This window comes from Gymnoscopelus microlampas, assembly GCF_963454915.1.
Source record: "Gymnoscopelus microlampas genome assembly, chromosome: 3".
Lineage (NCBI taxonomy): Eukaryota > Metazoa > Chordata > Actinopteri > Myctophiformes > Myctophidae > Gymnoscopelus > Gymnoscopelus microlampas.
In genome coordinates this window covers 42181037-42253125 of record NC_139940.1, presented here as the reverse complement: position 1 = coordinate 42253125, position 72089 = coordinate 42181037, and the positions used below count along the sequence as shown (strand labels likewise).

The following is a 72089-nucleotide window of genomic DNA, read 5'->3' as shown; positions in this document are numbered from 1 at the left end:
AGAGAAAAAGCACCAGGTCCACTTGCTGGAACAATTAGGACATATTAGCTACTTGTCAGTCAGACCTTCTGGAAACAATACATCTCCATTCATTTCCTCTCTCTCTACATTTTCTTCCCCTCGTCTCCTTCTTTCTCTCCTCCTGCTCTCTCCCCAGACAGGCTGCATGGAGATGTGTGGAGGAGTCCACAGGGAGCCGTGGAATATTTCACTCCGCCAGAGTGAGAGAGAGAGAGGGACCCGTGGGGAATAGGGGTTGAAACTGTGTGAGTATGTATCTCATTAGTTCAGTTATGTAATTTGGAGCACTGATAATCCTCCAGGACCGCCCGAGTTTGCACACACCTCGGAAACAAGAGTCGTATAGTCGTCAACATGCAGCCAAGTTACAGCGCTGCAGCCGCTAATTGCTGGGTGTGGTAATGTACCCTGTAAAGTGAGCTATGGTCCTCTGTGGTTTTACAGGTTAAATAATACCACCGTTACAAGTGGTTCGTATTGGAATGTCTTGCCACTTTAGTGTGTGGTTATAGAGGTCATCGATGCAGATCATCAAAACAAAAAAAAAGCTCAAATTCAGTGTTTTCCCCAAGCTTTTCTGGATCAGGGCCCCAAATTAGCCCGCCCGCCTGACCACTTAACACACGTGGCAGCCGGATAGCTGCTGTGTTAAGTGGTCAGATGGGTGGGCCACGTGGCATTTTCAGTAGCATGTTTATTTGAATGATCATATTACTCAATGGACTCTGTTCCGGCTTGGATCAGTGGAACCAACGTACTGTAGTATATTTTAAAGGTAGGGTAAATGATTTACTTTGGTTAAAATAAGTGTTAAATAGCTCTATATTCTGATAGTACTCATTGCTATACAGTGTTTGTTCAGTAAAAGGAGTCTCCATGTCTCTCCAGCTCTTTATTAAACAGAAAATGCATTTTCAGTGCTCTCTCCTGATTTGCTTAAATGTTGTCACCTACCTGAAAATGTATTTATATTCTGTTTACTAAAGAGCTGGAGAGACCCCTGTGACTGAACAAACGCTCTGTAGCAATGATTACTATCAGAATATAGTACTTTAAGCTTTTAACAAAAAAAACCCCCCAAAAATATCACTTACCCTACCTTTAAGTTCCTAATTATGAGTATCACAATGTATTTATGTATTTATATCAACGTTAAATTATGAATAAAATATTAGTGTTTTGCCAATTATTTGATGACCCACTATCCTCGCGTCCCACCAGTGGGCCCCAGCCCACATGTTGGGAATCACTGCTCTAATTTGATCTTTAATCAGATCATGGGTTCAGTCCATGTCCCATTTTGCTAACCCCAACCATTCCGGGAACGCATCTGTGTCATTTTAAGATTTCTTTGTCTATTCAAAAATAGCAGATATACAAGCTTATACCGCGGCATTCTGCTATTTTTTTTAAATATTGAAAATGTGTGCAAATCTTTGAATATATGTTTTTTAAAGCGAACATTTGTAACTCAAATCTTTGCTTCTGGGGGTCCCTGGAACAAAATATTTTGAGATGGGGGGTCTGCGGCCAAATACATAATGTTTGTTGTTTGGTTGCTATATCAGTGGTGCTCCAACTTTTCCATGTCAAGGACCCCCAAAAATGATATGTTTTTGGCCGCGGACCCCCATCTCAAACTGTGTTGTTCCAGGGACCCCCCAGAAGCACAGATCAGAAGCAATAAAAATGTCCGCTTTGAGTCTCCTACCAGAGAGACCGCCGGTCACCAAATTATTGGCTTAGGAATGCGACTAAAACAAAAGAAATCTCCAAGAATTCAAGGCTTCATGGGGTGTGTAATTGATAGAAAATAAGTAATTTTTGGGGTGAACTACTCCTTTAATGGATTAAAATGTTGCATTGTCATGGACCACTGTATGTAAGTAAGTGTACAGTACAGTATAGGGCTGTCAAAAAAAATCGATTCATGAATAAATCGCGATTCTTAATGCCACGATTTTAAAAATCGATTCAAAATATTAAAATCGATTTTTTAATTTTTTTTTTTTTTTTTTTTTTTTATTTTTTTTAAAATTTTTTTTTTTTTTTTATAAAATCGCAATAAATCGCAGAATCGAATATCAATTAATCGCAGAATCGCAATTTTAATCGAATCGGCACCCTAGAAAATCGCAATAAATCGCAGAATCGCAATTTTAATCGAATCGGCACCCTAGAAAATCGCAATAAATCGCAGAATCGAATCGAATATCAATTAATCGCAGAATCGCAATTTTAATCGAATCGGCACCCTAGGAATCGATTTTGAATCGAATCGTGAGGTAAGTGAATCGTGACACCCCTAGTACAGTAGTAGAGTGTTTGTTCCCGGTTGGTTCTCAGCATACACCCATCTTTCACTGTGTGCAGCAGCCTGGAGGAATCACCTCTGCCTATTGGGGATGGTGGTTAACCGTCTGACTGCGGTGCAAGGGTTGAAGACCCGGGTTCATCGCGGGGGCTTCGACCTCCCAACCCAACCTGGAGCACCAGAACGAGGGAAGGGTAAGAAAAAGGTGTCAGTATCATTCAACGTGACACGACCATGTCCAATAACAACCAGCAACATAACATCATTTAACCTTTACAACGCGTCGTATTGATCCATCTGGTCGTTATCGCGCTGCCATCGCAGCTTGGAGGCTCGGCTTAGCTTCAGCTTTAGGGGGCCGTTGTTGGAATCCTCCTCCTCCTCCACCCCGGCAATATTACTGAGAGACAAAGAGACACGGTTCTATTCTTTTTTTCTACCTTCTCCTTGGATCATAACCCCCAATAACCCCCCCCCCCCACCCACACACACACACACACTCCACACACACACACACACACACACACACACACACACACACACACACACACACACACACACACACACACACACACACACGTTTGTATTTCTATACTTCTGGGGACATACACATTTTTACTTTTATTTGCCATATTGAACCGTAACCATAAAGCTGAAAATAAGTTTGGAGAGTGGCTATTTTCGGTGCATGACACCTAATCTTTTCCTGTCTCTAATAATAGTTTTTGTCATAACCATTTTCCTTGTGAGCACAAGAAAAATGGTCCATTTCTCAAATTTTACTATACTTGTGGGGACACTTGGCCCAAACACACACACGCACGCACGCGCACACCCACGCACGCACACGCACACGCACAAGCACACGCACACACCTCTGTTGAACAATAGGCTAGATATCGCTGGGTTCTTTCTGAGACGTCTAGATGGCAATTGGAGGCGTGAGATATAATCTGGGCACGCTGGTGCTGAATGATTAAGAAATAAATAAACAAATAAGTATCGCCCCCACAACCCCTTGATGCTTTTCCAGTGATGCCAGGAGAATCTGTGTTTCTTCATTTCTTCCTCAGTAAGACATCGTAAAACAATACCTTAATTAAGAGTTGTTTGTCTTTTATTGACATATTCCCTATATGGATGCATTATCAGAGAGAGAGCAGATTAAAGCTGCACTATGTAACTTTCCTCTTCTACCCTGGATTTGAACCCGGTTTCCCGCGCAAGAGCTGAAATGCTTTACCATTGAGCTAATAGAGCCCGCCTGCTTGCTTAGGGGATAAATTGTTGAATCTTCACCATCAGGTTAAAAGTCGTGTCAGATCCTGTGTCTAGGTGAGACATGACCTTTGACACAATCTAAATGTCTCAATGGAAGAGCAGGGAGACAAAATACAACCACCCTACGTTGTATTGTATAAACATACTCTACCACCTGGGTTTTCAACTGGTGGTCCGTGGACCACTGGTGGTCCGTGAAGGTATTGCATGTGGTCCCTGACCATGCATTTAGTAATGTAGGAAAATGAAGATTTGTATTATATTTTATTTTATCGACCACAAGTTGAGAAACAGTATGATGTATGATGACGCATCAATGTTGTCAGTTACTTGGAAGTCGGTGTCAAGAACTTCCACAGAAATGGGAGTTAGAATTTCAAGGGACTGGTTTACCTGGTTGCGTCATCATTAGTAGGAAATGTGCCCATATCAATTGCATGTGCTTGCTCATACATATGTTGCAATGAATCAGTTAACATGAGTTTAATATGGAAGGTTAAGAGAACAGAATAGGGGCAACCATGGGAAAGGAATGGATCAGTGGTTCTCAATCTTTTCTGAGCTCTGGACCACTAGCATATCTCAGTTAAATAATAACTGTTAAGGGCTTGATTTAATTCACCTCGAATTAACAAATTAAATTAAGGCCTTAACAGTCATTATTTAATTTCAAGCTTTTTCCCCCACACCACGCCCATATCCCCCCTCCCAACACAACAGTGGTCCCCAGGTTGATTATCAGTCAGGGTGGTGGTCCCTGGTTCATAATCAGTTGAAAACCCATGCTCTACCATACAGATTGGACAAAATTACATTTTATTCATTAAAAAAAGTGACATAGTGCCGCTTTAAAGGAGAATTTTGCCTGACCGTTTTCTTACCTTTATTATGATGTTATGATATCCTCAGACGAGTGGTACAGCACAGAAATGTCATAACTCAATAACGGGTCCGCCGCAGTTAAAACCCTGCACCTATGGCGCTTGCTTTAAATAGCGTATTTTAATAGCTTTTTTTTGCGTTTTTTTCGCGAGAGATCTGATGTTTATTGTGACACAACACTATACCAAGTGTCACTCTTGAATGTCCCTCACCGTAAGCCGCGCTTTTGAGACACTTCCGGTCGGGCGCCGGAAGTGTCGCAACAGCATGACATTTCTGTACTGTACTGTACCACTCATCCTAGAACATAGATATTCAACTGGCGGCCCGCGGGCCACATGCGGCCCGCGAGGAGCTTCCTTGTGGCTCCTGGCCATATTCAAAAAAGGAAAAAAAAAAAAAATTTTTTTTTTTTTTTTTTTTTTTTTTAATTTTCATAATTATTATTTATTTTAACTTTGATTTATGTTATCAAAGTTAAAACAGTACAAATTATTTATCCTTCATTAGTTCTTGAAAGGCCATCTTTCATTGGAACTTAACTTAGAACCTTAAATAGAACCGAATTAGACCGAATTAGACCCGAAAAAAGGTTGATTTATATTGGTCAAATAGAACCGAATTAGACCCGAATTAGACCCGAGTTAGACCCGAAAAATTTCGCGCGCGTGCACGCGCGCAAATTGTGTGCGCACATGCACGCGCGCTGCGCGCGCGTGCATTTGCGCTGTGTGGCCCCCGACTCCAAGTTATTTTACAGTTGTGGCCCCCTGCCTAATCTAGTTGAATACCCCTGTCCTAGAATATCATAGCATCATAATAAAGGTAAGAAAACGGTCGGGCAAAATTTTCCTTTAATGAATGTGCACTTTGGAATAAAAATTGTGCATTACTTTAACCCATTCACACACATACTGATGATGGCAGAGGAAACCATGCAAGGCACCAACCTGCTCTCCAGGAGCAGTTAGGGGTTCAGTGTCTTGCTCAAAGACACTTCGACCCTAGCCTGGGCAGCATTCCTTTTCGGGTATATGATCCGGTCGGGAGCGGAAGTAAAAAAAAAAAAAAGTGGCCGGATGGGCAGAACCGGAAAGACGTCTCACCCCAAAATAGGTCCGTCCTAATAAAATCCTTGATGCGGCATAGTTTAGCTTATTTTTTAAATGTAAATGTGCGTGCACTATCCGGAGACTATTTAGCGTCTGTATTATCCCACGGGGAAATTCTATTCCATTTAAATAGGGATTGGGGAACCAAAACAAAGCGGCACCGCAAAACCGGATGGGCAGAATCCGGAAAGAGGATTATTTTTTCATTATTTTTTCTCCAGTAGGCGTGGCCTACTGGAGACCGGATCATATGGGTCTTTAGTAACGCAGACCAGGCTTTCCTCCGAGGTGGAAAGACTGGTGATGCGAGGTTACTTCGACCCTAACTAGCTCTATACCTCCTGAGCCACTGCCGCCCTGGAAAGCCTGTAAATGAGAAGATTGGATGCATGCTAGCTGTTAGCTCGGCATCACTGGATTCATAAGAAGAGTATATAGTCTTGTGTGGCCAAACTGTTGCCTCCCACAATTTTCAAATGTTTCCGGTCATACAGTCTGAAGCTCTGATCATGAGTAAAATAAAAAAAACGGATGTGACGCCTCCTCCCCACTTCCCTTTCGTCTTTACAGTCACGCAAATTTGTCCTAATATAGATCTAAATCATCTAAGCATATCGTTGCTATCCGGCAGAAACCAGCTAACTCATGCTTTTGCATAAAAAACAAATCAGGGCCATTGAATACCCTTTACGTCTGTGTGTTGGTAAAAAAAATGATTGAACCAATGAAAAGCTTTAAAAAGCGCTTCTGACAAAACCAGCTAACTCCATTGGATCCTCAAACTTTCTGCTAAACCAGCGAAGTCCACCGGGGTTAGCTGGTTTTGCTGACTCCAGGCCCCACCCCCTTTTGACCTCCAACCTCATTGTGAGCTTGGAGGTCCATTCAGCTGTTATCAATGATGAACAAAGCCTCCTAACTCCACTTTTTTTAATTTCCTGAAAAATTAACATTTTGGAGTTAGCTGGTTCCTGCCGGACAGCAGAGATATATATACTGTAGCTTGCTGCTTAGCAGAAATGGAAATTTAAAAAAATTCAATGTAAAGATATTTTGAAATATATATTTTCGTGAATGGAAATGACGAACCGATGCCAGCTTACTGTCTCTGATTTCAGGAGGTGTAGTTCCAGACTATATAGCATTCGGAGATTGTGGAATAGTTGTCTGGCTACGCGAGACTATAGGAAGAGTAACATGGGTACCAGAACTTGAACTAAAGTATATCTATCCTAGCTAGGTGATGCATACTGCTGTTGTGTCTGAAGGACAATTTAAGACATTTTGTTACTACCTCTAGAGCCAAATAGTAAACACAGCAGCGTGGTTTATAAGATGAATCTAATCTTATTTTGGGAAGTAGTGTTTCGCCTTACAGTGTGTGTTTCTATGACAGAATGGTCGATCTGAGAAGGTCTTTACAGCAGTGGTTCTCAAAGTGGGGTGCGGGGACCCTCAGGGGTCCTTGGGGAGGTTCCAGGGGGTCCCCAGCAAAACGTGTTAATATACAGTAGTATCACAATCATTTTTAACCTTTTATGCTTTGGCTATTCAAAAAAATAACAGATCTACAAGCTCATAGCGTGGCACCGAGTGCCGCGCTATGAGCTTGTGTATCTGCTATTTTTCAAAAATCATGAACATTAGTGATTTTTTTGGGGATATATATCTTTTCTAAGGAAACACAAATCTTTTTGTTCTGGGGGTCCTCTGGCACAACATATTTACAGATGGGGGTCCAGGGGCCTAAATATTTATCAATTTGGGGGTCCCTGGCATGAAAAAGTTTGAGAAGCACTGCTTTTGCTTTACAGCATGAATTCTCTGTTGATGTACTGTACCTGTGATAGCTGATACTAATAATAGCAATCATGAAGGAAAGGGCTGAAGGATGTATGAAGGGGGGAAGGGGGGGGGTGACAGTAATTAGTGGCGATGATGATGAATAACAATGGACAACAATGGTGATGACAGTAATGATGCCTGTGACAATGACCGTCAGACATCAAATATACGGCAGTATGATCCTATTGATAATAATATTGATCGTCGTGGTGGCTTTTTGATTGCCATAATAATGGCTGTATCGGTGCAAACTAAAACAATGGAAAAGTGTACTGTGGTAAAAAAAGTATTATGTAAATGCTATACATCTTGTGAGCTGCTGGACCACCTTTCAGTTAACCCATTAAGACCGGGAACGTATCTGTGTGTCATTTTTAGATTTCTTTGGCTATTCAAAAATAGCAGATATACAAGCTCATAGCGCGGCACCGAGTGCCGCGCTATGAGCTTGTAGATCTGCTATTTTTGAAAAATCGTGAAAATTTGTGGCAAAATCTTGGATTATGTACTTTTTAAAGCAAACATTTGTAAAATATTTAGTTCCAGGAATCCCCAGAAGCAAAGATTTGAGTTACAAATGTCCGCCAAAAAAAAGGAAGAAAAAAAAATGTTTGCACAACTTTTCATAATTTTTCAAAAATACCAGATCTACAAGCTCGCCGCGCTATGTGCTTGTATATCGGCTATTTTTGAGTAGCCTAAAGAAATCTAAAAATGACACTCAGATGCGTTCCCGGTCTTAAAGAGTTAATGAGGAAATGAGACCCGTGATCATAACAGTCACTTTGACGGAGCCAAAGCCATGGGTTATCAGAATGCGCTATGCATGCCTGATAATAGACACATGTGCCGAGGAAGAACGGCGCTTTAATAGAGTTTTTAACTGTAGATCTGGAATGGGAAAATTGGACATACGTTCTAATTGAATACCTGGTTAGAAAATGCGCCCGGCAAACGCCATTATAAATCATTTGGAATCAGTTTTCCAGAACTGCTTCTCTTCCCTCTCACCCACTTTACAAACACAGAGCAAGGCTTTTTCAGCCTCTGATAAGTGTTAATAAATTACCTGAATTTGAAAATTAATGGCCAGCCGCCTGCTTCAGGGAGATATCATTGTGTTTCATGAATATTTTGATTTTGTGATTAGATCAAAATGCGGTGAATTCCTAAACAGCCCCATGCCCAAGCTCCACTGATCATAAACTCTTCCCTTCTTTAACCCATTAAGACCTGAGGCGATTCTTAAAAAAAATCTAAATCTCAACAGTTTTTTGAAAAAAATCTGGAAAATATTTTTTCACGATTTTTCAAAAATAGCAGATCTACAAGCTCGTAGCGCGGCACTCGGTGCCGCGCTATGAGCTTGTAGGTCTGCTTTTTTTGAATAGGCCCAAAGAAATCTTAAAATGAGACGCAGATGCGTCCCCGGTCTTAATGGGTTAAAAAAAGAAAAATTCTATTCCATGCAAATGTGCTGATATGGAATAATTAGAATGAGTTTTTTTGCCAGTATTTTTCTGCTGTAACATTTGCATGACTTTAGATCTCACCCTACTGATCTCCTCCAAGCTGAGGGAAAATGTATGTTTTTGTGCTGCTACCGCCCCCCCCCCCACCCCCCCCCCTTCCAAAAATTTACCTTGCCAGGCGAGATAATGGCTTACATTGTGATGTTAAAGAGGCTTGTATTTACAAAAAGAAACAAAGGCGAGGCAGTTGCCAGTCCTGGAGGACATTGATTAGGCTCTTCCTGTCATTTCCCATTCACCAGCTGTATCAGCGGCATTCCAGCTCATCTGCTTTTTGTACATGATAGGGATCAAATAGATTTCTGCGCCGCTCATTGTCACAACATTTCACTTGTGCGGAATGTAAGGAGAAGAGCGCATGAATAGCCAGTCAAACTTTGACTTAATAATAACACACCGTACACAGTACGCGCACACTTTCGACTACGTTGCGGTGAGCATATGTCTGTCTCGGTTTGGCCAGGATTGTCCCTTGTTCGAGGTTGTCCTGAGCAGGGGCAATCTATGTGTCCGTACACAGACAAGTGTGTCCGTGGCAAGGCTTGTCCGTGTCTGTGGCAAATCTTTAATATATATATTTTTCCATTATGATCTTATTTTGTTCTTGTATGTAATGCGCGATTAAATCACTGACTGTAATAAGAGAAGACATAATTAGTGAAATTCCAAAACAAGCTATAGTCTTGGACCATGCTGCATTAATTCCTGTGCATGCAGCCAAGTCTCCAGGTTTTCTTCAGACTGCAGTAGGTATGACACTGATTTAATGAATGCAGAAATGCTATAATTTTAAAATGTGTAGCACATTGGCATAGACAGACACTAAGGCACATTAGGCGTCCACTAGTAGCTCTTATGTGTTTCTGGTAATGCTATTGATCGCACATTTTGTATGCCAGTGGCAAAAAAAATAAGTTTTAGGAAAATGTCCATGGTGATAACCCCTGGTCCAGAGTCCTGATGGATATCTTTAAAACGCACACCATTCACTACCAATGGTCCTATAGTTTTCACCATAGTTAAAATTGTAACACTTGTTTTGAGTGCTTACATAGTAGATGTTTCTTTCTTGTGAAAGAAGCAGTCGCTCGGTGTGCTAAGGGCTAAAGTAATTGTCCCACATCCTGATGAAAACCCTGGTTTGAAAAAAAAGTCAAAATAAATGTGGAAAAGGGGCAAAAATAGACGATCTACAAGCTTGTGACACTTTGTGAGCTTGTAAATCGTCTATTTTGGCTCGTTTTGAAATCAGATTTAAGTGATTATGGGTACCGTTTTGGGTTTGCTAAAATACGGTCACTCTAGACTACATCCCTGCTTGTCTCTCTCTGCCTCTCTCAACAACACACACACACGTACGCACGCGCGCACACACACACACACACACACACACACACACACACACACACACACACACACACATATATTCACACGGGAGGTAACGTTAAATTATTTATCCTAAATCTCTGTGGATAACTTTCCACATTAAGGTGTCCTACCCCATATGCAGGCGTAGTATTTTGTGCCGTGTACATTTTGTCAGGATAAATGTTGTTGCATTCGTTCTCATCTATAGAGCCGTCACTTGTGTAGTGTGTGTGTGGTTGTAGTAGTGTGTAGTGTGTGTGGTTTGCTGCATAGGGAAGTGTATGGTGCACGAAATGAACAGATACACACTTTGTGAAGTTGTCTGACTTAAGATCCTAGTTAGCCACACTGTACTTTCAAACATGGAAGGATGCTGGTAGCTGTGCCCATGCGCGTGTGTGTTTGTGTGTGTGTGTATACTTCTATTACTATACTTGTGAGGGCAAAATGTCCCTATAGTAGGTATAGTAGAATTTGAATGTTTTATGGTAACAAAATGTTTTGGGGAGTTATAGGCGTACAATTAGATTCAGGTTGGGGTAATAATTAGACATTTAGAGATTAGGGTTGGAGTTGGAGTTATGCATGATTTTATTCTCAGCTGTGTGCCGGAGTCGTGCACCAAAAATAGCAGATCTACAAGCTCACAACACGTCACAATGCCACGCTTTGTGAGCTTTTTTCGACTAGGGTTAGGGTTAAAAATGTCTCGAAACTTTACAAATGACGCCCCTAAAAATCGACGTCCTAAAATGCCAATGTCCTCACGAGTATAGTAATACAAATACAAAATGTGTGTGTGTGTGTGTGTGTGTGTGTGTGTGTGTGTGTGTGTGTACACACATGCGTGTGTTTGTGTGCCCGGCAGCTGCACAGGGCCCCAGGGACCGGCCTGTGTAGATTGGGTCTCCTCAACCCGTAGCTCATTAGTGGGGAGAGTGAAAGGAATCCTCGCAGATGGCTGTCAACGTTCAAAAAAGTCGACTGCGTGAGACATGTCAATTGAGGTTTAAGTTCCTTCTGCTCGTTCCTGTGACACTGCAGTATTCAAGCGATATTTGTTTATTCCTCCCCAAAAAGTACAAAAACACAGGAGCCGGGTGACATCTGAAAATGTGTTTTCTAATGAGCGCTCCGACTACTGAACAGGAGTCTGCGCTTGTCATTCATCACCGCAAATTACTCGCTCTAACTTGACATGTTTTCAGTGCTACAGATGACGAGCTTGTCTGTTCTGCAAACAGTGGGAATAGTCGGCATTTAAACTGGGAAAATGTGGCGCCGAACAGTCCGGCAAGACGCTGCGGAAAATCAATTAGATTGTTTACCTGTCAGAGTTGGAATGGAGGCCGTGCCACTTTTAAGGTTGGCTCATCATTTTCACTCCAGCACTGTCACTTGCACTCCCCCTGTTATTCAATTAATACAACTGAATACACAGTTCTGATCCGTCGTCGACGTTATGCACTGGGCTCTGTTTTTTTCCCAGTTTTTTTTTTTTAATGACTGCTGTCGTTCTCGTACTACGTTATACCGAAACCGTTTGGAAGCCCGCCCCTTGAATCTCATGCACGTTGGAAGGTTTGAACTAGCAAGATGAAAGACTGTTGTGTAATCTGTACCGTATGCGTTTGTTATGACCACTGGCCACAGTATGCAGCAAATAGAATCAGACATTAAAAGGAAAGCTCTGCTATTGTGATTCAGATAGCATGATAGCAAAACCAGTGTATTTAACAAATAAATGGTGGACGTGCATGTGTTCAACACAGGCGTTTGTCTAATTTTCCTAGAACTGACATTTAAAACTTTACTGCTGCATTGCTGTATGGATTGCTTACAGTGCTGAGGGAATATTTGAGGTCAGAGTGAGAGCAATGCAGTCCAAAGGAGACTGTCAGATTAAAGGTGATGTAAGTGATATGTTTTGTTAAAATATGTGTCAAATAGCTATATATTCCCATGATAATCATTAGAGTTTGTATTCAGTAACAGGGTAGCTCAGTAAACGGGAACTATATTTTCAGGTCGGCATACCAATTCCATTCAATCAGGAGAGAGAACTCATACAGGATAAAATAATTTGTAAGTGATGAAACAAAAAAGAAAACATTTGCTGACAAATTTGGGATTGGAACAATATAAAAGTTACGCTGATAAATGTGTTTATTAAAGAGCTGGAGAGATGTGGAGACCCCTGTTGCTGAACAAACACTTTGCTATATAAAGCACATTGAATTGCCTTGTGGTTGAAATGTGCTATACAAATAAAACTGCCCTTGCCCTACTATGGCAATGATTTCTATCACAGCTATACGTTTTTAACAAAAAATAAAAACAAATAAAATGTATGTATCACTTACAGCACCTTTTAATTGCATGAACTCTGTCACAACTAATAACACTAATGTCAACAGCTAACTCCTAGAACAAGCTGTTTTGAACTAAGCGTTTTTTTTTTTACTTCAGGAATGAGAAGTGACGCATTTATCTGGTTCGGTGTGGGATTAAAAGTCGGTCTGGACCCAGAGATGCTACGTTTCAATAATTGTACATAACAGCAATCTGAAAACCACTCAAGCTGACCTACTTGTGGGGCTCAGAAACTTTTATCCTGTGGGCCAACTCTAAAAATAACCCCCGTGGCCAGTTTTAGATCCATCTCGCTGGTATAACCCTGACACTTTTACAGAGTGCCAGTGACAGAGACCCGTTAAGAAAGCAGCGGTCCACAGCAGCTTAAGGCGTTATGATTTATACTTGGTCGGCACGCCGGTGTGTGTCGTCGTGCCTCCAAAAAAAATAGCAGATCTACAAGCTCGCGACGCATCGCGGCGAGACGCGTTGTGTGAGCTTGTAGATATAGACTATTTTCGGTGCGCGACACTGGCGCGCAACTAATTATAAATCCGGCTTAACCCATTCAAGCCGGGAACGCATCTCTTGTCATTTTTAGATTTCTTTTGCTATTCAAAAATAGCAGATCTACAAGCTCATAGCGCGGCACCGAGTGCCGCGCTATGAGCTTGTAGATCTGCTGTTTTTTTGGGGAAAAATCTTGGAAATTTTGTGCAAATCTTTGAATATATATATTTTTAAAGCAAACATTTGTAAATCAAATATTTGCTTCTGGGGGGTCTACAAATGCCTCTAAATCCTAATAAAAAAATAAAAAAACATATGTTGCTGTAATATCAGTGGTTCTCAAACTTTGTGTCAAGGACCACCCAAAATTATATGTATTTGGCCGTGGACCCCCATCTCAAAACATTTTGTTCCAGTGACCCCCAGAAGTTGTAACATGAGTTAAAAATGTTCGCTTAAAAATATATATATATATTCAAAGATTTGCACAAATATTCACAAATTATCCAAAAAAAAATCAGATATACAAGCTCATGAGCTTCTATGTCTGCTATTTTTGAATAACTGAAGAAAAAGAAAAGAAAAACTAAAAATGACACGGATGCGTTCCGGGTCTAAATGGCTTAAGCACTGCACACCGCATTGTGACATCCTTTTGAGTTCCACTGCTGAAATATCTTTCCATTATACCGGTGGTTGTGCTTCAAACATTACTGTACAAAATGCCCACCTCCATGATGCATGAATAATGAACCAGCAGGCTAACTGGTACAGTACAGCATGTGCATTTTGGGGATATAGTACTGTACCTCTTTATGAAGTACAACTCAAATGATTTGTATGCAAATTAATAGCAATGAAACCCCGGCTAATGTTGTAAGTGGAATCTATGCAATTCCTTGTTTGGCTACACTGCGTTAGTGCAGCTTTGTGTAGCTAGATCAATGTGAAGTAGCTCCCTTTTAATCATTTACTATGAATGGCAGTAAAACGATTCGCTGAACAAACTGGTATTGATGTCCGGGCAGCAACAAAAAAAAAAAATCACATGCCGTTTTTGTGTTCTCTTTTCTTGTCGCCTTTTCTCTTTCCGTGTGTCATTGCGCGGATATTCTCTCTTGCTGCATGCATCGCTCCTTTAAGATGATTTGGAATTAGACGGCTTTTCATACAGCACACATTATGTAGCTTGGTGGGACTCCATTAGTCTGAATCAAAGAGGACAGCAGCCCGCATAGAAGCACACAATACTGTGGCAGCCTGTGTTTCAGCAAATAAATAACAAATCCATCCGCTGCTTACTGTAGCCCGCCAATGCAAAACCAACTAATTAAAAGATGAAAGGAGGACACCCTCCTAGCAGTGTGACGATACAGTTTGGTTGAATGCTACTGTAAACATCAGGGTATTCAGAAACTTGGCCAAAAAACGAGAGTCTACCGCTAATAAGGATCCAAACCCCAGCCAGCGGTATTGATTTTGTAGCACATAGAGGGATATAGGGCCAGACATAATCTGGGAGTTGAAGTGGGTTTGGTACAATGAGGTCCAAAAGTGTTGCCCCACGACTGACATCGGCCTGTGGGGGGAAACTAAAAACCAGGGGATCTCCGTCGTGAGTCTTGTTTGGTTTGGTTTGGTTTTGGTCTCTTCCTCCTCCTCTCTCCTCGCTAGTATTCCTTCTCTCCTCTCTCCCGAGCATCTTGGGAGCGTTGAGCTCAGACAGCAGGATTAGTCAAGGATCCATCTTGAGACGCAGATAATGTTCTGTAACCAGGCTCTCCCCTGCTCTCTGCAGGCTTCTGCTTCGCTGATTACAGCTCCGGAACTACACCCCAGAAATGGCTATTTTGTTTTTTGAATTGTTATTTTTTTTCTCCCCCTTTTTTTTATTTTTGCTCAAACTGTTTTTGTCAGTTATCCACCCCCCCTCCAATTCAATTCGATAACAAAGTCACAACTAGGTCAAGACAATGCTGCAGCCCGGCAGTCTCTCTGTCTGAGAAACGGACTGACAGCATACATGGAAGCGCCACAGGGCTGTTTAAATATGCCCTCTGGTCTTTCCCTCGCACACAGCCTAAATTACTTAAAGTGGGTGGCACTGCTGCTACAAGTTTCCATATATTCCACACAATGTGACGCTCTGTTTTCTGGAACGAAAGTTAGATCGGTGTTTATATGATTCGCCTTTACCGAACATTTCCTTATAACATTCTTCTTTTTCTCCGTCTTCCCGCCCGGTCCTTGACACGCAGAAGAGAAACATAAGTTCAGTGCATAAAGTTGCCTTATGGCATGCAGCATAGCACATACCTTAACAGTTGTGTGATTGTACTTGGATGTGAGGAGAGTGTGTGTCTGCCGTCTCACCTGCCTGTCATTGTGAGTGACAGAGGAAAGGTTGGGGGAAGGGGGGGGGGGGGGGTACAGGAGCACAGCAGCTGGATTTGCACCTGCAGACTCCACACACACAGACGTATACAGTGGGAACGGCTCATCACCGTCCCCTCCCTCTGTCAGTGATACTTAACAAATAATTCATTGCTTCACTCTTGTTTTTCCTTCTCTTCCTGAAGAGTTGTTGTATACAGACACACACACACACACACACACACACACACACACACACACACACACACACACACATACACCCATACAATATATGTCATTAAAATAGATATTCGCAGGCTACATAAGCTACGACAAAGTAGCCAAGGAAAGCTGGAACGGTCAAGTACACTGTAGACAAATTTAAACAAACCGGTTTTGGTCGGTACTGAAATTCCTAGTTGTTATATTCACTTACACAGTATTTCCTTCTCATCTGAAGATTTGCTGTACACAGTCACACACCCATATATGTGTGTGTGAATGTGTAGGTGGATTTGTGCAAATTGTCAGAATAGACATTGCAGGCAACAAAGTAGCCAAATAAAGCTGGAACGATCAAGTAGACTCATTTAAACAAATAGGTTTTGTCCTATAGACTGATACTACTGTTATAATTCACTTATACAGTATTTTATTTCCATGAGGCAATTGACATTTACACATTACGAGTTTTACTTTTATGCACACGTGTTTTTTGTGTGATTGTCAAGTAGGGTCAACACCAGCCCTGTTCGAGAGCCCACTACTTAATGACAGACACGCATGCACGCGCACACACGCACACGCTCACGCACGCAAGTGCGCCTGCAGAGTTAGCGCAGGGCCTGGGCAAATTTAATTTAGAGACATTCTCTCCTTTGCCTCTACATCCTGGGCTTGTTTAAGACACTGAAGTGACTGTTCCTCGCCCCGTGTAAAAGAACCCCATTATCAAAGCATTAAGATGTGATTAAACTGACATTTTTCTTAAGAAAACCAAAAGAGTTGGGAATAAAGGCAGGGAGAGAACTACATACTCCAGATCTTATCAGGAGAGAGTGGTAAGTGTGTGTGTGTGTGTGTGTGTGTGTGTGTGTGTGTGTGTGTGTGTGTGTGTGTGTGTGTGTGTGTGTGTGTGTGTGTGTGTGTGTGTGTGTGTGTGTGTGTGTGTGTGTGTGTGTGTGTGGGTGTGTCTGTGTGTGTGTGTGTGTGTGTGTGTGCCGGGGGGTGGGGTGGGGGGGGGGTATACGCTGTACATACTGATCTTTGAAGCAGCTTATTACAGAGCAGGCTAAGAAGACAAGTGCGGTGGTGTACAGATCAGAGGTATGCAAGCGAAAATGCACCTGCTAGATTTCGCTATCATTCACGGGGTGTCAGTCAGTCATGAGGCCCCCATATAGTGTCGCTGGTCCGTCTCTGAGGCCCGGGCCATCCTGTCTGTTTGTCTGTCATCGTCCCTGCCTGCGCACAAAAAAATAGCAGATCTACAAGCTCATATAGCGCGGCACTCGGTGCCGTGCTATATGAGCTTGTAGATCTGCTACAAGTCCCAACGCATGGGTCTGACGTGTCTTCGCGCTGAAAATAGCCGATCTACAAGCTCACAACGCATTGTAAACTTGTTGTAGAGTGGCTATTTTTGGTGCAAGCGCCAGCATCAGGAAGAGTTGCTGCTGCTAAGGTAGTAGCTAAAATAAACAAGCAAACAAATGCAGCTACGTTTAAATCAGGCGTGAGGGTGTTTTTTTGCTCAAATGGAGCTTTGGAAATCTGTTAAATTGACACACAGTAAAGATGAAGTCAGAAGTTCAGAAGGCATAGAAATGAGGGGTTCAAATCTTACTGCATGGAATAAATAATCTCTCTTCTGTCATTTTTTCTCCCAGAGAAAGTGAGAAGTAGCTATCTTTCTCTCTCTCTTACAAAGACATATTTCATAAATATTATGAAATATATGACTGCGAGACTGATCACTGGCTTATTTTAAGCAGCATGGTTACTATGGTGCAGGGCCGGACTGGGACCAAAATTCAGCCCTGGCATTTTGGTCCAGACCGGCCCACCCTCAGTGAAACGCCCCCCCCCCCCCCATTTTGTCAACGGGGGGGGGGGGGGGGGGGGCGTTTCACTGAGCCAGCCCAGCCCTGCACATGAACTCTGCGGCCGCACTGAGGCGCCTGCTGGAAAGCATCCCAGCCCAAACATTAACGTAACTAATAATTGGGCCGCGCGACTCGGATATGACCGTAATAACCCTAAAACATTTTTAAAAATATGTTTTTCAAAAAAAAAAAAAAAAAAACGTTTTTTTTTTTTTTTTTTTTTTTTTTTTTTTTGGGCCCAGTGGCCCAGTGGCCCAGCGGCCCACCGGGCATTTGCCCGGTACGCCAAATGGCCAGTCCGCCGCTGCTATGGTGTGATGTACGATGTGAGCTAATGCATTTATACTATAACTAATAGGCAATCTATTCAACAATCAGATTCCCCAATTTGATTTGGAAGTTACAAATACAGCCATCTAAGAACAAAGGCTTTTTTTAAAGAGCCCCGGATTTTCTGTTGCTAAAAGGCTTGAGTGAGAACAAGTGGTTTAAGCCATTAAATCCTGGAACGCATTACAAATGTCTTCTAAATCCTAACAGTTTTCTGAAAAACTTGTTGCTATAATATCAGTGGTTCTCAAACCTTTTCATGTCAAAATATGTTGTTCCAGGGACCCCCAGAAGCAAAGATTTGCGCCAAAAAATTTGCTTCAAAAAATATATGTACTCAAAGATTTGCACACACTTTCACTATTTTTGTATAAAACGATGGCTATAGCTAAAATCTCAAAACGACACAGTATGCGTTCCGGGTCTTAATGGGTTAATAACATTTGTTCGTCATTTTAGATTTCAACATCTAAGATCGGAAATGGGATCTGTATTTACTGTATTTTATCTATCTGGGCTTGATGTGAGGCCCGGCAGCCTCCCTTTTTTTTTGTAATAGGAAAACAAGCAATATAGTGTCAAAAGATCTGAGCCAAGATAGTTGGAAGACATTTTGATTTATAGTTTGATCATCTGTCGTCTGCGTTGAGCCCGACACCCCCCCTCCCCTCTCTCCCCTCACCCCTCTCCCCTCTCTCCCCTCACCCCTTCTCTCTCTCTCTCTCTCTCCTGCTCTCTCAACTATCCACCCACTCGTCTCACTTTTTACATTTATTTCATTACTTTTCTTTTCTTGGTGTCCCTCTTTCTTTCTTTCTTTCTTTTGTTTGTTTCACTCTGTATGCCAGCGAGGCCCAACCTGTGGGCTGGGGTGCACTGGGTGGGCCGCGAGGATATTGCAAGTGGGCCCCCAAGTGATTGGCAAAACACTACGATTTTAAAGATAATATAACATAAATATTATAAAAATTCACGTTAAAAAAAAGAGTTTTCCGATACTGATAAATAGGAAGTTAAAGTATACTACATTAGTTCCATTGAAAGTAGCAGATCCATTGTAAATAGCAGATCTACAAGCTCATAGCGCGGCACCGAATGCGAGCTTGAATGTGAGCTTGTAGATCTGCTATTTTTTGAAAAATCGTTTTGTGCAACATTTGTTGCAAATCTTTGAATATATATATATTTTATAAGCAAACATTTTTTTAACTCAAATCTTTGCATGGGGGTCCCTGGAACAAAATACTTTGAGATGGGGGTCCGCGGCCAAATGCATATAATTGTGGGGGTCCTTGACATGGAAAGGTTTGAGAACCACTGACGTAGAAACACACGTTTTTCAGAAAACTGTTAGGATTTACAATACATTTGTAGAATCAGCCTCAGGCCTTAATGGGTTAAGTGGTCAGATGGGTGGGCCACGAACACATGGGAAATGTTCAAGTGGGTTGTGATCCAGAAAAGGTTGAGAACCACTGCTGTATACTTGGTACCGTATTCTGTATACTCCTCACTCTCCTTCTGATAAACCTCATTTGGTTGCTTAACAGGGGTTTGGTGCAAATTGCATCATCATCATTCAACTATTGACCAGTGGACCGGGGTCCCCCAGAGGTCTATACTAGGCCCCCTCCTTTTTTCCCCCTCTACACTACTGTACATATCTTCACTGAAAATAGGAGATCTACAATCTCACATCTATCTCTGCAAGCTTGAGCTTTGTACATCTGCTATTTTCACTGAGAGGCTGTGAAATGATTCAAACCTATTCCTGAAATGGTGGGTATAGGGGAGGGGGCCATGTACGATTCCAGCCCTCAGCAATGTGTCGAAGTGTCCCTGAGCAAGACACTTAACCCCTAACTGCTCACCCCCCCCCCCCCCCCCCTCACCCCCCTCTATGGGGCGGCGATCAGCTGGGTGAAACTGAAACAGAATTTCCAGATGAAATAGGTATCCATTTCGAATCAAACCAATCAACTATCGATTATTTTCTTAGCGATTATTCTATCGCAACGGTTCTCAAACGTTTACATTTCAAGGTCTCCCCTTAACTCTGACAGTGTACAAATGGAACCAAATGGACCCGTTAACCAATTAAGATACAACACATCGTGCTGTGAGCTTGTAGATCAGCTATTTTAACTATTTTAGATAGATAGATATTTTTTTACATGAGCTTTTTGCCTGACATGCCCACAATAGGGATAGATTAAGACATTGATTCATTTATTGAAATATCGATTGTCCTCCTTATAATTTCTTATACTCGATTAAAATCGATTAGTTAGGCGCTTGGGTGGCGCAGTGGTAAAGTCCCTGCCCACCCCCACAGAGGTTGTAGGGTTCGAATCCACCGTGGTGCATCCGGCTTTGTCAAGCGTCTACACGAACAACACAATTGGCCCGTGTTCGGGGGAGGGAAGCCGGGCGGGAGGAGTGGGACGAAGGGAAGGCTCTTCTACATCCTCTCGGTGGGGGCTCCTCACTGGTAGGTGGGTCAGTATGATACAACACAGAAATGTTTGTGGGAGGAATTAATTGTCATAACTGTGAAAAGGGGTTAAAAAATTAAATAGAAAACCTATTAGTTTTATTAACCGATGGCACTACTTACAACCCACACACCCCAGCCTCCCCCCTACCAGGACTCCTCCTTGTTTTACAGATACTAGGCGAGAAGGAGGGGAGGGTGTTTTAACCCATTCAATCCGGGAACGCATTTCTGTCACTTTAGATTTCTTTGGCTATTCAAAAATAGCAGATAATACAAGCTCGGTGCAGCGCTATGAGCTTTTAGATCGTGGAAAAAATCGTTAAAATGTGTGCAAATCTTTGAAAATATATATTTTTAAAGTGAACATTTGTAACTCAAATCTTTGCTTCTGGGGGGTCCCTGGAACAAAAGAAATCACAAATGTTCGCTTTAAAAAATATATATTCAAAGATTTGCACACATTTTAACGATTTTTCAAAAATGAGATGTGCATCGTTGTGACAAAACGTGAAGCGTCGATGGCGATTTCCACCGCTTCACTCAACTCAACTCCTGCTGAGTTAATAAATCTGACCTCAGCTTAATTAAAATAACACAACATCCTCCGCTGAGAGAGAGAGAGAAAAAAGGAGCAGTTTGAGAATTATTCTTAACTAATCGCTAATTAAGATTGAGCACTAGAAAAAAAAAACAAGAACGGGGGTTCTCTGAGAAGATGTATCTAAAAAATATATATATGTATTCGTAGAGGGACAAGCAGCCAGTGATTTTTGAGCGTTTTGGAAGTTGTCTCTGTCGGGTGGAAACCTCAAAAGTCCAAAAACTGTTACTTTTCAGGATTCAAATTCAAAAGTAGCAGATCTACAAGCGCCGCGTTTCGAGCTTGTAGATCTGCTCCTTTTGATGCTTTTGTTGGACGCTGTTGTGATCAAGTAGGGCGTTAATATACGAAAAAATAACACAAAAAGCTAAAATGTGGAGATAGGAGGTTTCTGTCCGACAGCAAGGACTGGATTTCACAACCGAATGTCTCCTGGCTCAGCATGGAAGCTGTGCTACTGTTGCTGTGCTCTCAGAGGCTGAATGAACAGCTACAGTGGCTGATTTTAGCTGATGAATACAGGCAAACGGCTGTAAATAACACTACTATTGGCTGCTTTTCGTATCGTTGCTGTCGGGCAAAAACCTCTTATCTCCATATTCTGACTTTTTGTGTTTTTTCGTAAATGAACGGCCCACTTGATCATACCACAGCTTCACACATGATATACTGTATGTACTGTACCACAACCCTAATGCAGAAACATACCATATAGAAGTTTTTTTTTTCCCCCTAAATTATTTATCCCACGATTTCGTAACCAATTTTTTCACCCAGTGCCAATTGTCTAAGTAATCCTGGGCACTACACTCCCTCTGCCAGCCAAGGGAGAGCCTAGAGTTCATGCCTCCTTCAATGCATGAGAGCTAGCAAGCCGCTTCTTATCACCTGACAGGGAGGAGGTTCCCTGGTTAGACGTGGCGCGTGGAAGGAACACGTTATTCCAACCAGTTCCTTCCAGAACAGTGTTGATTTAGTCATAGTCTTTTGAATAAAATTCTGTTTAGTTTTGGTCATATTTTAGTCATCTGAAAGGTTTTACTTTTAGTCTAGTTTTATCGACTAAAATGTATTTTTGGCGGCATCGAAATGATTTTCACCTACAGTAGCTGCATGCCGAAAATAGCCGATCTACAAGCTCACAACGTTGTGATCTTGTAGATCAACTATTTTCGCTCTGTGACACCTGCGAGCACCCATGATGACTTGTCTTAGTTCTACTGGATCTCTTCTCCACTAGTCCCTCCCAAACATTTTAGTCTAGTTTTTATTTGTTGACGAAATTGTCAGTATATTTAGTCATAGTTTTAGTCATCATAGCCTAGTTTTTATTTTGTTTTCGTCAGTGAAAAAAGGTAGTCAACGGACATTTTTCGTCATAGTTTCAGTCGACGAAATCAACCCTGCTCCAGAAGCTGCAATGTAACCAAGGTGTTGATTCTATAGTATGTGAGCAAAAAGGCAACGTCTTGTAACATACAATTATAGTGATGAAATAATATTTTCCCCGTCATTGAAAAGGAACTGTTTTGGACATAACAAGCAACGATACATCTTTAGCAGCATTGTCGAATGTGCAAGAAGCAGAAAGGCACACACACACACACACTGTCTGTAAGTCAAAAAACACTTGCCTAATTCACAACAAGTCACTTGTATAGTGAAAGTAACATTTCGAGCAGCTGCTCAAGATGTTTTACAGTCGTGTCATTTGTAACAATGTAGGACTAGTGTGTAATATAATGCGCCCTTCTCCTCGTGAAGATTCATAACATATAGCTTCATTAATTGCTCGTTTTTGTCAAGTTGCACTTTTGACCAAATAAGGTGAAAGAGGCCAGAAACACAGTCATCACATAATGACTGTTATAAACTGTGAATCTTGGCCTCTGCCGCGGCGAGGGCTGTAATTCGAGCAGCGAGGACGGTTAAGAGGATATCATTATCATGTGTTTTCTCAGTAAGCCGGGAGATTTGGTTAAATATAGTAGCTTTTTGTTTCCCCCCTCTTTTCATTTGTGCATTAAAGCTGGGTCAAGCCGACCCCTCCCGTGGCAATTCCCCTCAAATTGAGCCGCCAAAGCTGAGCCTCCTCTGCCACAAACGTGGCCAATATCGATGCCATGCTCACAAAAACTGATTGAAAAGAGACTTACATGTTTTCAAGGCACGCTGGGAATTGGGGGGCAGGCGGAAGCCCAAGTATTAAAGCTTAGATACTCACCAGTATGCTCTAAAAAGGAAAGCATATGCCCACAAGTCCAACGTTGCACAAATGAGTGCATGTAAACCATTATTCTGAGCATCTTTAAAAAGCATTTTCAGACAGATTTGGTGGATTTGCTGTGTGTGTGTGTGTGTGTGTGTGTGTGTGTGTGTGTGTGTGTGTGTGTGTGTGTGTGTGTGTGTGTGTGTGTGTGTGTGTGTGTGTGTGTGTGTGTGTGTGTGTGTGTGTGAGCTTGTGTGTGTGTGTGTGTGTGTGTGTGTGTGTGTGTGTGTGTGTGTGTGTGTGTGTGTGTGTGTGTGTGTGTGTGTGTGTGTGTGTGTGTGTGTGTGTGTGTGTGTGTGTGTGTGTGTGTGTGTGAGCTTGTGGGGGTGGTGGAGGGCTTTCGTGGTGGGAAAGGGATCCTTGGCTTTTGTCCTGGTCTATGCTAATAATATGAGCACAGGTGTATCACACTATTTTTACATTTTGAAATACTATTTTGAACAAAGACAGCCTTGAGAAATTGAATGAAAGGTATCATGAAGTCTGAACTGTAGAAGGTTGATAAACTTGACAATGGAGTTTAAACATTATAATCATTATTTAAACTTTTTATTTCTGTGTTGATTTAAGAGTCTGCTATTGCTTTTTGACTCTTCAAAAAACCACCAGGCAATTACAGCAAAACAAAAACAAAAAAATCTGTTCCTTATTTAAAAAGTCTGCAATTCTAATTCCAGTTCAGATGCATTTTAAAGGACACAGAAGAACTGGGAAAGATTTGAAAGAGATGACAATGATGGGTAATTCTGCCATTTGTGAATGTCTGCATCTATGAATTATTGTTTTTACTCTGATATTCAAAGGGCTGCTCAGAAAATATCAACAATTGATTTCTTGTGAGGGGGGAAATATATTCTTAATTAGTGTATCTGAATGAGTAATAAAGCAGCAGATTTTTTTTTTGTTAATATCCCGAGTTTATCAAATGATGGAGAAAAAAAAAAAGAAAAAAAACTTTCTTCCAAATCCCAGTGAGCCCCACTGTCATCTCAATACAGTACTGTTCTAAATCTGAGGTGCATGATAGAGATTGTGGGGGTGAAGTGTAGCGCTGTGCAGTTGTTTGCATATTTATTCAGCTGTCATATCTGAGCTGATCATCAGAGGGAGATAAACTAAAAAGATGAGGGAATAATGGCTGCTTGCTGAGAGGCTGCGAAAACGATTCAAGCATATTCCTGAAAAGAGACTGGGAGTGGGTAAACAAAAAAGTATTCAACAAAAAAAGCCATTGAATTCTAAATGAGAGAGAAGAGAGTGACGATGAGGAAGATGGCGCTGATAATGAAGATGAAGATGCTGATGAATGATTTGAAGGAGCGCTGATGTTATTTTTTTTATTTTTTTTACGAAGCAGGCATTAACTTTTACACAGTTATAAAGTCGTTGAAAATAGCCCGTTTTCAAAAACTTGAAAATTGCTCTGCCTTGATAAATGACAACTATTTCACGTCTTTTACGGATAAAAAAAAAACATCAATCTGCCTTGTGTAAAATCAAATTGTTTGATATTTTGTGGCTTGGAGAGATACAATGCTTTGCAGAACAGAGTGGGTAAAAAATGTGCTTCAAACACTACTCGAGCATTGTAGAATAATGTTCCTGGGAAAGAACACAGACCCTGACATTTAGTGAGAGAAGCCTCTAAGGTCATGCTGTTGATACCTCTTGTGGGGGAAAAAAAACACCCCGGATTAAACATTATCAGGGGCAAACCAAAGAGAGACACAGAAAATGTTCTCTTTGATTTGCACCAGATAAATGTAAATATCACCCTTTTCCTCTTTTCTAAACAGAACGTTATTTGCTCTCAGCACTTGTTGAAAACACTGACCTTTGTTATTTCACCCTCCCTTTGGTTTTCCTCGTCACTGTATAACGTTTAAGAGACATTCATCTATAGCTGAAGGTGTCACGGGGGGGGGGGGGGGGGGGGGGGGCTCATGTCGTCCATCCGTCAGTGTATATGTAAACCCACTCAATGAAGACAGTATAGGACAGTTAATTGAAGCAGCATACTGAGAAGAAGACAGGCGACACCGAGCATGAAATGCCACTCAATGGTGCCATCCAGTGGCGCTGATGAGACGAGTGCACACACACACACAGCCTCTCCTCTCCTCCATCACCGAGGAGGAAGTTTGGATAACAATTATCTGTTATATTTGCATTAATTTGATTGCTTTGTCTTGCAGACTCATCTGTACCCGCAATTATAAAGGGTAGCGTTAAAAAGCACTAATTAATTAACTCGATTGTGAGCAGATTGATTAATTCTAAAACAAACACGAGATCGCTGCAGCAAATGAGCTCTAGAGTGCTCTGCTGATGCATCTGGGAGTGCTTCCGCACAAGACGTTTTGATTATCTAGCAGACACATGTAGTTGCAAATCTTTTAATTAACACAAATAGATAGTGGGGAGTGGGAGTCTGTTTATGTTGCAACCAGAACTAACCGCTTGTTACTTTCTAATCATAATTTGGTCAGCTTAAAAAAGAATTGAGGGCGGACAAAACGGACTGTCGGTTTGAGACAGTGACTGAGAGGCAACGCAATTATTCTATCCTAAAATGTGTCTGTGTGTGTGTGTGTACATGTTCATCTGGAGCAAAGTGTGTGTGTGTGTGTGTGTGTGTGTGTGTGTGTGTGTGTGTGTGTGTTTGGGTGGGTGTGTGTACATGTTCATCTGGAGCAAAGTTTGTGTGTGCATGCGTGTACACACACACACACACACACACACACACACACACACACACACACACACACACACACACACACACACACACACACACACACACACATCCGTGTGTGTGCACGCGTCCGTGACATGTATGAGTGTGTGTGTGTTTGTAACAGAATGGGTCTTGACATCTAAAGTCACCACACAAAAAGAGATAATCAAATTATGATCAAAACAAAACAGATGGTCACATAAATCATCCATTCATATGTTGGATTGCTGCCCCTCCTGCAGAACAATGAATCACTCCCTATCAATGCTTGAATCGAAACATGAGAGCCATTATGAATGCAAAATGCTGTTCAAGCTGTTATTCTGCCCTCGACACGTCTCACGTTTTTTGGCCAAAACGTAACACAATAGTGGAAATTTTGGGTTATTCTGTCCCTTCAAAACGTATCGGGCAGAAACCTTGTATCTCCATATGTCATATTTATGTTTTTTTTCATGGATGAATACCCTATTTCATGCAAAAGTAAAGAAAGTAATAGTTCTACAAGCTCACAACGCACCACATAAATATAGATTTTTTTTTACAAATGCGAAACAATTTTGAATACAAGATTTCCACCCGACAGTGACAAACAGTAACTTGTTTTGTTTTTAGTTTTCAATGTTTCCCTTAATAGTAAAAAAATATGACATTGTGGTAATTATTGATCTGTGTCGTTTGAAAGGACTCTTGCTTCATCAACATCCTCTTGTGTGATCATCAGAGATGTTAGTCAATAAAATGAATCTTCTCAACTGAGGATGCACCTTCTGTATCCTCAAAATCCTGAACTAGATTCATTTGGGAGCAGTCAGTCACAGCTCCCTTTCTCGGTGTGCTGTCAGCATCTGCACATGCAGAAAAGCCTAATCAGAGAGATACCAGTAAAGTGCATGTAATACTTTAGAGATTTAATGCAGTTTTTAATTGGATAGAGGCCCATTATTTTTCAATACAGAAGGGGCAGTGAGGCACATAAAGCTCTTGAATATTTTTGCAAATCGTGTTCAACAGCATAATGATTAACCATGGCACTAAATTTGCCTCACAAAATGAAAAGCAAACTTCATGCAAGGCGTAATTTAATTGTTTCCCTTCACATTTTCTGCCTCCCATTGTTGGAAGCTTAACATTTTTAGAGTCTGCTTAACAGCTGCCTTGTGATGCTTGAGCTGCAACAATGTGACTGACAAATGTTTTGAAGTAGCTGGAGACTCCAAGTGTCTTTTCATATCCGTAGTGCCAGGGAATTTCTTACATTAGTTCATGTCATTTCTGATGCCTCACTACATGGATATTTATTTCTCAATTCAAGAGTACAAATTACTACTGTAATAATACTATATTGACGGTAATAAACTGCCGATTGAGTTAGCGTTAATATCAATTATTTCTGACATTTCTTCTTCTCAGTTTTAGTCTAATCTCCCCTTGGATGACATTCAAGAATTTAACACAATTTCAGAAGAAAGAATGTATTTCACATTGAGGCCATTCTAATATTGTATTCAATTTCGATGACACGTAGTTCATCATATCAACAATGTTTAAAAAGTTAATACAAAACAGGTACTGTATTAGGACCAATGTGGCTTATTGGTCCTAATATGGTTCCACTGTAAGTGCAGTATCTTTTTTGTTCAGTAACATGTTTTAGCGCACAAGTCACTGTTGTGTAGAAACCCTGTATCTCCATATTTGAAAATGTTATGTCTTTTTCATAATGAACGCCCGGCTTTTTCATTCTACAGTGACACAGAAGTAGCAAAAATAGCCGATCTACGCGTTGTGAACTGGTAGTTCTGATATTTTTTGCTATTTCTGAAAGCGGTTCATTCTGTTTATGGGTTTTATCAATATTAACCAATGCAAAGTATTACCCAGAGCTTATTGACAAAATAATGACTACATTAGATCCACTGGAACAAAAGGTTATTTTTTCTTTCCATCTCCTGAAAACTAACAGTTTATGGACATATGAGCTTTCCCCCCGACAGTGACGATTTCCATTCTGCCTGTTCAACCTGAGGAGAACACTGCCATCTGGACTACAATTAGTGGAAATGCAGTGCTGCTGAACCGTCAGCTGCTTGCTGGTAATGCACCAGCATTCCACTATATTTCTGCAACACTTCACCATCAGATGAAAAGAGCAATAGATGTGTCACTTTAAATTATTCCCAGCAGGAGGCTTTACTTTGATGCATTTCTTCATCATTTACTTGAAGACATCTGTGATGATCCCAAAATATGCGATGACAACACTGTGTGTGTGTGTGTGTGTGTGTGTGTGTGTGTGTGTGTGTGTGTGTGTGTGTGTGTGTGTGTGTGTGTGTGTGTGTGTGTGTGTGTGTGTGTGTGTGTGTGTGTGTGTGTGTGTGTGTGTGTAAATGCTTCAGGTAATGCAGTTAGATTAAAGGAAAATGAGCAAATGGTGTTGCACCTAAAACAGGACAATGAAAAACGGCTGACAGAACTGATTACTGTAAATTTGATTAGAAGGGCATGAAAAGGTGTGACGTGAAATAATTTCATTCCCCAAAAGAAAAAAGAGAAGGAAAAAAAATCACGTTCCTCTCTTCTGTCCTCACAATCAAAATAAAACAATTAACGAGGTCATTGAAACAGTGGTCCTCCAACAATTCTATTATATATTACTTTTTTTTCTCCCAGCTTCTGACATGGCAACTATATTATTGTCGCCGTGTCGGGCAGAAACCTAGTATCGCCATATTTAAACTTTTTATCTTATTTTCTGTGTCACACAAAAGTGGCAAAATTAGCCGATCTACAAGCTCACAACCCATTGCTATCTTTGATTTTTTTTTTTGATTTTTTTGTGAAAGTGTAGGTCAATTCTGTCTGTGGGTTTCATAGATATTTAGGTTATTTTTTCCCCGTTTTCTGAAAAGTCACCATTTTAGACATACAGGGTTTGTACCCGACAGCCATGGTATTGTTACAGTGCTACATTAACTGTGACGATGTGTACCACAAACTTATAAGCACTGATAATCTGTCTGAGAATAATATTAATATTATTATTCCTATATATTTTAACCCATTAACACCTGAGGCTGATAAAAGAAAAAAAAAAAATTCTAAATCCTAACAGTTTTCTGAAAAAAACTTATGTTGTACCAACATAAGTTTTTTGTTGTAGTACCACTGTACCAGTGGTGTGCTGAAAACCTTTTCATGTTAAGGACCCCCCAAAATAGTAGGTATTTGGCCGCGGACCCCCATCTAAAAATATTTTTGTTCCAGGGACCCCGAGAAGCAAAGATTTGAGTAAAAAAATGTTTGCTTTAAAACAACATATATTCAAAGATTTGCACAAATCTTCCAAAAATAGCAGATCTACAAGCTCATAGCGCGGCACTCGGTGCCGCGCTATGAGCTTTAGATCTGCTATTTTTGAATAGCCAAAGACATCTAAAAATGACACAGAGATGCGTTCCAGGTCTTAACAGGTTAAGTGTCTGTATACTTGGTGCTACACTGGATGTCATTGGACAAAAAACAAACATCACGGGACACACATCTGTCCAGTTCTGTGCTATAGTCAGTAAAAGGGAAAAATCTCAGCGATAATGGCATTCCCTCCCCTATAAAGATAAATGCAAGGCAGAATGGTAACTTTTCCCTCGTTCAGCAAGCACAGAGACTGTTGAAGAGATGCCATTGCTGCCTCATTGCTTTTTCCTCTTCCCTCTGATTACTCCTCTCATCTTATGTAAATCCTCTTAAGTCACATGTTATTGTTTATTGCAACTGTGAAGGTTAGGTGTTCCTAAGCCCTGTGCGCCGGGCTTATCTCGCCAGCGCATGCATCTTTGTCTCTCCAATGTGTCTTGTTTTCGTAATACACTAATGGATGAGGGGAAAAAAGTTGTGTCTGGGACTGATGCGGTGCGCCGACAACAAACCCACCGCAATCCACTGCACTAAAATGCTAATCTCTCTCCTAGTGGCTAACAACACTTCATGAAAGAGAGGCGGTTGCTATGGTCCAGGGACATCACACAGCCTTATCTGAAGTCTGGTTGATTTAAAAAGAAAAAATGTGCATACTAAATCTAAACGATTCAGAAACATGCAATCTGTTTATTTTTTTTGGTCATCAGTTCCGCCTGGTTCTATGGAGTTTTCATAAAGACAAGTGGTTTGGAAAGCTGTGTTCAACTTGACAGCTGGTTTCTGGAGGTTGCAGGATGCACTTTAAAGGGATAGTTCACCCCCAAAATTACTTTTTTTCCTATCGATTAGTCACCCCATGGAGACTTGAATTCATGGATATTTGTTTAGTTTTTGTCGCATTCCTAAACCAATAATTTGATGACCAGCAGTAGTTTCGGTAGGAGACACAAAGATCCTCCTTTGTGTCTCCTACCGGAACTGCTGCCTACCGGTCCACTGGTCATCAAATTATTGGCTTGCAACATATTGAAATGCAACAAAAAAAAAGTCTCCATGGGGTGACCAATTGATAGAAAAAAAGTCATTTTGGAGATGAACTATCCCTTTAACCACATGAACCCCAGCATCCGTATTGTGTTGCAACGTGTTGTGAGCTTGTCGATCGGCTATTTCAGCTAAAGCATTTCCCCACATTAACAGAAAAACCCTATTATAGAGCCCTGAGGGACTATCTGGTCAACCATATATGGTTTAAGTGGTTAACCACATGACCCTCGCGTCCCTATACTCTGGGCATGTCATCATCATAGTGGAACAATCAGCTAAATTGGCCAATTTTCAGTGCAGAGATTTGGTGTAGAGGGACAAAAGGAAGGGGACAAAGTACAGACCCCTGGAGGACCCCGGCCCACAAAGTATATATAGGTTTTTTTAAGTGGTTAAACCAGGGTCACCGAATGGCCGGCCAGCCACTCCCTTCTTTTATCAGTTCAGCCGGAGCAGCACAATAAAAAAAAAGAATCTACTACAATGCAATATTATCCCATTCAATCCGGGAATGCATCTGTGTCACTTGACTTTAGAGTTCTTTGGCTATTCAAAAATAGCAGATCTACAAGCTCATAGCGCTATGAGCTTGTAGATCTGCTATTTTTTTTAAACAAAAACGTGAAAATGTGTGCAAATCTTTGAATATATATTTACATTTTTAACTCAAATCTTTGCTTCTGGGGGTCCCTGGAGCAAAATATTTTGAGATGTGGGGGTCCTCGGACAAATGCATATCATTTTGGGTGGTCCTTGACATGAAAAAAGTTTGAGAACCACTGATATATATATATTTTTTTAAATAACTGTAAGGATGTAGAAGCCATTTGTAGAATCCCCAGAAGCAAATATATGAGTTACAAATGTTCGCTTAAAAATTCAAACATTTGCACACATTTTCACGATTTTTCAAAAAATAGCAGATCTACAAGCTTGTATATCTGCTATTTTTTGAATAGCCAAATAAATCTGAAAACGACACAGACGCGTTCCCCCCGGTCTAAATGTGCTATATAAAGGTAATCTGATGAAAAATAAATTCCAAAATGTGTTAACCCAAACCCTAAAATAAAAAGCGTGTGTAATGGAGGTGATGTCCTCTGTTGTTGTTTCACGAGGCCTGCAGGGTTTTGTGTAGCTGTGGGAGCATACAGTAATGCCCTCATGGACTACAGGCATGGCTGCTGTCTAAAGATTTGAAGTGGCCCTGTGCTTAGCATTAATAAACTAGTGGTGGACGAAGCAGTCTGACTATTTTACTTATGCCATTAAAACCGGCAACGCATCCGTGTAACCACTTTAACCGTTATTTTATACTTGGGCTATTCAAAAATAGCAGACCTACAAGCTCATAGAGCTATGAGCTTCTATATCTGCAATTTTTTTACATCGTGAAAATGTGTGCAGATCTTTAAATATAATAATAATTATATATATATATATATATATATATATATATATATATATATATATATATATATATATATATATATATATATATATATATATTTAAAGTGAACATTTTTAACTCAAATCTTGCTTCTGGGGCGGGGGGGTCCCTGGAACAACATATTTTGAGATGGGGGTCCACGGCCAAATACATATCATATTGGGGGCCCATGACATGAAAAAGTTTGAGAACAACTGATTATAGCAACATATGTTTTTTCAAAGAACTGTTAGGATTTGGAAGACATTTGTAGAATCCCCCAGAAGCAAAGATTTGAGTTTCAAATGTTCGCTTTAAAAATATATATTCAAAGATTTGCACAAAATGTCATGATTTAAAAAAAAATGCACATCTACAAGCTCAAAGCGCGGCACTCGGTGCCTCGCTATGAGCTTGCATATCTGCTATTTTTTATAGCCAAAGTATAAGACAATGGTTAAAGTGGTTAAAATCTAAAATGGGTCTTAATGGGTTAAGTGAAAGTAGATATACAGTACCACAATATAAACATACTCTGTTATTAAACAGCCTTGTATTAAAAATTGCTTGGGTAAAAAGTACAAAAGATTTACAAGGTCACAACGCGTCACATGGGGACTTGTTGTGAGGTTGTCAAAGTACAATATTTGCCTTTGACATTGTCAATGCAGGAATTTGTAGTGGGTGCTCAAAACCATAGATTAAAAATGAGGCAATACAATAAATCAGATTTCAATATGAGCAATTTTAGTCAGAGCAAGAGGAAACAAACTTATATGACAGAATCATGCACGGAACACCCAGTCTGACTCACCGATGTCAAAACTGACCCATAAATAGGTCTATCCACAAACACACAAGCACACGCTAGCCCAAACTCACAGCAGGAATCAACTTACAGCAGGAAACTTAACACACACACAGCAGAGGGCGAAAACTGGGGATATCAAAGTGAGTCTCAATACACATCCCAAGCTGTTGCTATTTATATAGCACAGTCTGGTGGACACCATAGAGTTAATAATAGGTGGACACTAGATGGAGGTATCTCACCTCAGAATGGATTGGTGGGGTGGTAATGGGAGGAGATTGGGAAGTGATAAGCGGAAGTGGCTTGACCTGTGTTATTGATGCATTTGTTTGGAAGTTAAGATCAGAGACTCCATACTCCGTCTGTTTCGCCTCATTCACTAACTTCCACAACAGTATGTTATTTAAGTTCATATTAAATGTTTCCTTCTCAGAATAAATATATATATATAGATTTCTCTTAAAGGAATAACATTACTTGTTTCAAATCACCTTGACAACATGTAGTAGAGTAGAACTATAAAGTGTCAAAGAAATTGGAAATACTCAAGTAAAGTACCTCCAAATTATATTTTAAGTACAGTACTTGAGTAAATGCACTGCAAGTTACTTTCCACCACTGACTGGCTCTTCTTGGAAGTGAAAATAACATTGGATATATTCTGGATAATATCTTCACTGAATAAGAACTGCAATAGACGTGAATTTGATGTATGGGATACATTAATGCCTTCTGCCTTCTCGCACACCCCTATTGCTGCTAAAGATATCATACCTGCATTTAACAATTCTATCTTATCAAAGTTTTTTTTTGGCTTACTTTTATTTCTTCTTTTTTTTATTTCATTACATCTATTTTATTTATTTGTGTATTTATTTATTTATGTATTTATTTAGTTATTTTTATTATAATTATTATGATCTTGTTATTGTTATGTTAGGTCAGTCTCTGCTGAATATGTCCCAGACACATTTGTACCTCTGAGTGAGTGAGAAATAAACCCCTCTTTGTTCTCTTGATTCTTAAATGTACTTTTTCCTGATACCCCATAATGCCCACAGAAGCATGTATGTACAAAACAATGGCTGTTACAGTAACTATATCAATACGCTATACAAAATAGTGATAATTGAATGATATGGTGGCATGTTTTTTTTCTCCTCCTCCCAAGTCGCAAAATTATATTTTGAATTTGAATACTTTATTATAAATGCAATGTTCTTTTATGCCCCTCCATGCTTTGTAACAGGAGTAGTGCACTGGTCGAGGTCACATGACCAAATTAACATTTCTACCACTAATTATTGGAAGATTCATCCCATGTCTCTCTTGAAAAGAATGGTAAAAGAATACTTTAAAAAAAAAGTTGGATAAACAATAAAAGACAGCTACGGTTTGAAAACACAAACAGCATGGTAATGTTGAACCCTCCATAAATAGAAGGTAACCTCTCTGAGTAGAGACACTTTTTGTTCTGAACTAATGTCCTCCCCTCTCTAATTGTGTTCCACTTATTTTGGGAACTTTGCATTTATGGAAATGATATTATTCCGGTGAATGGTGCTGTTTAAACTTTTTAAAGAGCATGACAAAGAAAGGCTGGTTAATTGCTGACTGCCAAATGCTGAGGTTAAGGTAAGTAGTGTACTGTGTGTGTGTGTGTGTGTGTGTGTGTGTGTGTGTGTGTGTGTGTGTGTGTGTGTGTGTGTGTGTGTGTGTGTGTGTGTGTGTGTGTGTGTGTGTGTGTGTGTGTGTGTGTGTGTGTGTGTGTGTGTGTGTGTGTGTGCGTGTGTGTGTGTGTGTCTGTGCGTGCCCGCGTGTGCGTGCGCGTGTTTAGAAGAACTGCATTTCATTTTGGATAGTGTAAATTAACTTCAGAGAAGCACAGACTTTTTCAAAATACCAGTTTGCAGCAGTCAACTTAGAGTCATTCCTCTGGTCATCGCAAACCAGTCGCAAATTTACATCTTTACTGGAAAAGATATTCAATGAATGAATGAATGAATCTATGAATATAGCTGTGAAGGTCGACCACTACACTTAGGTCCACATTTAATTGAATTCAATTTATTTTTGTATTGCTGTTTTTAAGTTTTTATTACCGTATATTTAACTTTTGAACTAAACTGTGTGCTCGCTGGCCTGTGCAGCACTTTGCAAATGTTTTAAAGTTATTTTCTTCACTTTCATACTTTTTCTCTTGGGATTGTATGCAGTCAGTGTACAGAGCAGTGGATTCAGAACAGTAGGAACAGCCCCCCCCCCACTGTTTACATTAGGAGCCTGCTTTATGACCCGAGAGAAGTCAGCGCTCAGCTCATCAATTATTTACCGACAGGTGCGACCGTTGTTCTGGGGTCCGACTGATAGGGTCAGTCGGACTTTTGACCAGCTGCGCATTTAAATAAATTGAAAACAAACAGAGTGGTGCTTCCTCTCTAGCTTTAACAGAACTAATGTGTTCTGGATCTGCATCGAGAGGCACATGACGTTTTATTTTAAGCGACTGTACTGCACAGTTAGATAGTTGCATTGTGTTTTTGAGAGGTGTGTCTGTGCTATCTGACCAGGACTGAATCCGTTTGGGTAATTAAAGTACTTATTTGCTTCAACTTTCCTATACAGCAAAGCATGGCAGGTCAAGGCAGGATCCTGATAAAGGGTGGAAAAGTCGTGAACGAGGACTGCTCCGTAATCAGCGACGTCTACATCGAAGATGGGAAGATTCTCGAAGTCGGATTAAATCTTCAAATCCCGACGGGAGCGAGGGTTATCGATGCCACCGATAAACTGGTGATACCCGGTGGCATCGATACACATACCCACATGGAGCTGGCCTTCATGGGAACTAAAGCGGTGGATGACTTCCATATCGGTACTAAGGTAACAAAATGAAGGAGAAACACATGTATTCCAGGGGGGTTTCAATAGGATGTAATCAGTCCAGGGTACCCTTTTGTAACGGAATTGTAGGCACCAGTACATTTTTATTCATGATTACATACCCATTCAATCCGGGAACGCATCTCTGTCATTTTAAGATTTCTTTGCCTGTTAAAACATAGCAGATATACAATCTCATTGCGCGGCACCAAGCTTGTAGATCTTCTATTTTAGAAAAAACGTGAAAATGTGTGCACATCTTTAAATATATATATTTTTAAGGCGAACATTTGTAAAATATTTTGTTCCAGGGACCCTCCTCCCAGAAGCAAATATTTGAGTTACAAATGTTCGACTTAAAAAAATATGCTTGTATATCTGCTATTTTTGAATAGCCAAAGATTGAATGGGTTACATTTTCTAATCTCGACTGTGCAAATCAAGCATTCCCTGCTCTGCTCCTCATGGCTCATGATCAATACCTCTTCCTATCTTGTACATCTCTTGACACACTGTACTCTGTGCTGTACTCTCTCTCTCTCTCTCTCTCTCTCTCTGTGTGTGTTTAGGCTGCTCTGGCGGGGGGTACCACTATGATTCTGGACTTTGTCATCCCCCAAAGAGGCACTTCTCTCCTGGAGGCCTACGACCGCTGGCGGAGCACAGCTGACCCCAAAGTGTGCTGTGACTACAGCCTCCATGTGGCTGTCACCTGGTGGAGTGACAAGGTACAGGGGAGTGGAGCAGTTGTGGAAAGTAACTAAGTACATGTACTCAAGTACTGTACTTAAGTACAATTTTGAGGTATTTGTACTTTACTCAAGTATTTCCAATTTCCAATACTTTTACTTCCACTTCCACTTTTACTTCCACTACATCTCAGAGGCAAATATTGTACTTTTACTCCACTACAATCAATTGAAAACTTTAGTTACTAGTTACTTAGTTAGATTTAGATTATTATTACAAAACATACAGTAACCGCTTCAGCCCTGTATCGGCCATTTGAAAATAGCCGATCTACAAGCTCACAATGCGTCGCGATGCGACGCATTGTGAGCTTGTATCTGATCTTGTAGCTTGTATCTGATCTGTATGCTTGATCTGCTATTTTCAAAAGAGTTTTATACATTTGAAAACTTGCACCGAAAACTTGCACTTGCACTGTATGAGCTTGTAGATCTGCTATTTTTGGAAAAATCATGAAAATGTGTGCAAATCTTTGAATATATATATATTTTTAAACTCAAATCTTTGCTTCTGGGGGTCCCTGGAACAACATATTTTACAAATGTTTGCTTTAGAAAATATATATTCAAAGATTTCCACAATTTTCCACAATTTTTCAAAAATAGCAGATATATAAGCTTATAGCGCGGGCCAAAGACATCTTAAAATGACACAGATGCATTAATGGGTTAATATGATATACTGTATAACATACATACAGTATTGTCGCTGTTGTGCAGAAACCTTTTATGTTCTGTAGGCTATGTACTGTTACTGTTCAACAAAACATAAGTTGTGTTCCAATGGGTCCAATGTAATTATTATATAGTCACAAGCTCTGGTTAATCATTTTCATTGGTTACCGTAAATATTATACCTTTCCCCACTTTCACAGAGCAGAGGTTTTCAACCAGTGGTCCGTGAAGGTATTTCATGTGGTCCCTGGCCATCCATTCAGTAATGTATAAAGTGAAGATTTTGTTTCTGTTCATCATTTTATTTTGGAGAAACTTAGTAATTTGGTATTTGTGTGATATGAGTACAGTGGGATTAAAAACATTATCAGTGGTCATTGGAGGATGCTTGTGTTTCAATTCCAAAAGTAAGCTTTACTACAGAAGAGGATCAGCTCATTGTCCACAGACTCTTTCAAGAGACATGTATGAAACACAGAGCCTTGTGAAGTTCTGGATGAGTTTTCAGACAGTAAAAGCTAAATAAAATGTACCTATTGTAACGATGTAGGCTATGAGTATGAGTAGGCTGTGAGAGTGGTATTGCCACACTGGCATACCTGAAGGATATTAGTATTATATAACAGTATTATGTACAGGGCAAGGTTGGAGCCAGAAAATGACACGAGACTCTGTCCCTGACCACCACTATAGCCAAGAAAAGACAGACATGGACCTCCTGTAATCATGCCATGGACCATTAGTGGACCATGGACCACTACTTGAGAAGCAGTGCACTGCTGTGCAGCAGTGACCTGGTGACCTAAGATGACGAGTCAATGAAGTCAGTTACTGGGAAGTCTGAGGTCAAGAAATGCCACAGAAAAGGGAGTTAGAATCTCAAGAAGGGAAAGTGTCATCATTAATAGGAAATGTGGCAATTTAATGGCATGTGTTTGCTCACTCATAAATGTTACAAATCAGTATAGTATCAGTTAACATGAGTTTAATATGGAAGGTTGGATAAAGTAAAGAGGAATAGATCAGTGGTTGGTTCTGAACCTTTTTTGAGCTCTGACCACTATGATATTTCAAGCAATCTTCAAGAGCCACCCCAACCCACCTTTAACTAATCTTAGCCCACATATCGCCACCCAACACAACAGTGGTCCCCAGGTTGATTCTTAGTCAGGGTGGTGGCCCCTGGTTCACAATCAGTTGAAAACCCCTGGTATAGAGTAGCGAAGTTCTGACGTCACTCGTTCATCCCCTGGGTCACGGACAGTGGCGTCAGTTCAGCAAAAGCTAGGGTATGGCAGCATGCACGCGCGCGTGCATGAGGTCACCCCCGCGCGCGCGCGCGAAATTTTTGTGCGGTTCTGGGCGGGTTGGGTTCGTTTTTTTCCAGTTTTTGGTTACTTTATTTCGGTTTTAGGGTTAGGATTCGGGTTAGGTTAGGGTTATGTTATTTAATTCTTATTTTTGCCTGATTTTCCCGATTTATTATCAAAAAAGTACTTTTTTTTTTTTCTCCCCTGGAGCCAGGGTATGGCAGCTGCAATAGCCTGCCATACCCAATTGACGCCCCTGGTCACGGAAGTAATTTCTCAATGGAGAATAACATTGGGTCATCTTCGAATCGTCTCAGATTAGAATTGTGGTCCAAAAATAAACAAATTGTCCCGCCGCTATTGTCAGGGAGGTGGCTCTGTATCGTTTACGATAGTCAGTCACTCATATTTGATACAGTCTGTTTTTGTTTTATTAATTCGGCAGCGGTAACGTTAGCGTTTTCTCGCTGCCAGTTGATGCTTCATATCCATATGAGTCAAACTCAAACCACCAGGCTCATTTGTTTGTTTTTGGAACACAGTTCTTGTATGACGTGATATTAAACATGTCTATGGAAATTCAGAATAGGAAAAAGAAAAACGTGACCCAGGTACAGTAGGATGCGTAAATTACTTCAGACTTCGGTGCTCTATACACCCACATAGTAATGTGCATGTGTGAAACCTCTTGAGTGATATCTGCCTGAACTAGCTTGCAATCTACAGATCATATCTACAAGCTTAGCTCACAAAATGCCTTGTGAGCTTGTAGGTCAGCTATTATTTCAGCTACTTTGCACGACAGTCATGTACGACAAAGTAATTTGTTCATTTACGGGGGGAAAAAACTGTTGACCTAAAAAAGTTGAAATATGGAGATACTGAAGAAGGATTCTTTCCGACAGCAACGATAAACAAAATGTTCTCTTTCTCTCTGTCTGACCACAAAATTAATGCAACACTCCCTCTCAGACTGACCTTTATAGTGAATTATGTTCACTCTTCTTCCTATATAGGTTAAGGAGGAGATGGAGACATTGGCCAGAGAGAAAGGTGTCAACTCCTTCAAGATGTTTATGGCCTATAAGGAAGTGTTTATGCTACAGGACCATGAGCTGTATGCTGCGTTCTCCCAGTGTCAGCGCATTGGAGCCATAGCTCAGGTGCATGCTGAGAACGGAGACCTTATTGCAGAGGTTTGTACCAAGTAGAAAATACTGATGATCAAAAAGTTGATTCACCACATTGAACACTAGCATCCAGATTCTGGGTATGGCATTAGAGGTGAACATTTGGCAAAGATAGCAGATCTATAAGGTTGAGCTTGCAGATAGAGCTAGAGATTGTAGATTTTTTCGGCAAACAATTTAGATTTTGTGATGAGAGAAAAAGGAGGGTAACAAATATGGACCCCTGGTCTATTTATAAATGAATGGCACCAGGAGTTGTATATCGTTTTTGATGCTTTTGTGTGATCTGCTGTAGTATGATCAAGTAGGGCATTAATTTATAAAAAAAACTCAAAAAGTTAAAGTTCGGAACAAATAAGAAGTTTCTGCCCGACAACAACAATATCATAGAACTATTGGTACCCATTCATTACCAATATTATTGAGAATGTGTTATCAGAATCAGAGTCAGCTGCGGGAACTTATTTTTTATCATTTGTAGTTTTCAGGGAAGGGAAAAGGAATGGAGATATGACATGCAGTCACATATCCAAGATATTCATGACAATGACAATGGTATGAGGCAGCTACAGCATAAAGTGGCAGCATGCGTGGTAATAGGTATTTACATGATAATGTACATTATTATCGTCACTGTCGGGTGTCAAAAAAACGTTATTTTAAACATATTATTGTAAGACCGTAAACATTATATTATAAAAAAGCAGAATATAAGTAACCAGTATGTACATGGGGTTACAAAGTAGCAGTATTTACAATGTAGCAGTAATTAAGTTATGTAGTAATAGGCCAAGTACTATTATATTAATTAAGTTAAGTAGTTGATAAAGAGGATTTTTTTGGGGGATTTGTTTTTACGCATGCATCATGATTTACAGTAGGGTAATAACTGTATTAGTTGAAAACATTTAACATCCTTTTATTCTGCAACGTTTTTCTTGCTAAATAAGCATATCGGTGTCAGGGAGTGAAATGAATGGCATAGCAGGGTAGCAACTGCATGGTGTTGATTCATCTAGGAAGATTTTAATCTTTCCCTTTTCAATTATATTTGGTTAAAGCAGTAAGACACATAATTGTTGGTAAATATCTTACATTTGAACACTGGAATGTGGGCGAGAAAATGTCATCATCAGTTCATCAGATCAATAAGAAACATCTAACTGTCTAATATCAAAGAGACAGATCTGACGCTGTTTGATGAAGGATGGTGTCATGTGCAGGCAAAGTAAACCATTAGCAGTGTGCTCTATGTGTAAACATACAGTACCAGTGTTGGATCTCTGGTGAATGTTTGAACCTGATTTCCCCTCATGATTTTTTTTAAATTAAAAAATAGCAGATCTACAAGCTCACAGCACTTTACATCGCGATGTGTTGTGAACTTGTAGATCGGTTAATTTTGAATAGCCAAATTATAAAATAGGTTTAAAGTGGTTAAACTGACCATGATGCTACATTAACTAATTTAGCTGGGGACCCCCCTGGAACCGTCTCAAGGACCCCTGGGGGTACCCGGACTCTACTTTGAGAACCACTGCCTCACACAGAGAGGTCAGAATACAGAGAATCCTCCGTTGTTAACATTTATACTAAAGACAGTATGATGACAAAGCTATTGAATTACACATTCAGGAATGTGCAGTTATCAGATAACTACATGAACTGAGAATAACTGTTATCCTCAGTTCACCTCAGCATTTCCTTTTGTCAGCCAAGCAGAACAAAGCCAAAAACAAACCTCTTCTGTTGGTTCACTGGGTTGTCCTGTCATGTGTAACATGCCACCTACAGTATACGTGTTTATTAGCTACCATGTTTTAATGCAATAAAATGAAAAGTATTCTAGTAAAGCATATTTGACAATAACCCATGATGGAATAGGTCCTTATCTGTATCAACATGAACATACCTGAAGTATTGTCTTACTGTATAACTAAAGAATGTCCAATTTGCAATATAATATCAGCATAAGTCATCAAAAACCAATAAGCCAGTTCTCATTTCTATTTCCAGCCTTTTCCCTTTTTATCTGCGTATCTCAATAGTCAAGGCAGCAAATCACCACTAGAGGGTGGTAAATGCAAGATATAATGCAAATTCAAATGGTGGCAGGCAGCAATGTGTGAACTCCAAGGACAAGAGATGGTAGTTCACTAAGTCAGTGGCAGTGGTGTAATGGTGATTTGTTTTCCCCCAGGGGAACGGTATTTTAATGACGTTACATGCACGCACGCGAACGCTCACTACCACTGGGAAACCTGTTAAATGCAAAGTAGCCATTTGGGTACTTTGGCTCGTGAATCTAGGGTGTGAAAAATTACCAGTGGAATGTCGTGGTATCCAGTGTTGCCAGATTCTCTGAGAGAAACAAGCAACCAGGTCTAGGAAAACCAGCCCAAAAGAAGCGACTATGGGCCATATGAGCACTTTAGGCCACATCAGCTTTTTGAAATAGGTCGGCTATTTTCAAATAAAACCTTGCGGGGAAATTAAAATCAGATCTGGCAACCCTGGTGGTATCCCGTGTAGCGACCACAACACCACTGGTCGGTGGTTCTCAAAGTGGGGGGACCCCCAGAGTTCCTTGAGGGCGTTCTTCCTGGTGGTCCTCTGCAAAATGAGTTAATGTAGCATCAACATTGTAGCATCAGTTTTATTACTTTAACCATATAGCCTACATACTGTACAAGCTCTCAACACGATCGGCTATTTTTTGAAATATTTGGATAAATCTTGGAAAAACGTGGAATAATGTTAAATATTTTTAACACAGATCTGCTCTCATGGTGGGTCCCTGGCACAAAAACATTTAAAAAGGGGGTCCGTGGCCAAAATAATATCAATTTGGGGGTCGTTGACATGAAAAAGTTTAAGAACCACTGCACTAAGCACTGGCAGTTTTTTCCCCCACTCAGGCACAAATAACTTAATGTTTTTAGATGTCCTGCTCCTTTTACCTTTTTTTCCCTGACTCTCCGCTGCTGTGCCGACCACAGGGGGCCAAGAAGATGCTGTCTCTGGGCATCACGGGGCCGGAGGGCCACGAGCTGTGTCGCCCCGAGGAGGTAGAGGCCGAGGCCACCCAGAGAGCCGTCACCATCGCCCACGCCGTCAACTGTCCCCTGTATGTGGTCCACGTCATGAGCAAGTCCGCTGCCAAGGTGGTGGCCAACGCACGCAGAGAGGGTGAGCTGGCACACGCACACGCACGCACGCGCACGCGCACGCGCACACGCACACACACACGCACACACACACACACACACACACACACACACACACACTCACACTCACACTCACACTCACACTCACACTCACACTCACACACACACACACACACACACTACTGCCACCTGCTGGGAGGAAGAGGAAAGGATGGATCTTGTGTGTACTGAACTGTCTGTAGGGCCTACTGTAATATATATATAGACTAAGAGTGGTTAATGAACAATAATTGTAGTTCAATAACATTTAAGTATATTTGTTTGTATAAGATTTTTAATGCAGCACATTTACTAATAACAACGTATTTTTACACTGTGTTATTGCAACTTTTAAAGTCCACCACTGCCTGCTTCTGTGTGCGTGTGTGTGTGGTGTGCGTGTGTGTGTGTTTCTCTCCTAGGACTGGTTTTGTTTTGTGACTTCATTCCAAGTATGGATGTGTGTTCTCTCTCTCTCTCCAGGACGTGTGGTGTTTGGGGAGCCCATCGCAGCAGGTCTGGGTACAGACGGAACCCACTACTGGAACAAGGACTGGGCCCACGCTGCCAGCTTTGTCATGGGTCCTCCCCTGAGACCTGACCCCAGCACTCCTGGGTACCTCATGGACCTTCTGGCCAAGTATGTGGAGCTAGAAGTACTCTAAAGTCAGTGTTTCTCAAACGTTTTTCATGTCAAGGAACCCCCAAATTGATATGTATTTGGCCACGGACTCCCATCTGAAAAGGTTTTGTGGCAGGGACCACCCAGAGGAGAAGATTTATGTAAAAAATGTATCCAAACTTTTCCAAACTTAAAAAAAAAAACATTTTTCAAATATTTTCAAAAATAGTGAAAAAAGTGACGTGCTGTGAGCTTGTACATCTGCTATTTCTGAATACCCAACATATAAATGGATAAAGTATTAAGTATATAAATACTAGATACATAGATCTGTACTGTACATACAGATAGACATACAGGATTGATTGATTGAATAATTTATTAGCAGTTTGCCAAAAAAAAGCACAGGAAAGTACAGTTCAATACAAAGGTCTGCTAAGAGGATTTTAAACCCAAGAAAGCCTATGGCTTGTTTCCATTGGGGTCCTTTGTACTCAATTCAGAGAAAAAAAGCTTTCGACACACAATGTAATTCTTTCATTTCTCCATGTATCGTTGCCAGTGATGACCTCAGTGTAACGGGCACAGACAACTGCACCTTCTCAGTGTGCCAGAAGGCCCTGGGCAAGGACGACTTCACCAAGATCCCTAACGGAGTGAATGGCGTGGAGGACAGGATGTCCGTCATCTGGGAGAAGGGAGTGGTATGTCCTGTTACTGTGCTTCTATATTTTATACTGGTGGTTATTAACCCATTAAGACCTGAGGCCGTGTCTAACAAAATTCTAAATCCTAACAATTTTTCGGAAAAAAATATAAAAAAATAATTTTCACGATTTAAAAAAAATAGCAGATCTACAAGCTCGTAGCGCGGCACTCGGTGCCGCGCTATGAGCTTGTAGATCTGCTATTTTTTTATAACAGATCTGCTATTTTATTTTTTTTAGCTTGTAGATCTGCTATTTCTTTACGAGCTTGTATATCTGCTATTTTTGAATAGCCAAATAAATCTAATGTGACACAGATGCGTTCCAGGTCTCAACTGTTACCGTACATGTTTGTTTTCCTCTGGTGGTTAAGGTTCAAGGTTCAACTTTAACTGTGACTGTACATATTTATTTTACTCTGGTGGTTATTAACCAGTGGTGGGAAAAGTACTCACATGTTTTACTTGAGTAAAAGTATCAATACTGCAATGTAGAAATACTCTCTTACAAGTAAAAGTCAAGAATTCAAAATTGACTTGAGTAAAAGTACAAAAGTATGTGCACTAAAATATACTTAAGTACTGGAAGCAAAACTACTCATTATGCAGAATGTCCCATTTTACAAGTTTCCAAAAGTATGAAAATGCTTTGAAAATAGCTGATCTCCAAGTTCACAACGTGTCGCATTGCTGAACTAGCTTTTAACCAGTGGGACAAAGCGAGGAAAGTTTGAATACTTTAGCAAACCACATTTTTCTGTAACTTTCTCATATTTCAGTGCCACTTTTATAGATTTTTTTGGGCCACTACATTGAGAGCTAAGTTAGGGAGGCATTTTAACTGCATGGACTTAGAACACTGTGTGAGCATGTACTGCAGGGACTGCAGTGGACATTGGGAATTGGAAACAACTACATTGGGGCAGAAAATGGGGGAAAACTGAGGAAAGGAAAGTTTGAGTCACAGCCATCTTTCCCCCTGTGAGGAGCTTATTTAAGCATGTAACCTCAAGGCCACTACAAGGACTTACAGTACTGTGCTAGCAGTAGTGGAAGAAGTACTAAAAAAATGATTGTTTTACTTAAGTAAAAGTAGGCTACTAATACCAGCATATAAAATAGTAAGTAAAAGGTCTGTGTTCAAAAGTACCAAAGTAGATTTGCTACAAAATATACTTAAAGTGCCAAAGTAAAAGTACAAAAATGTGCGTATAGATCGGCTATTTTTGACAAGCCGAAGTATAAATATTGTTTTGCAATAATAACCAAAATCTACAAAGTACAGTAACTTGTAACTAAAGTTTTCCAATAATTGTAGTGGTGTAAAAAGTACAATATTTGCCTCTGAGCTGTCGTGGAGCAGAAAATATAGAAAAATGGAATTACACAATATAGGCAAAAAAGCAAGAAATACAAATCACAATATAAAAGGATGCTAATAGAAAATGAACTTGACATGAAAAGAGGGCTATTAGGCTATATAAAAAAAGAAAAGGAAGGTTATATAACATGGACGGGTGCTTTAGAAGAAGGCTTTTCTGAAGTGATTTAAAGGATAGTATCAGCTTGCCGAATAGACTCGAGTAGGACATTCCAGCATTTAGGAACTTGAACGGAGAAGGCTCGATCTCCCTTGGTTACACGTTGAGTTTTGGGGAGCTTTAAGAGAGTCCCACCTAAGTGCAGTACTTAAGTAAATGTACTTAGTTACTTTCCACCATCGTTGGTGTCGGGCAGAAACCTCTCATCTCCATATTTTAACTTATTTTAACGCCCTACTTGATCTATACTACAGCGTCACACAAAAGCATAGCAAAAAGTAGGAGATCCACAAGCTTGTAGATCTGCTACTTTTGCTATTTTTGAATTTGAATCCAGAAAAGTAACAGTTTTGGACATATGAGGTTTCCACCCGACGGAGACGATATTGTCGGCGTTGTGGGCAGAAACTTGATTCGCTTGCAATCACAGTTATAACAGAGTTATTGACCTCTCGGTTAGAGTGTGTATTGCGTTGTCACTCACTCACCGTGGCACCTACAGGGAAAGTTTGATGGGTTTTTTTGTGAACGTTTCTCCTCTCCTCAGCACAGTGGCAAAATGGATGAGAATCGATTTGTAGCCGTCACCAGCAGCAACGCGGCCAAAATCTTCAACTTTTACCCCCAGAAGGGCCGCATCGCCAAGGGCTCCGATGCTGATGTGGTTATATGGGACCCCAAGTCGACAAGGTCAGTAGGGCTCAGGTCACTTCAGCAAAAACTCACAGATACCCTCTGAAATATAGAGTTTTATGTGTACTGTACACTGCAATGGTTACCAAACTTTTCAGGCCGTGACTCCACAAAATAATACAATTTGAACTGGGGACCCCCACCCTGACAAGCACTTGGAATTGTAGGTATTACATTTAGTTTGACTCGGTTCCACAGATAAATATTGTGAAAATAGCCGACCTACAAGCTCACAACGCCTCGCAGTGCGAGGCGTTGTGAGAGGTTGTGCTGAGAGTACACTGAGAGTATATATTGGGATTCCAGTTCTGTAGTTTGGTTCAGTGTTTCTCATCCCTTTTCATTTCAAGGATCCCAAGTTCCCCTTTTTGAAAAATCTTGAATACTTTTGGTACTTTTAAATACATTTTTGATGCCAATAATTTTGTACTTTTGCTCAAGTAATATTTTGAAATGGGACTTTTACTTGTAACTGAGTATTTCTACATTGTGGTATTGCTGAAGTCGGAGTACTTCTTCCACCGTGGCCCAGAATAGTGGCGGTAGGGTTCATGTGGTTAAATGGCAATCGTAGCCCCGTCACTTATAATGCTGCTATCAGCATACTCACCTGCAGATGGTGCTGTTGACACACTGAGTGACCATGAAAGCCTGTCTTCAAGGAAGGAAACAAGTGCAGTCATAGGAAGAAAATATCACAAAAAAAGAACCATCAATGATGTACAGTACATAAAGCATACGACTGTATATACACCATAATACAAATAGCCTGCACTATGCAGGACGAAAAAATACACACAGTCCCAGTGTCAATAACAGTATCCCTCCCAGAGCACAGTGGTGGAAAGTCTGTACTTAAGTACAATTTTGAGGTATTTGTACTTTAAGTATTTCCAATACTTTTACTTCTACTCCACTACATCTCGGATCCAAATTATGTACTATTAGCTACTACATCTATTTGGAAACTTTAGTTACTAGTTACTTTGTAGATTTAGATTATTATTACAAAACATGCATTAACCACTTCAGCCTTGTATATAGTTTGGCCATTTGAAAATATCCGATCTACAAGCTCACCAATGCGTCGCAGATCTGCTATTTTCAAAAGATTTTTATACATTTGAAAACTTGAAATTACATTTTTTTTACATTTTGCACAATGAGTTATTTTACTTTTGGTACTATAAGTACATTTTGATACCAATACCTTTGTACTTTTACTCAAGTGAATTTTGAATTATGGACTTTTACTTATAACAGAGTATTTCTACATTGCAGTATCAATACTTTTACTTAAGTAAAAAAGAATTGTACTTGTTCCACCACTGCCAGAGCAAGTACAACTATGTAAGCAAACGGTATACGAGCAATACACACCTTGTACAATAGCCTGCAATTACAGTGTCATTACAGAATCCCACCCTAAGCTGAGGTACATACTGTACATGAGCAACGTTACTCACAAGGCAATCTGGGAATCTATTCTGTAAAAAAAAGGGGGTAAAAATGTCCTACATTTTTGCCTCTGGGGGCACCACCACCTTTTTTGTGTAATAAACAGGAACTCGGTTTGGCTCCTCCCCTTTCTTAGTCCACTTCCTCTCGGGTGCTTCTGTGTTCATTCCTACTAACAACAACTCTACATGTTCAGGGCAGTGGTGCCGACAGATTCAGCTGTTTGCTGAATCTGTCTTGTGAGATTACTCACAATCAGACAGGCTAATGTTACTGACATCACATGAAACACCGATAGTGTCTAGTGCAGTGGTTCTCAAACTTTTTCATGTCAAGGACCCTGAAAATGATACTGTATGTATTTGGCAGCGGACCTCCATCTGAAAATGTTTTGTGCCAGGGACCCCCAGAAGAGAAGATTTTGTGTAAAAAAATTATTCAAAATCATTCAAAATCTTTTTCAATTTTCAATATTTTTCACAAAAAAAATTTAAAAAAGATAGCAGATGTACAAGCTTGCAGCGCCGCACGAAGTGACGCGCTGTGAGCTTGTATATCTGCTATTTTTGAATTGCCAATCAATGATTATCATTTATCATATCAGGTTAACTACTTTTGTTGGGGACCCCCTGGAACCACCCTCCAAGGACCCCTGGGGGTCCGCGGACCCCACTTTGAGAACCAATGCTCTACACACTAAACCTGTGTCTTTGTTTCTTCCTTACTGCACTGCTGCTATGACAACTGAATTGTCTGTCGGTCTGCCTGCATGTGTGCGTGCTCACGCGTGCGCATGTGTGTGTGTCTGTCTGTCTCTCTCTCTCTCTTTTTCTCTGTCTATCCCTTTCTCTGCACATCTCTCTGTCTTTGTCCCCTTCTCTGTCTGTCTGTCTGTCTGTCTGTCTGTCTGTCACACACACACACACACACACACACACACACACACACACACACACACACACACACACACACACACACACGATATGCATTGCTGCTACACAGTGGTGCATGTCTGTCCGCACATCAGTCCTAATAAGGGAGTGTGCATTCTATAGCAGCCAGGCTTACATAATAACCACATGCACTGTTCTCTCTCCTGTGTAGAATGTGGGTTAAGTCCTTCATGCACATCAGTAACGCTTGACGTGAACTACGGGGGTGAAGTGGTGTAATTGGCTTTAGATTAATTCCGTGGTAAAACTAAAGAAAGCTTGTGCTGAGAACCTACTGAATTACTACAGCTGTGGATAGAAGGAGGCTAAAAGGATATGATATTGTTTCACTCTCAGACCTTTTACCCTTGGTGGCAGGATGTACATTTACTTCATTACTGTAGCTACTTAAAGAGTACCCGTAAACAGGAAATGCCGTGTTTTGGGCATTTCCTGCTGAGAGCAGTTTTTCTGGGTGGGGCTGACACTCAGGTGAGTTTCAGTGATATCATCAGAGTCACTGATGGCATACTGCTAGTAATTAGGTTCTGACCTCGATAGGCTCTATTCACAGCAGCCATATTATGAAGAAATTCACAGGTGTTACCAATGATACTAATGAAGGCTCTGTTCCATTCTGGTCAAACAGAGTCAGGGTGCTGATGTTGTGCATGTTGACTTACTGGAAACACTCTGTTACACCAGTGGGTCTAAAGTTGGGGTCCAGGGACCCTCATGGGCTTCCAAATGGCCCCTTACGGGTGTGTGATTGATTGATTGATGTACTTTATTTAGTAAGACATGAGAACAACAGTACATGGAAGTACAAGGTCAAGGTTCACAATACAAGGTCTACTAAACTGGAAGACTCATAAAAGCACTGAGCTTGTTTCAAATGAGTTCCCCATGCACACAAATCATGATGACATATAAGAGACAGACAGATATACACAACTACTATAGAATGTCATACAATCAGTTTACAGGTTACTGGTATGAAGAGTGAGAAATATGTACAAAAGGAGAAGGAGAGAGGGGGGGGGGTAGGGGGGTAGATTAGGTTAGGACTTAGACAGGGGCCATTTTCCAATTGCAGCCTCCTGAAGGTGTATCTTTAGGGCTGTTTTGAAAGAGAGTAGGGTTTTACACTCCTTTACTCCTTTTGGTAGGGCGTTCCACATTTTTGATGAATAGCATGAGAACGAGTTACTTCCCTTTGTTGAGCCAAAAAAGGGTTGGACAAGGTTTGTGGAGCTGCCTCTGGTATTGTGATCATGGACATCATTAACATTTTGGAAGTATTTTGACAAATACAGGGGGATCCCAATGTTGTGATATATCTTGAAGACCAGGCCCATAGCAAGTTGCTGTACTCTGTCCGCAACCCTAAGCCATCCAATCCTATCAAAATGATCAGGGGTTAGATGGGTTTTGTAGTTGAGGCCAAGAAGTAGTCTTACAAGTTTGTTTTGGGATGTTTGGAGCCTTGTTTTTAAGGCCTTGGAGGTGTTGTGATACCATGAAGTACATGCATAATCGTAATGACCTTGTATGAGGGCCACTGCAAGAGTCTTCAGAGTCTTCTTACTGACTTTACGATCAATACTCCGCAAATAGCGTGTTTTTTTGTGGACCGTTTTGATCGTTTTTTCAGCATTTTTGTCACCAGAGAGGTCAGCCTCCAAGATAGAGCCCAGGTAGGTAATTTCGTTTTTTCTTTTGATGATATCATCACCCGCTTTGATCGTGAAGCTCTCTGCCTTTCTGAGGTTAGGAGTGGACCCAAAGAGGATGCATTCCGTTTTGCCCAGGTGTAATGAGAGCTTGTTGTCGGAGAGCCAGATGCAGATCTTGTTGAGTTCAGAGCTGAGAGTTTTCTCAACCTGCAGCCTGTCCCTGTCCGAGACTAGCAGGGCCGAGTCATCTGCGAACAGGAACAGGTTGCAGTCGCAGGCTGACGACATGTCATTCACATATATCAGGAACAGTAAGGGTCCTAGTATACTTCCTTGGGGAACACCACAAGTCACTGGGAGGGGGGGGGGGACTGGGTGCCGTTTACTTCCACCACTTGCTCCCTCCCTTCCAGGTAGGATCTCATCCAGTTCACTGACGTGTCATCAAAACCTATTGCTTTGAGCTTATTGATCATAATTGGGTGATTAACGGTGTCAAAAGCCTTCTGGAGGTCCAGCATGACCATGCCGCAATATTTGCCCTTTTCAATCTCTTGTTTGATAGAGTCGTTCAAATAGAGAAGGCATGTGTCAGTGGAGTGGTTTGTTCTGAAGCCAGATTGGAATTTGTAGATTAGATTTTTCTCGGCAAGATACTTGTCGACCTGTTCATAGACTATTTTTTCCATGACTTTCGAGATGGAGCTTAGAATAGAAATAGGGCGGTAGTTGCCAGGGTCTAATTGGTTTCCTTTTTTGAACAGAGGGGTCACCCTTGCTTTTTTGAAGTCGTTGGGGACCTGTCCCTGTGTGGTGGAGAGGTTTAATATGTGGGTAATGATTGGAGCAATGGAGGCGGCTGAGTCTTTTAGAAATTTGGGGGGGATATTGTCGAGGCCTGTGGCTCTGTGTTGATGAAGAGCACTCAATTTTTTAAACACCTCTTCTGTTTTCACAGGGGAGAGTTTAAAGTAACTCTGACAGTGTACAAATGGAACCAAATGGACCCGTGTCCATTTGGTTCCATTTGTACACACTCATAGTTATGGGGGTCGTGGAAACCACTGTGCTAGGAGTGCTAGAATTCATTAGTATCATTGGTAACACCTGTGAAGGAAGTGATAATATGGCTGCTGTGCATAGAGCCTTTTGAGAGCGTTCGTATTCCTACGCCCCTTCCCTCATCCCCCCAAAAACCTGCTGCTAGTGTACACACTACCTAGGCTGCCCTAGCGCGTGTGATATCTGGTCTAGAGGGGCGGGTTCAAAATCTCCGGAGAGAGTATCCGCCAGATCCCATTGGTCCACCGATCTGTGCTCCCGCCCCCGCGCCCCTCCTCCCCAATGTGCAGCATTGAGAGCCCTGACGCCACAACATTTGGATTGACGCCCACTGCACTCTGGTTGGTTGGGGAAATCACCCACTTACTATGCCAGGAACGTTAACAGGCTGGTCCAGGCTCTTATTTTCGAGCAAAACGCGAAGGAAAATACTACTGATGGCATAATTCCTAACTACACCTATAGGACTGAACGTCTGCAAGTTCACAGCTAGGAGTTCTGCTATTTTCTTTTCGGAACATTCCTGGAAAATATCAACATTTTAATACAGCAATGCGTTGATATTAAAAGGAAAATGCACTTCGTAATTTGTGCTTTTCAATACTTTTTTTATAAAGCAGAGTATTTGAACTCAAGTACAAATGTGACACTTTTTTTTGGGGAACAAACTTTCACTTGTAGTTGAGTAATATTTGACCAGGACTCTATACGTTGACTCAAGTACTGTGGTTGAATACTTTGTCCAGTACTGTGGTTGAATACTTTGTCCAGTACTGTGGTTGAATACTTTGTACACCACGGATTGTTTAACTCTCAGGCCGTTTACCCTTGTGACAAAATCAAGGCACACTCTAGTCTTTAATTAAACTCGTGCTACGGTTGCAGCTCTGTGTGCGTGTGCGCACGTGCGCCTGCACAAACACAAGAGCATGTGTGTGCTTTGGGTCGCATAACATATCAGTCACTGTCGGGCAGAAACCTTGTATCTCCATATTTCAACTTTTTATGTTTTTCGTAAATTAATGCCATATACTTGCCATACAAGAGTGTGGCGCAAAGGCATTGAAAAAAGCATATATCTACAAGCTCACAACGTGTCACATCGTGAGCTTATAGACCGGCTATTTTCACTATTTACATTTTTTTTTAAATACATTTTTAAAAAGGAACAGTTTTGTACAAACCATGTTTCATGACACCGAAGACGTGCACGTGCACTGTATGCCTGCATGTAGGCCTACTGCATTACAGTACATGCATGTTTGCTGACATTCTAACAGTTTTTTTTTGCAAGCCCTGGAGCGCTTCATGTTTGATTGTTGAGGCTGTGAATTCATTTGTGAAAGAGCATAATTAATTGACCTAACGATTGCATCACACAGCATCTGGGGCCTGGGGCCATAAAACCCTGATTACATAACTGCAGAATGTCACAAACCTCTGCCGTTAGTTTCATACTTAGGCGACACGGTAGTACAGCTGTTTGTTTTATATCTTTTTGTTTGTTTAATGTTTGTTTTTGTTTTGTTAACCACTTAAACCCTATATACGTTGTTGACCCCCATCCCCCTGGCGTCCAGGGCCCACAACGCGTCTCAACATAATTGTAGTTATGTACTGTATGTACTGTAAAACAGTATCAACAGTAAAGAGGATCAATACGTGCATATATAGGCATGTAGATATACATCAAGATTTTTTGTCCATTTGCAAGCATAAGAAAAACAAAATAGCGAAGGAATGATTATTGTCAGTCAGTAGTATCTAAATCGTAATTAAGGCCTAAAACTAATTAAATTCAAAGCATGACATAAAACAAGCATAACCAGAAAGGAAATGTATGTATACTGTAGGTATGTAGTTAGATATAAATACATAGAATATATACTAGGGTTCATGTGGTTAAGTCATACTCTCTTTGTATGTTATTGTAACCTATTGTTTTGACAGCGTTTTTGACAGGTTTTTTGAAACCATATTGTAACGACTTCTATTTAATTTATTTTTACATAACTTTGGGCATTTATTTTGTCGTTGTAGGCCAGTAGAGAAAGAGGAGAGCAAAGGATAGAGGAGATATGACCTGCACAGAGGAATCCAACCAAGGATAGGACATTATAGGAAAGGTGAGAAGTTCCTCCCTTAGTCCGTGAAAGGTGGTTGCCCTCAAAGTACAAACCCAGGAAGTCTTTTAAGTGCCTTTTCCACAAAAATACCATAACACTGCAATTAACATAATGGTTAAGTACCATCATGGGACTTTTCTTACTAAATTGATAAGTCTGATAAACTACTTAACCCTGTAATACATTATACATCTTTGTACAATGGTGGAGTACAAAAATTGTGAACATAGCGATTGTTCATTAATTGTAATCGAGGCAAAAGTTTGAAATACTCAAGTCATATCGCCCAGCCCAGTTCCTACATTAGATGAATGAAACAGAAATACTACATGAAGTGTGAGAGACTAGGCATTAGGGGATGACATCTGCAGGCTTGCAGACCAGTTAATTAAACTCTGTGCTACGGTTGCAGCTCTCTCTCTGCCTGTGTGTGTGTGTGTGTGTGTGTGTGTGTGTGTGTGTGTGTGTGTGTGTGTGTGTGTGTGTGTGTGTGTGTGTGTGTGTGTGTGTGTGTGTGTGTGTGTGTGTGTGTGTGTGTGTGTGTGCGCGCGCGTCTTTCTCTCTGTCTCTGTCCCTCTCTCTGTCCCTGTCTCTGTCCCTCTCTCTATCTCTCTCTCTCTCTCTCGCTCTCTTGACCCAGTATCCCATGCTCACAGTCTGAGCTAAATGTCGACTTACATTGTAGTTTATACTCCATGCATGACAAGATGATAAAATATGTATTTGGGACAAACAGAAACAATAACATCCATCTGCAGCCTCGCAGTCCACTTAATTAACTCTGTGCTCCCCTTCTCTCTCTCTCTCTCTCTCTCTCTCTCTCTCTCGCTCTCACACATACACTCACACACACACACACACACACACACACACACACACACACACACACACACACACACACACACACACACACACACACACACACACACACACACACACACACACACACACACACACACACAGTGGTATAGCAGCCGCTTGGGAATTGGAAGGTGCAGGTTCTATCCCTGTGTTACTGTTGAAGTGTCCTTGAGCAAGACACTGAACCCCTAACTGCTCCCTATGAGCAGATTGGTGCCGTGCATGGTTTCCTCTGCTGTCGCTGTGTGAATGTAAAGCACTTTGGATGAAGGCTCTATATAAATGGACCAATGTTGTTTTATGAAGGGTGCAGGGTGGTGCAGTATCACTTAGTAATATATTGCGTGTGATACCTCTTCCAGTCATTCTCAAACTCTTAAGGATCCGCAGTAAGAGAGTGTACAAATGGAACCAAATTTGGACCCATAATTGGTTCCATTTGTGCACTCTCAGAGTTACAGACCTGTAAGGACCCTGAGGGTCCCTGGACCTCACTTTGAGACATGCCCTATTCCATTAGATACTCCAAACTGTATTGGATCACAAAATATGCTTTTTGCGTGTGTTCTTTTTGCTTGGCTTTCTTAAATTGCAGCCTATTCCAAGAAGTAAAAAATGACACCATTGCCTTTCTTCTATTACCACCCTAAGGCCAAAAATATCCACTAATGGCCCACACTATGGGCATGCCCATGTATGGTCATGGCCATTATAAGTTCATATCGGACGGATCAGTGGTTCTAGACAACCGGAACTCCATAAATGCCTATATATGGGCATTGTAGGGCACTGTATGAGCATATCTGCACGCCAGACACAGACATAGTCATAGACACAACTTGAACTCTATGTCGTAGATGACATTACTTTGAGGAAATGTAACTTTATAAAAAAAAAATCTTTATGACTTAATTAGCATGACATTTAGTTTATCAGAATAGTATGACATTCTTTTGTAAAATAGTATTTTTCATTATATATGACATATGTTTTATAGTGTACTATTACAAGTTACTCTTTGAGTCTAAGACTATTAATCACTTAAAAACAGATATTTCTCAAACATCTTTCCTTGAAAAACTGTCATCTTTTCATTCAAACTAATTTATATTCAGCAGCACAGTCCAGCCCCATACGGCTGTGTTTTATTAGACTGAGTAGTGATATTGTTTTATTGTGCTTATGCAGCATTTCTAAGATAGATGCCACAACAATAATGCAATAAACCACAGTAAAAATATATAATAAGTGCCATTTTATTAACTGACAGAAGCACAGGTTATGTGCTTTACAAGCTCTTTAGACTAGAGCACATTAGCAGTGGTGGAAAGTACTGTACTTAAGTACAATTTTAAGGTACTTAAACTTTACTTCAGTATTTTTTTTTATATACTTCTACTCCACTACAACTCAGAGTCACATATTGTACTTTACATTACATTTATTTGACAGCTTTAATCACTAGTTCCTTTGTAGATTTAAATTAGTAATACGAAACCTTTTATACTTTGGCTATTCAGAAATAGAAACGTGAGTTATTTTACTTTGGTACTTTAAGCATAGTTTGATGGCAAGACTTTTGTACTTTTAAGTAAAATGTTGAATACAGGCCTTTTACTTGTAACAGAGTGTTTCTATATTGTGGTATTGCGGTACGTTTAATAAAAAACAATCTGAGTATCTTCTTCTACCTCTGGTCTCTTTTGCAAAAGTCCTATTGTCAGGATCTTGGACCTCTGCCCCTGCCCTGTGTGCCCTGTGGTGACTTTGCCCAGAGTGTTTTCCCCCTTGAGCCTGCCGTGTTGCTTGTTAGTTCTGTTCTGTTATGTTAGAGTGATGTTCAGTGTTTTAGCTTGTAAGTCCAGTGTGCTTGTCATAGTGTTCGTGTGAGCTTGTGTTGTATTTGTAGTATGTTGTCCTCCTTGGTTTCCTGAATTTGTCTGAGTCCTGCGTTTCTGCATTTGGGTCCAAAAACGGCACCTTTCCGTGACACCTATAGACATATATGCATTAATTGTATTAAGCTTCTCATGTAAAATACAGTACATGCCAATGTTGCCTGAATTCAGACTCATGAACGTGTGTGTGTGTGTGTGTGTGTGTGTGTGTGTGTGTGTGTGTGTGTGTGTGTGCGTGTGCGTGTGTGTGTGCAGGAAGATCTCAGCCCAGACCCACCACCAGGCTGTGGACTACAACATCTTTGAGGGCATGGAGTGTCATGGTGTCCCTGTGGTCACCATCTCCAGGGGGAACGTGGTGTATGAGAATGGTCAGCTGAAGACAACACCAGGCCACGGCAGGTTCATCCACCGACAGCCCTTCTCCCAGTTTGTGTATAAAAGAATCAAGCAGCGAGATCAGGTATGTCTGCCTAATGTATCAGTTCAATATCCTGCTCATAATCTATGTTTTAGTCATTGTCATGCCAACCCTCTAATGCAGTGGCTCCCAAACCGTCGGTCAGGACCCATTTTTGGGTTGCGGACACATTTTTATGGGTCCCAAAATATTTTGGATTTTTTAAATGATAATAAAATAATAAGCAAAATAATAATTTGATTTTTCATAATTTCATTTTAAAAGAGACATTTTAAAGATTTTTTCAACATTTTAGAAAGTAAAAAAAAAACTCCCTAAAAAAAACGTAAGAAAAAGCAGATCTACAAGCGCGTGTTCGAACAAGCTTGTAGTGTATTTTCACTATTAAATCGGGGGTTAAGTGGTTAATTCAAAATGTATTTTTGTGGATCCCAGGGAGACACCAAATTTCTCTTTTGAGGCTCGAGCTGAAAGTTTGGGAAACACTGCTCTAATGAGAGCCAAGATGTTTTATTTAGCAGGAAATGCTCCAGTATGTTATCGTTGCTGTCGGGCAGAAACCTCTTATCTCCATATTCTAACTTTTCGTAAATTAACGCCCTACTTGATCATACTACAGCATCACACAAAAGTAGGAGATCTACAAGCTCGAAACGCGGCGCGAAACAATGCGTTTTGACTTTTGAGCTTGTAGATCTGCTTCTTTTGCTACTTTTTGAATTTGAATCCTGAAAAGTAACAGTTTTGCACAGAGACGATAATATACAGTAGGACAACATGTGAAAGAAGGCTGGTGGATTACTTTTTACTTTACTGATTGTGATTCAGTGATTAGATATTAGAAGTGAATGTGACTTGAGTCAAAACTTGGACGTAAATGATGCCACATTTACTTTCGAAACATCCATAATTCTTTGTGTTTGGTTTACAGGTGGGGCAACCTACAGCTGTGGACAGAGAGCCCTATGAAGGAAAAGTCATATCTTTATGAATGGTACTGGACTACTAACAGTATTACATCCCAGCTGTATGTCTGCAGTGTGTCGATATGAAATTACATCTGTACTGTATTTCATTCCAGCCTTTAGTATGATTCATTCTGCAAGTTAAATTGTAATAGAATTTAGCTTTTTAATCCTTTGATTTGCTTGTTTTCATTCCTAAAAAAAAAAACAATACTCCATACCAGTGTTTCCCAAACAATGGGTCAGGACCCATTCTTGGGTCGCGGACCCCTTAATTACAACGTGTTACGATGCAACGTGTTGTGAGCTTGTAGATCTGCAATTTCACTATTATTGAAATAGGGCTTCAGTGATTTATTCATAAAGTATTCCACCAAGACACCAAATGTCTATTTTGGGTCTTTAGCTGAAAACGTTTGGGAACCAATACTCTGCTCTTTTTCCAAAGAGTATGTTTACCCTTATTTACCCCATTTGCTCAATTCTATTGAGTGTTATGCCTGATTTCCAGGTCAATGCTGGTTAACTTTTAGTATAATACTATGCCATAGAACACATTTGGCATTATGTAATGTAATTAGATTCAATGTGACTCATAAAGGTGTACTTTAATGCCACAATTAGTTGATGATGATGATGAGGCGATGACATTTTAGTCTTTTGTTTTTGCGTTAACTGAGTTGTAAAATAATACAACTAATAAAAATGACTTCTACAGTGAATATCGCATTTTTTCTTTGTTTTGTCATAAATACAGTATATTAAACATTGTTTAAAAGTCCTTTAAAATACAGTGTCATCCTTGAACAGTCGGTATGCCAGCAATATTTATTCCGTGGATGACCTAAGCTGACTTTATTTGCATATTGAGCACTAACATGCATGCCCATATAAGGTCAACTTCCTTGCTGTGGTTAAAAGGGGGGCAGCAGTGCTGCGCTGTCACCCAGCATCATGTGGCATGCTGCTTCCTGTTTGCGGTGGCATGCTGGCGTGCTAGTATGACCCGCAGCCCTTTCAGACATAATGTGAGTTTATCAGGATGCACCACGGGTCAGTGGCGCTGTGTGACTCATCCCCAGTGAAAGAGATTTTTTTACTCAAGTAAAAGTAGCAATGTCACAATATGAAAGTATTTTTGTTACAAGTAAATGGCCATGTATTTGAAATCTTGAGTAAAAGTACAAAAGTAAGGGCGTCAAAATATACGTAGAGTACCAAAGTAAAGTACATTAATTAATCCTATAATATATTCAAAGACTGGCCGCCCGGGGGTCCGGCAGACCACGTCGTCACGCTCATGTCACTATGACTCAGCCATAACCATATAAGGAGTTCCTAATGCAGCTATGCCCAAATATGGAGGGTGTCTAACCCAGCGTGATCTAATGAGAGTGACGACACTAGCGTTGACTATTCCCATTGTAAGAACGGAATTGGAAATGCTCGTTCTATCTTAATGAGATAGTTCCAATGTTTGGAACTATAGCCCATAGCGGCCCGCTTTGCGGCGAGATCAAATCGTGTCATAACTCTCTCTCTATGGGTCTGGTCTAATCTCAATGTGTTGTCATGGCATCAGGTGCAAACAAATCAGTCGGCTCCATATATGGGCACAAAAGGGTGCATGCCCATATACAGTATGGGCATAAAAAGGGACAAGGACTGACTAATTCAAATACATCAGATTAATGAGGCTGTCAACAACCACACACGGCAGAAAATAGTTAGAGGAAGCAGAAAAGCAGAAGTTTTGATGAAATCAGAAATGATCATTCATACTGACAGGAAATGCATCATCATCATCAAATGTAAAAAGAAAATGCATTCCATCACATTTTTTTTCTTTCAACTTGCAGGTGCAATAATTTAAAGCCGTCCATATTTAATCATATCTCCTGACTGCAACATTTTCAGTCAGCACCCGCCACCCAGAGAAAGATGTGTGAGCATCATTGTGCTGAATAGGGATTGTAATGCTTGTTCATACTCTGTCGTATGATGAAAATAGCCGAGCTACAAGCTCAGAACGCGACGCATTGCGACGCGTTCTGAGCTTGTAGATCTGCTATTTTCGGTGTGCAACGCCGCCACTCTATAATAAAGTGTAAATCAAGTAGCCTATAAATGATAAATGGATGATGCTAATGGAGACTGATGGTTGAGGGAGCGGCAGAATGCTGTGCGCTGCACATGTAGGTGGAGACATCTGTCTTTGAATTATGTTCTATAATGTGAGCAAAACTGTCTCTGCTGTTTGATGGGGAGCAGAGGACAGGCAGGTATCTATCTACATTATATCGATCTATATATCTACAGTATCGATCTATCTAAAGACTGTAAATGTACATTTAGAAAGGAGACTTAAGCAGTTTTCTCTGTTTTCTGGCCTCCCAGAGTCGTTTCATTTGGGGTCTATTTATTCATCAAACTATTTCATTATTCAAACACATTTGGCTTTGGAGAGCTGAGCATAAATAGCTAGGTTTTGCCAGTTTATTGTGGTTTTATTTATTGTAGAGTTACACAGTATAGCTGCACAGTCACCTTTGTTTTTTGTTTTTACAATCTCTGGCCTACAAATAGATCCATTTACACTGAGGAATTGCATAGAATAATTGTTCTCTGATCTGATCTGAAATTAACCTGTTACATAATGAACATGATGATGTAAGGTGTCTTTTGCCTTTGAAAATTAAGATTTCTTTTCATGTTGGCAGCGGTGGAAGAAGTAAGAGGTTTTGTAAAAGTATAAATACCACAGTGTAGAAATACCCTGTTTCAATAAAAGTATAAAAGTATTTGTATCAAAAATACTTAAAGTACCAAAGTAAAAGAGCTCAAATATTTCAATATGTCAAAATTTCCAAAAATTGCTGAACTATAAAATGGAGCTTAAGTTATAGGTGATAAAAGTATGTTTCGTAAAAAATAAACTATGTCTTCAAAGTAACCTCTGACATGTAGTGGAGTAGAAAATGGAAATACTCAAAATTACCTCAAAAAGTACAGTACTTGAGTAAATGTACTCAGTTACTTCCCACCACTGTGTATTGGTTTGCACATGGTGAGATGTGGTAATGTCACCTGCATAATGTCACAAGCTGTTGATTTTATGCTAATATTAGCTCATATGGACGTGAAAATGTCATCTTACCTAACTGAACCTACTTTGTCTTGGAGTGGAAGTCATGGTTGCAATTAAGGGTGTGCGTTATCATGATTTTTTTTCATGATTTTCATTGGTTTCATAGGTAGGTGTGCTGTCATGCTCGTCTGAGCACGGGTAGCAATCAGATTGCTTGGTCGGAGCTACCTGTTGTATAATCATTGTTATTAATACTGTAGTCAGTATGGGCACTTAAATAATGTGACAACTAAATATAAATTGCCATCATATGATCAGAACAGAATTATTGACAGTTAATGAATGGGATCCTGTGATTGGAGTAGCCCACTGTACTTTATGTGTTCAGCTTTTCTTGTACCCGTGAGTTCTCTGCACTTTGGCTGCTCGCTACAGTCTTTTTGGGGAAGTAGCCTACAGCTAAACATGCAATGACCATAAAATGCATGATGTACACTCATCATTGTTTCTTTCTTTATTATACTGTTTTTCCTTCTGCTTTGTGGTCAGAGGTTTAAATGTTGCCTCCAAGAAGATGACAGAGAAATGAGTAATACCCTTTTAAGTGGAAGCTGTAAATAGCCCTTTGTAAGAGACAGCATTGACAAGCTGTTGCACTTTACTGATGTTAAGAGTCAGAGGATGATATTGTGAGATATTATCACCATTAACAACATGAACGCTAGTGGTCCTACTCTGGTCATGCCATAATAGCGTAACATTCTGCGAAAATGGCCAATTTACAAGCTCAGCATGTCACAATGAGAAACATCATGAGCTGGGGGGGGGGGGGGGGGGGGGGGCAAAGTGCAGACCCCTGTCAATCTGTTGACCCCGGGCAATGAAGTACTATAATATATACTATTAAAAAAATCCTTATTGCCCCAGTGAGCAGCTTTTTGGATGAGCTGGAGCCTTTGAACAGATTTCTTGGGAAGTCCCCCTAAAAATGCAATGACCTAATGTGTTATTATTTTGGTTTTACTTCTGCTTTGTGAAAGGTGCCGCCTCCAAGAAGATGACTGGGTGAGTGGGTAATACCCGAGGTTTGAGTATAATATACATGCTTGTTTATGGAGAGGCAGCGCACAATACAGCACGGCTGAACTCGACAGATAGATGTAGGGTTTGTACCATATGACTGTCATTTCATTAAAAGTAGACTGATGTGCTCTGTATTAGATGAACTGGAGTTTTTCAACCTGGATTTTGTTTTCCTTGCTACGAGTACAACCAGTACTTCATGTACTTCACCTTTCGTTCCACTGTCACTGTGTTTGTGCTCTACAGAGATTTGGAGTGTTCTTTCAGAGGCTATATTTGTACACGCGCTGCCATTCTTTCACATGTACATCCCGGCAGCCATACAATGCTTCAGGGATCTCGGATCTCTGGCCTTGGAGGTCTACGTGACTGGCACCAGGGACGGCTGGAGGTCGACAGTGCTGCTCCTACTCACCTGTCTCCTGTTCAGTCTCCTGCTCAGCTCACTGCTCCTCCTGTACCTCCTCTACACCCTGCGCTACGGAGCGGAGATGGCTGGGGGCACCGCAGTCTCTGTGGGAGCACTGCTGGCGGTCGCTCTCTTTCTCTCAAAGAAGGTACGCTGTGCTGGCATTCTGTTTCTCATCTCCTGTTTTATGAAGCACAGTCGCAAGCTGCTCCTGACCGCCTGGATCAGCTTTGTGGTGCTGAGGAACGTCCAGAACACTTTAGACAACCTCACGGGCCTCATCGGAAGTATGATGTGCAACTTGCAAGCAAAGAAGGAAAATATCCTCACACCGCTCGATAAATACATCAAAATGCTGAACTGGGTCGTTGAAATGATCGGGAAATTCCCAGATATTGGGGTGGTAAAGTTTTACCCCAAACTTGATGTTTCCCCCGAAATATATGATGGTGAATTCAGGGATAAACTTGTGGATGCCAGGCAGAATCTGAGCCAAACAGCCATATATGTCCAGTCTGTTTTGCACACAGTGACCTCTGTGAGTCACAGAATGTTCCCTGCACTCAGCTTCCTCCTGCTCATGACGTTTATTGCGCTGCACGTGAGGAAGTATTGCAACAACTTGAAATATCAAAACAGGTTCATAAGCGGCAGATTCATCTCCTTTGACGAGAAGCAGAGGGCGGAAGGGAGGCCTCACGTCCTGCCCCTCACACCTGAGGAGGCAAAGCGTTACGTCTCCATCCGGTCCGCTCGCCCCACCTCCAAAGAAGGGAAAGCTATGCTGAAATTTGGAATCCCAATTTTCACCCATTTTGTAGCCTGGGTGGTATTTGTTTGTGTGGATTATTTAATGTACTATTTTGTTAAAATTGTAACTGTGCAGCTGGCAGCCCTGGAACCATTCCAAGTCCCCTTAATAATGAACATCCAGGTACGTATGTTTGTAAAACTACAAAGAGAAAAAGAATTAGAGCAGGGGGATATGGACAAAATTAAATATCTCAATATTTTGGACCAAATATCTTGATATTGATATTGTGACATATTTTGACAAAAAACAACAAAAATAGTGAAAATAGTCAATCTACAAGCTCAGTTGGAGACGCGTTGTGAGCTTATATTTGCTATTTTTGAACATTTTAGAATTTTTTGAAAAAATAAGTAGGCTAAACCACAAAAAGACCACGCTTATATGATATAAGATGGTATCTGTCTCATATTACACTATCAATATAACCTTGAGACTGTGATATGAGATATCAATCTTAATGAGGTGTGTGAGATATTGCCAAGCCCTAGTCCCTATAATCAATGATAAATAATCACATTTTGTTGCTGACAGCATAATCATGCATCCACCAGATGAGTGTTGATAATCATCTCATCCATTCATCTTTCCAGGCCATTAAATCTATCATAGGCGTGAGCATAGAGATGGAGAACAGCAGCAAAGACTTCTCCTACTCTGTGACCCTGTTTGAGGAGAAATGCCTTTTTGAACCAAAGCTGCTGTTCTATAACTCAGTGTTCCCCATGGCTGTCATCCTCACTGCACTGCTGACCATGGCCTTGATGGCTGCCAAGCTCAAACAACTGAGACTGATCCTGTGCGAGCGCTTCTTCTCCGCCCCTGCAGAGGAGAGGGTGAAGTACCTCCACGCCAAACTCCTGCGGAAAAGATCAAAGCGGCCGGGGGCGGCGGATTCAGATGAGAGTAGTTTGAGGGCTCTCGTTTTCAAGGTTTGAAAAAGCTAATTGAGACACATTTGTTTGTTCCATGATGACCCCAATTAGATGTTTAAACTGATCTATTGTTTTGTTTTGTTCTGTTTGTTTTCTCTCATCAGGCACATTTCTGGTTTCCATTGCTCTTCAGACCGAAGGAGGATGATGGTTCTATTGTGTGAATAATTTACCTGTTACAGTTGAACAAAGTTTTTCTTCCCCCCATTGTACAGTAAATCATTTTAATGCTGAGTGAAATTCTATTAGATAGCCTACTGTTTATGCTGTTATTATGTTGTACATATTTATTTATTTTTTAAATAAAAGTCCTGATCCATCTCTGACCTGCTTATAAATCAGACCTCTCAGATCATCAGACAGACACTGATCCCATTAATGTAACTAGAATACAATCTGTGTGTTAACTGTACAGGTAGTTCAATCAAAGGTTATGCTAAAAGGATAACACACAAAAGCCCCAGGGGGCTTGTTTCCATTGTGGTCCAGTGTACTCAATTCATCAGTAATACATATAATACATACAATACAATGCAATGTAATACATATTGGAAGAAAACTCAGCAGCATCATACATATTTACAGAGAAAGGGGGGGAGGGAGGCAACTATGCTCAATTGTATTTTAAGGTCAGCCATTCTTTTGGGTTAGTTTTGAGTTTGGGTAGGGAGTCGAGAGCTTTAATGTATTTTGGTAGGCCATTCCACATTTTGGTGGCAGTAGAATGCATTTTCCCCCATGTCTGAGCCGAATTTAGGGGGAACAAGGTCAGATGAGCTATCAAAACGGTCCACTCCTGCAAACTTTGAAAGCTCTTAGCCAATCAGGACAGAATATGAAAGTCAGACAGACAGTCTTGAGACAGTGTGTGCCGATTTGCATGATGTTTGGACAAAATCTATAGGAGTAATATTAAAAAGAATCGTAAAAATTGGCCTCACACTAATGGTCGGAATAATGGGATGTCGGAATTATGTGCGAAAACATAGGTCTCTGCAAAAATCTCAAACCAGGTGACTGGTTTACTGGAGATGGGGACAACATGGAATAAACGCCATATCTGTTCCTGTATTTTGATGACCTCCTCCTGTCCATATACTTTGATGGAGTTGATAATGAGTGGATTATTCTTTTTGTGTGCTTTAATGCTTTAATATTTACAGATCTGTCACCAAGATAAAGCAGGTGTGACATTTGTGCCCGGCTATAAAAAAAAACACAATATTTTAAAAGTATTTGGTGACTAGGGAACTGCAAAGGGCTAATCTTCCATCTCGACCTTTTGCAATAAACTTGGAGAAGGATCTCTCCAAGCGCTTATTAGTTTTCTTGGAGATGCACAGAGGCAGTCAGGGAAGGACATTCATCTTTATATGGCTGAACCGACCAACCAGAGAAAGTGGGAGGTCATGCCAACGAGTCAGGTCATGTTTCACTGCAATTACTGTAAAATGTAGGAACGAAGTTTAACTTCCATAAGTCCCTATTATCTGAAAGAGAAGTTTGTCGATACTCTAACATCACTGTGGCTGCCTAAGGGCATAACCTCAGATTTACTGAAGTTGGTCTTATAGCCTGTAAAGGAGCAGAGCTCATTTATTATTGCAAGGATGGGAGGAATTGAAACTTGAGGAGAAGTAATGAACAGGAGGATGGCATCAGCATGCAAAGCATTTTTTTTTCGTATGGTACCTTCGACAACTATTCCCCTCACATCCTTAATGCTGTTTGATGGTCTCAGCAAGTGTCTCGAGTGTGACTTCAAAAAGCAGTGGGCTCGAAGGGCATCCCTAGCACCAAGAGTTAGTAGAGAAGGGGTCTGATCATAAACCACTGGCCATTTTCAAAAGTAAAACAAAAAAGGAAATACATTTTCAAAAATGGCAAAAATAGCCAATCTACAAGCTTACAATGCGTTGCAAGCTTGTTTTTGCCGTGCGACACCGGTAAGCAGTTTTCTGAACTGTTCATAGACCACCTCTGAGACACAGAGCAAGTAGACAGAAATGGTACCATATTATAATGAGCATATGGGGACCAATTATATAGATAAAGTGGAAAATGGGCAAAGTGCTCCTTTAACTGGATAAAAGCTGAACCGAATTGACCCAAGTGAATTTAAGCCCGAACTAGCCTGACCCTGAGCCCGATTATCACATGCAATAATGAGCCCGAGACGGTCCAAACCAGAAAAGGGTTGCACAGTTTACATACTGTAGGCTGTACGTGGCTCAAAACACACACACACACACACGCACACACGCACGCACGCACGCACAGCCAGACAGACAGACAGACAGACAGAGTGAATAGTTGCCTTTACATAATGCTTGTTGTGTGTTGTATTTAATCAAATCCTCATCTCATGCCAGACACCAGTTCTTCTATAGCAGGTATGGTGTCTCGACACACACAGGAATCAAAAGGAAGGAATTAGTGAGGCCACCTGATGTTACTAACCTCCTGACTGACCCAGTTACTCACAGCTGGGTAAGTCTTTCCCCTGGTACTGATGGTCAGGTGACCTCACCTCAGCCAGCTGAGTGTTTGTCCTTGGGGGTCTTCTGACAGAAGCGGCCAATCACACTACTGTCCGTACACGCACGCACGCACGCACGCACGCACGCACACACACACACACACACACACACACACACACACACAAGCTTGTCTCCCTTGTGGTGGTGATCATTATGGACGGCTATGACCTGCATTCAATCTTTATGCTGATTGCATGTGTTGTATGCTGTGTCTGTCTTTATCAGATGATGCCAACTGGGCCAAAAGCAAAACGTCATGAGTTTCTAGTAAAGACTATATTTTCCAAATATTTGAATTATACTGGATATACAGCATGTGCCTCTGTCTGAGCATATTATTTGAGTCCATATGGTTGAGTTAAATATAAAAGGGACAAAATTAGAAAATAATAAACATACAAGTTATTTGAATACTTTTTGAGGACCTAGTACAGAGGTTTTTTGGACCAATATCCAAGTCCCTTACCGCCCGCACACGCAATTAAAATGTAAACGTGTTTTGCTTATATAATTTAGAAAACTAAATCTCACGCCCCCACTGTACTCATGTACAGTGGGGGCGGGGGGCAGTATCGCCCCCGTTGTTTCCACACAGTGAAAGTGGGGCTTATGGCAAAATAAATAACACCCGCTTCAACTTTTTGATGACAATCAGGTGAGGTCACTTCCTGAACTTCACCTCCTCCCACCTCACTGTTTGATGTCTGTGCCAGTGGTGGAAAAAGTACTCACATTTCTTACTTAAAGTATTAATACTGCATTGTAGAAATAGTTACAAGTAAAAGTCTGGAATTCAGAATTGACTTGAGTAAAAGTACAAAAGTATTTGTATCAAAATGTACTTAAAGTGCCATTTTTGGGGGGGAAATAGCAGATCTACAACTTCGCGACACGTTGTGAGCTTGTAGATCTGCTATTGTGAACTTGTAGATAGGCTATTTTCAAATAGCCTATGTATAAAATAGTGTTTTAAAATATAATAATTTATATCTGCAAAGTAACTAACTAAAGTTGTTAAATAATTGTAGTGGAGTAAAAGTACAATATTTGCCTCTGTAGTGGAGTAGAAGTAAAAGTACTGAACATTGTAAATAGTCCAGTAACAGTCTGTCCATGACTTCCAAGACTGGAAAACTGCTGTTTGGATCAGCAGACACTACATGTGTCTGGAGATTATCATGGATGCTGTAAATCAGTTGTTCTCAAACGTTTTCATGTCAAGGACCCCCAAATTAATGTATGCATTTGGCCACGGACCCCATCTGAAAAATATTTTGTGCCAGGGACCCCCAGAAGAGAAGATTTATGTTAAGAAATGCAACTTTATTCAAACTTTTCCAAACATTTTCGAGATTTTTCAAAACATTTAAAAAATAGTAGATATATCTGATATGTTTGGATAGCCAAAGTATAAAACGTGGCTTTTGTGGCTTATTGACTCCACACACAAGATGGTTTAGCGTTGATGAAAAGAAAGCAGTCTGGGGATCAATTCACTCTGCAGGTTGAAGATCCGGTCACAAAAACGGAAACGGAAATGGTGCGTCCGTGTAAGGTGAACGTGTTCAACATACCGGATTCAGTAGGCGGGGCTTTGGACCGGATGTGATACGCGTTTAAATTGGCCGCAGGCGCACCACGCCTGCTTGATTTGAAATGTTTGGGGTGCGACGAGCGACGCTGCTCTGTAAAAAGGTATACTGATGTTTGATTTATATCAACATGACACGTTTTTATTCACCAATATTTAACACCATTATTATTTAAGCATTCGAGGTGTTGTAGGACTGTGAATTTGTATGACACCAAACATGGACAAATATGTGAAATATTGTGTTTTATAACCGAGGGAGAAAATGCATCAAACTAGTCATTTTTATCGAGTCTTGACTTTTACTTCATAGATATAGTATGCAAATGTCTAAATCGATTACATTAATCTATTATAGTCTTGATCCAAGGCTATCATCAAACAACATTTGTTCCAAATGATCACTAAACTAAATTGTCACCTAAAGTTTAAACCTTAAACCACACTCACCGTGATGGGGTTTGGTAGATCTAACCCGGCCATAAATACATTAATGTGCGTTCCGTTTATAATCTATTTAAGCTTTGGATCAAGACGGTCAGGGATTTTATTTATGATAGTCTGATGTTTGTTGGTAGTTTTAAACTGCTCATCCCCATAAATTAATCGAATCCAACACATAAAGTGTTTCAACCCAAAGACACGGATGTAACTCGTTCATACGGGTCTGTTGTGTTCCGTAATATCACGTAAAGTTGAATAAAGACGCGTTTTAATCCCGTGTCTGAACCGCGTTCACCTGCTGATACAGCGCCACTTTCCCAAATAGTTAGTTGTGTTTAAGGCTCGTGCGTCTACATTTATGTATACATTGTAAATATAAAGTGATTATCTTAAAGCTACAGATGTTATCCGTACATACGGGGTGTTGGTGTTCAGTTAATGTTCAGTATAGTTTAATAAAGGAGTGTTTTAATCGCGCCTGTGGATGAACGTCATTGTATTTCCTGGATTACATGAGGTGTAATACTGGCGTTCACCTCCTGCAACAGCACCACTTACACCCATTGAATGATACAGTGATGTTCAGACAGACCAGATTGAAACATTCGGAATATTGCTGAACATAAAGGGTCCGTATGGTGGGATAACATCTGTAGCTTTGGGATAAACAAGTTATATTTAGAATGTATACATTTATGGAGATGTTTGAGACTTTAACATGGAACTACAAACACTATTTTTGGAGAGTTCAAGAATGTCATATTAGATAGGCAGTGCCAATACTTTTACTTCTACTCCACTACATTTCAGAGGCAAATATTGCACTTTTACTCCACTACAATTATTTGAAAATGTAGTTACTAGCTACTTTTCAGATATACATTATAAAACATACATTAACCACTTCAGCCCTATTTTATACCTAGGCTATTTGAAAATAGCCGGTCTACAAATAGCTGATCTGCAACGCGTCGCATCGAGCTTGTAGATCTGCTATTTTCAAACATTTTAGTGCTTTTACTTTTGGTACTTTAAGTATATTTTGATACCAATAATGTTTTACTTTTACTCAAGTAAATTTTGAATTCCGGACTTTCACTTGTAACGGTACTTCTACATTGCAGTATTGATACTTTTACTTAAGTAAAACATTCAAGTACTTTTTTCCACCACTGTAGATAGGATCATAATAATGAAACTTTATTTGTACAGCACTTTGCACATTTCATACTTTTCATAAAATATCTAGAACAAAACAAATGTAAAAGCCTAAGGATAGAGATTAAACTGAGCTAAATTGTAACATAAGATAAATAACACTCAGGCAGGAGAATAAATAATCTAAACTAAATATCGATATCAAAATCGATAAGAAGAAATCTGAGTCTTGATCTAATGCTAAGATGAAACTATAATATGGTCTCTATCGGGAGGAAACCTCAGAACGACCAAAAACTGTTAATTTTCAGGATTCAAAAATGGCAAAAGTATCAGATCTACAAGCTCAAAACGTGTTGCTTTGTGCGTTTCAAGCTTGTAGATCTGCTACTGTTGATGCTTTTATGTGACGCTGTAGTTTGATCAAATAGGACGAGAGGTTTCTGCCCGACAACAACAAACGTATACTTAACACTATAGCATACATGGGCAACTGGCGGCCCGAGGGCCACATGCGGCCCTCACCTTCACTTAATGCGGCCCGCAGGTTAATAGTGATAGATTATTGATTTCAGCTGTTTACAATTCCACACATGCAATCATGACCCGCTTTAATTACTTCAGTCTACATTATCAATTTAATGACTATGTCCAATGTATTTGTATTTAAGTTCATAAAGTTAACTTAAGTATAACTAAATGCATTTGAAATTAAATTAAACAATGACTTCAGGATTCCAATTAAAACAATACGGCTATTTTTGCTACTATTGTGACATACTAGAATGACTTGAATTTAATTTATGAAAAAAGTAAAAATAAGGAGATAAGAGGTTTCTGCCCGACAGCAACAATATGCAATGTGTCCTTCTGGAGTGAGTGTGGCAATATAGTGGCCCTCTACATCATCAAAGCACCTCTGCACTACTTAAAAACTAGATTTTCTATTATTGTTATTATTATGCAATATTTTAAATATAATGTTGGTGTATATCTGTGTCTTGCAGGTTAATCATGTGGTGACCCTCTGCAGAGTGGACTAAATCTACTTCATACAGTGAGTTAAAAACGCTGAGTCATGGCTTCTAGCTATGACTCAGCGTTTGACTCGCTGTATGAGTTCTTCAGTGAAGGTCCTGGATGGATGGAGTCATCAGGAGATAGCTGGTAATAGAGTGTCTGTAACTCAGGACAAGGGGCAGGAAGATGGAACTTCGACACAGCAACGAGCCCTGAGAGCTGAAACGTATATAACGGTGCCAACGAACGCTCTCCGTTGGAGATACAAGGCGTACGGTGCTCGGGACGTGGTGCCATACAACCTACGCGGCTCTATTAATACCAGCTATCTTCAACCGAGCGGCGGGAGACCCCACACGGTACGTACCTGGATCACACCTGGCCAGCAGTGGTGGAAAGTAACTAGGTGCATTTACTTGAGTACTGTATAAAGTACAATTTTAAGGGATTTGTACTTTACTTGAGTATTTCCAAATTTCAATACTTTAACTTTTACTCCACTACATCTCGGATCCAAATATTGTACTTTTTACTTCACTACATTTATTTGAAAACTTTAGTTACTAGTTACTTTGTAGATTTTGATTATAATTACAAAAAAATGTATTAACCACTTCAGCCCTATATACATTTCGGCCATTTGAAAATAGCCGATCTACAAGCTCACAATGTGTTGCGATGCGACGCATTGTGAGCTTGTAGATCTGATATTTTCAACAGATTTTAATATATTATGAAAACTTGTGAAAGGGGATATTCTACATAATGAGTACTTTTTATTTTTGGTACTTTAAGTACATTTTGATACCAGTACCTTTGTACTTTTACTCAAGTGAATTTTGAATTCCGGACTTTTACTTGTAACAGAGTATTTCTACATGGCAGTAGTGATACTTTTACTTAAGTAAAAACAAATCAGTATTTTTTCCACCACTGCTGGCCATTATAAACCAGGGCTGTGTCACCATTACAAAATGGAAGTTGACGATTCATTATAACATAAATGATTGCGATCAAAGATTTAACTGTGTTAGTCGTTGAGCATTGGAACATTATGAATACAAATGTAATTTATTTTTGGCTTTTAGGGCTTCGTAAATAAGAGTTGCACAAGGCAGATATGACAAATAATATACATTATTTAATTACAAAAAAATACATTCATAGTGGGATTAGCAGAGTGGAAATAGCCAATTACAA

General features: G+C 40.4%; 2 protein-coding genes across 2 annotated transcripts; both read left to right on the top strand.

Moving 5' to 3' along the window:
* Positions 1–35467: 35467 nt before the first annotated feature.
* Positions 35468–57836, top strand: dpys (dihydropyrimidinase; the record flags this gene model as incomplete). The annotated part of the gene is made up of 9 exons (XM_084052657.1): positions 35468–35719; positions 36289–36447; positions 39470–39649; positions 42643–42832; positions 43333–43489; positions 44034–44175; positions 46266–46408; positions 56680–56887; positions 57777–57836. 9 exons carry the CDS (start codon positions 35468–35470, stop codon positions 57834–57836), a joined length of 1491 nt encoding a protein of 496 aa, XP_083908783.1.
* A 4219-nt stretch (positions 57837–62055) lies between these two features.
* Positions 62056–64410, top strand: dcstamp (dendrocyte expressed seven transmembrane protein). Its single transcript, XM_084052477.1, has 3 exons — positions 62056–63324; positions 63795–64133; positions 64241–64410. The coding sequence occupies exons 1-3, from the start codon at positions 62104–62106 to the stop codon at positions 64298–64300; spliced, it is 1620 nt and encodes a 539-aa protein (XP_083908603.1). The 5' UTR covers positions 62056–62103; the 3' UTR covers positions 64301–64410.
* Positions 64411–72089: the final 7679 nt, after the last annotated feature.

Bases quoted from the DNA above. Each gene is read 5' to 3' on its own strand.
- dcstamp (XM_084052477.1), top strand. From the start codon at position 62,104: ATGTGCTCTGTATTAGATGAACTGGAGTTTTTCAACCTGGATTTTGTT. The intron at 63,325-63,794 runs GTACGTATGTTT...TCATCTTTCCAG, and splicing joins CCTTAATAATGAACATCCAG to GCCATTAAATCTATCATAGG. The intron at 64,134-64,240 runs GTTTGAAAAAGC...TTCTCTCATCAG, and splicing joins TGAGGGCTCTCGTTTTCAAG to GCACATTTCTGGTTTCCATT.